We start from the raw sequence: 60,948 nt of genomic DNA on the forward strand, positions 1-60,948 counted from the left end.
GATAGCAAATTGAGACCCAACCCTAACCCCAATCCTAACCCTGAAAGTAAAATATAAAGTGAACAATGGGTGTTGGGATGGTGCAAATCAAAAAGAGAAATTTACTTTTCACTTCCAGGAGCTGTTTAGTTGCTACTAGAAGAGCAGGGCTTTGCCAGGAGTAACATTTGTGGGCTGCTGTGGAGAAAGTCAGCTCCATGTCAGCCAGACCCAATACATTCATGTACTGAATGTGCTTTCAGAATTGTTTCAGTGTTAAAGCAAACACAGCTCTGAGGGCCAAAAATATAAATTATTGCAAAACTTTCAGTGCAGACCTTTGCTGGCACACACTGAACAAATTTGTAAGAAACTATATCAGCATACACCTGGGGATCCATATATACCAATCTAATTGTTTGCCTCTCACTAAAAGGAAGTCACAGTGTTCACTATGGAGTATAATGCATGGTAAGCAGTTCTTTCCTTGAAAGAAAAATTTAAACCTGTATTTTAAAAACAATTAATGAATTCTTAATTAGTCAGCAACTGGAAGACTCAACAAAACATACAAAAAATAGTAAGGTAAATATTTAGGATAGTTATTTAGAGTCATTTGAGTTTGAGAACAGCAGCAGGATTTGAGTTTGTGGTTGGTCTCTTTCTCTTTTGGAGGTTCCTCAATCCTTCACTTCATGACTCCGTGTGTGTGTGTGTGTGTGTGAGTGTGTGTTTTGGAAAACATTGAGTGGTCATGAGAGGGACATAGTACAATCATAAGTGCTTAGGAATAGAGACCCGAAAAATATTTATGGGCCATGCCTCCTTAGAGGTCTTCAGAGCTTCTTCTTATTTCTTCCACAATTAATTTCAGACTTTGACTTGTGCTCTCTAACAGATAATTATGTGCATGAGAGCATTCAAATCCATGTTGTTTTATTTAGCATTAAAGGTCTGTATTACTACAGAGCAGCTTTACAGAACAGCGCTGCACCAGATTTCTTTCTGAAGTACCAAAGGACTTTCTGAGACATATAAAATTGCTCATTTATCTCAGGTGTCCTGTTTTTTGGCTGGATTAATGTTAGTTTTCTTCCTAGCTGTTGGTAGAGTGCAGTGGTTTGGATTTATGTTTTTGAAAGAAAGAAGAGTTTAAAGGGTTTAACACCAGCAACTAAGCTCCAACAGCCAACGGTTTAATTCTGCTCTTCACGCTTCTCCTCTTTCCTCTTCACTTTCTGGTAGGATAAGGGAGAAAATCAGAGTAAAAAAGAAAAAGTGTGGGTAGAGATAAAGACAGTGTAAAATGTACAGCAAAAGATAAAGAGAAAGGTAAAGCAAAAGACAGACACACACACAAGCAAAGAAAACCAAGCTTACTGCTTCCCATGGGCAGGCAGGTGTTTATCCCTCTCCAGCAGACTAAGACCCCATTACAGGTGATGGTGGCTTGGAAGACAAGTGCCATTATTCCAAATGTCCCTCACTTCCTCTTTCTGCCTCCACTTCGTACACTTAGCAGGATGTCCTATGGTGTGGAATATCCCTTTGGTCAGCTGGGCCCAGCTCTCCTGGCGGTGTCCTTTCCCCAGCCTCCTCTCTGATTGTGTGGGGTGAGAAGCAGAAAAGACCCTGGTCCTGTGTAAGTACTGCATCAAATCCAGACTGTATAAAAATCAGTGTGAATCTCAGTACTAAATCTAATGGTGTCTGGATCAGACATTTTCAAATCTCTACTGTGCTAAAAGTGACTTTGAATATGAAGCCTTCTGCATTGCAGGCACGCAGATTAAATCTTGCTCCTGCTGAGAAGACCTTGTGGTTCACATGGAATCTCACTATAATGAGATGATTCACAAGCACATCCACAAATGCTTGTTTATCCAAATTGGTCACACAGAAGCTGTTTTGAAAAGCTGTTATAGCAGTGTTTATTTCTGATGTGAATTTCTCTTGCTGGAAAGGCCATTGTACCTAACGAGGTCTTAAGTCTCAAATAAGGTAGATTTTGGGGTAAAACATTTTTCAGCCCAACAAATAGGTGTAATTCCTGTTCATCCCAAAAGTGAATTCTCTGACCCAAATCTTGGGAGCTAAAGGATTCATCTTCCAATAGCCTAAAACAGGTGGACACAGAGGAGTTGGATAAGACAGCTACCAACAATTATTCTGTTTTTCTAGACTTGTCTCAGGTAGAGCTAAAAATTTCAAACATCCCTTCTCTGCTAACTTGACTGTTTTTTGACCCTCAGGGTATTTTGTGCATTGAAAACAAAATAGATGAAATTTAACAGCATCTGTTGAATCTTCCCTAAATTCCCCCATAAATTTCGTTGCAAACTTAAACGATTTCTATGGTAACAGCAGAAGAGCGTTTCTAAATTTATAACACCACATTGTGGGTGGGCATCAGTGCTTTTCTCTGTTGAAAGATATTTGCAATTGAACTGTTATAGGTAAAGTCTAAGATTTGCTTAAAACAAATGATGACTTTTTTATTGTTTTACTTCTTAGGGCTGATACAATAGGCAAGAAGTTCATTTTGTTCACAATTCAGCTAATGAATCACTTGCCTTGGCTGCAGTAAATGTGGTGGCTGGATTAGCTGCACCATCAGTGTTCAGGTGTCAAGAACTCTTCCTTTATGTAATGTTAATCATAAAAGTGTCAAAACCAAATGTCTGGTCACAGTCATAACTGATGGCTTCACCATGGTTTACAATGTGAGCATTTATAATTAAAGACCAAATCAACAGCATGAAATGGAAACACAAATTGAAAGCTACAGATTTCACAATACTGTTCTCATTTAGTAACAGTACTAATATTGAATTAAATTAGGTAAAATTAATATTTGTAATCACAGAAAAAATCTAGGAGTTCTTGACACCTAATATTAGTAGGTATATCCCTAGTGCTTTTTAAAATGGTTAAGGTAGTGACTAGGTCTCTCTTAAAAGTTTAAAGTAGGTTTGTTTTTTTTTTTCCTGAGGAATATTTGAATTTGATCCACAGTGTTTCCTGAATTGCAAATGGCTCTGCCGTAAAAGGTACAGGCCATCATGTAAGCAAATTGTATATGGAAGCAAAGTGCATGGATATGGAACAAGATATGAGATGTAATATAACGTTTTAGGAGTTGGAGGTTACATTGGAAAATATTTTTTGAAAGCTCTTTCTGGTGTACATAAAGAAACATCAAAACATAGAATAATTTGGATTGGAAGGACCTTAAAAGTCATCTAGTTACAATCCCCCTAGCATGGGCAGAGACACCTTCCTCTCCCAGAACTACCAGCTCTTTTCCCTGCTAATTAGGAATGAGTGGATGAGAGTTTAAGCAAATGGACAAGAAGAGAAAAATCTTGTCCTTTCTTTAGCCAGTAGATAGAAATTAATAAGCAGAAATACTGTTTTCAATAACATTTTCCTAATCACATTTTTCAGACACTGCCTTCCTTACTAGCAATTTATTTCCTGTTGCAAAAACAGCTACAGGGTCAAACACATCAATGCAGAAGGCCTAGAAAAGATTCCATGTACCACAAAACACTTGCTTTAAGAGCTTAAATAGTCCTCGTGGCCTTGTGCTGGCAAACAACTGGAGTCTTAATTCACCTTCTGAAAAATATCAAATCTGTTTTTGTGCCATCTTAAATAGCACCCAACAAACCCACTTTGACTCTGATTTGGTCACTTCATTTTTTACAATTGCTGTTTGCATAGTGCAGGAATTAATCACGCTGATTAATATCTATGGCATTTCACATCAAATGCAGGCTTGTTTCTTTGAACAGTTTTAACTGAAGTGGGTCCAACTCAGAACACAGTGTAGTTTCAATAAGGCAGGTCAGTTTAAAGATATAAATTATACATCTCCTCCCTGTTTCTAGCTTAGAAACAAGTAACCATGGTGACTGAAAAAGCTTAACTTCTGCACATATTCTGAGATTGTCACCATTCACAGCTTTATTCCCTCCTTAACCCCCCAAAAAGAATTACCTTGCCAAAATAACTTCATTACTTCATAAAGTGATGCCAACAGAAAAGCTTCTTGCCATTCAGCCTAACTACAAACTGCTGTTGTTGTATCACACAGCAGGTTATCTCTAATCTCATATGTGCAAGGCAGTTCTGATGACAAACTGGAAAAAAAAAAGCTGACCAAACAAGTCCAAAGGACATTCTCCATATGAGAGATAAGACTTTCAAAAACACCCCTGTCCCTGGCGAGCCTGGTCTGTGCTGGCTCCTTGACACAGGAAATGTCCTGTTGTGCCCTGTGCAGCTCACACAGCTGGCACAGGGTCAGCCAGCGCTTGGCAGGTTTGCACCCAACCTGAGAAGCGTCTCCAGGATCACCGCTGTGCTGGGAAGTCCAGCTTGGAAAGGCCAGGAGGGAATCAGTGCCCAGAGGGAGACAGAATGGGGGCTGCTGGTGGTGAAAGGAGTCCCTTGCCCCAGCCCTATCAAGCTGTAACACTGCCACCACCAACCACCCGAGCAGGGCCTGCCCAGCAAGGGGCACCACCTCCCTTCTTCTGGGGCTGCACAGAGGGGTTTCTTGACCTGTGAGCTATCCTCCTGGCACTAACAACTAATCTCCCAAAAGTTGTTCTTCTGTAGGCCTGATATTTACAGCATGTACGTCAACGTGGATTGTGCATGGTCACGCCACAAAAAATCATGGACTGATTTCCACATCTTTCACCCCATTATAAATACATAAAGAAAAGTATTTATCAGTATTACCTTAAAATGCATACGTCCATAAATTATCCTTACCATAGAGGGATGTCTGCTAGTGAGGTGCTCGGCTCACACTCAGATATATCGCTTCATGGGGCTCTGTCTGACAAAACTGGAGCAGCAACAGTTCCACCTGATTAGCTGCTCTAGGACCATTATGGTGGCTGAGACCAGCTTTTGAGAAAGTATTTGCCTTTATTTTTTCCTTGCTTCTATGTACTGTGTACTTTTTGGAAGTGTAAAGAAGGCACTTTGGCATGTGTTTATACTCAACATCATACATTCTTAGTTCTTCAATTTCAGTTGGTTAATCTGAAAATATGTCTTATCTTATAAAGCCTTGTCAAAAAGAAGAAGCTCAAGTATCAAGACAGACAGGGCACCATTTTCCAAAATCACTTTGCAAAGAAGCCTCCAGATCTTTAACTACTTTTGGTATATAACTATTTTGAAAAAATGAGAAAAACAACTTGAAGCAAGGTTGTAACTGTTTCATTACAGCTCTTTTTAGAAAGAACAAAAGTTCACTCAACTATACTTCATGGAGCAAAGTCTCAGCTGCGGAGAAAACTTGCCTGTAAGTGTCTGCTGGACCATGACTGCAAAATGGAAATTGAGGCTGTTTATTCTTATAATCCAGATCAAGTTTTAAAACTGAGAGTGCTCACCTCTGCAGGACTGTGACTGTATTAACACCAGAGCTGGACATAGTGCCAGATTAGTGTGTTTTGGTGGAGATTAAGAATCAGAAGAACGCTGCTGCTAGCTATAAGGTCTTTTCCTGAAGACACAGTAAATCACACCCACAGTATTACAGGGGTTCTCTGGACTGTTGATAAAAATTGTGTTTTGGTGTTCTAGTAATAAGAACATATTAAATTTTGCTTCCTTCATTGCTGGCAAAATAAACTGAATTTTGTAGCAGAAGGAAGTAGGAGTGAGAAAAGGTGATGGGGAGCTCAATGTGATTTTGAGGGATCTGAGGAGGCTTTTGGGGTCCAGTCGGGATATTGAAGATTTCTTTCTTCCCATTATGTGTTGTGGTAGAGCTGGTTTGGGGGGACAGGCTGATGACCACCTCTCCTTGTCTACACCCAAAACTGGTGTAGAGTAAAACTGGAGATGCATGAGCATCCCCTTGTAAAAATAAGGGATATAAACTGAAGTTTCATTCTTTTTGGAGTAAGTCAAACCCTACCAGCCCCAAGCTAGGATTATCTCTGGAAATACTTGCTGCTGCCTGGTGGTTCAGTTCTTGGCTTTGGCTAAGCTGTTCCCTGACACAGTCATCACTGATCTTTCCCAGAAGTTAAATTACCAGGTGAGACAGCCATGCATCTGAAAATCCAGTTCTTTTTTGGTTTATAGTGCAAGCTTCTTTGGAGATTATAATGTTGTTTTAATCCTTGCGGTTCACAAATGCAATGCAGTACATGACATACATACCCTTTAGCATTTCTGTGGTGTGATATCCAACTCAAACAATACTTGGAATTAAAAAAAGCCAACTAAAAGTACTCATAATTTTAAACCCTCTAGCCTTTAAGTTCCAGTTATTTTGTGTGGAAACTAAAGACTGATATCTTCCTCTTCCATTTAAACAAAGCTGAAGTAATTTTTGAGATGTATAATAAGACCTTTTTCTAAGAAGTAGAAACCTTTTTTTTTTTTGGCCATACTCCCTGATCTACAATCAAAAAAACTGCCCTCCAAAAATTGTAAACAATTATGTTGGTCTTTGAATTAATGATGTTGTGGTTTTCCCTACCAAAATTGCATAGATGAATTTGATTAATTAAAAGGGATTTAAAGGGATGAGTCAGAAAACAAAGTATATGAACTCAGAAAACCTGTACTATATTCTGAGGACATGTTTCACATTTCTGTTCTGCCCAACATTTCACCAAACTCTTCTGAAATCAGGGTGTGAGGGATTCTGTGGGCAAGTATTTGGTGAAAGAGATCATTTCTATTCTTTCTCTTTCTGCGGAATCTCTTGACCATCAAATCAGACAGCTGTATCTTTTCTGAGGTTTGATCTGGACTAGCTTGAAATTCTTTCAAGCTACGGCATTGCTGATCCAAAACCTGTGCATTGCTTGATATGCTTTCTTAAATGAAATTTAAATTATTGCCTCTCTTACCTCTTACCTTCTCTTGCCTATCTCAGGCATCACACCTGTTAGTGACTTTGTTCTGTGAGCGTGGCAGCCACACGTATCAAAAGACTGACTGATGTCAGAAGCTACAGATTTTGTAAGGTTTGTTTGTAAAGTACAGTTGCATAAAAACAGTACAACTAAGAGAGTGATATCCAATGTGTTAGAAGGAATCAGACAGCAGTCACCTAACAGGTAACACCCTTCTACAAAATCAGTAACACATGTCTGGAAGGACCACAATAGGCTGGGTTTGACGTACAAAAGGAGGAAATAATAGTTTGGGCCAAACCTGCCAAATTTGTTTCTCTTTTATCACAGCGGTCCTGAGCCTAGCCATCCTGACCTCAGAGAACTAAAGCCAGACAACCCTGTGAAATCAAGAGCCAGAAAGGTGTATCAGACACGTGGTATGATATACATAAGGCCTGACTAATGATTAATTTTTAGTTGCTAAGCATTTGCCTAGTCTTTGAGTATAAATAAAAACAGCTTGGAAGTTTTGAGGTTGGCTGCTCCCATCACAGCAATCCCCAGATGCTGAACAAAAACAGCTGCAACACCTCCAAAATGCACCACAGTTTATGCCTTCACAATGGTCTTTATGCTTTAATAGATAGGGGCACTAGGGCCACAAGACAGGCACTACTGCAGGGAACACCTGAGGAGCAAATTTTTCTCACAGATAATGTCTTTTACAAGCACACATTAGCTGCCCTGATAAATCTATTTACAGAGTTATGCATGCTAATATTCAAATCCTTCACAGACCTGAGAGAATGTACATACTATTGTGAGAAGAATAGTTACATTATTATCATAATTTAACCTTGCAGATAGCTTTCAAAAATTCTAGTTTCAAAACCTAGTTTCAAAACTGGTTTTAGCAGAACAGATAAGCTATTCATGAAGTCTAATTGTACCATTTTCTGATTAATTAGACTGTATCTATATCTCAGCCTTATATGGTAAACTACCTGATTTAGTAGGACAAGATTTTTCTGACTGTGCTTCAAAAACTAGAAAAGATTAACATCTACTTTATGACTGACAGAAAGCTGCTGATGTCTGGTGATTTTTCCCTCTCAACACTGTTGGTCACCTTGGCCTGGACCACACCACCATCATCATAGCACAGCCTTCAGCCAAGACTCCAGGCCCTGCTGCACGCTGCTGCAGGCAGCACCCTGTCCCTCTGAGATGGCTTTATTCCCTACAACCGGGCAGCTGTTGCAGCATTATACTCAAAATCCTGCTTATGGGATAGAGGAATCATAACTTACGTACAAGTAAAGTTAGAAATATATTGTTAGGATGATGGAAATCCTAAAATACTAACTCATGAATCTTGAATCACCTGTTGGATATGAGGGAGGGTAACCTGGCTGTGAGATCTGATATGCCACTGATTGCATGGATTGATCTGACTGATCTGGTTAGCTTAGGCGGGTGTTCCCTTTCTTCCTTGACATTTCACGTGTGTTCCTCTTAATGATGTGTGCTTGGTTAATGAGTAGAGCCTCCCCAACAGACATGGTATTGCTCATTGGTCGGAGGTAGCTGTGCTCCCCTGCTGGAAGGTCTAAGTGAGCTCAAGGTCCATTTGTAGATAAATGTAGAGTAGTCAAGCATCTAGTACTGAAAACACATTCATATGAGAAGCTGCATGCACCAGTCTGCCAGTGGCTTTTTAAAAAATTAAAATTTCTTAGGGCAATGAAGCATGGGAAGGGTCTAGAGAGTAAGTCATATGAGGAGTGGCTGAGGGAGCTGAGGTTATTTAGTCTGGAGAAAAGGATGTTCAGAGGGATCTTATCACTCTACAGCTACACGAAATGTGGTTGTAGCCTGGTGGGGTTGGTCTCTTCTCCCAGGCACTGAACAGCAGAGCAAGAGGAAATAGCCTCAAGTTGAGCCAGGGGAGGCTCAGGCTGACAACAGGAAGAATTTTTTTACTAAAAGGGTTGTCAAGCTCTGAACAGGCTGCTCAGTGAAAGTGTTCAAGAAATGACTGGACATGACACTTACTGCTATGGTCTAGTTGACATGGTGGTGTTCAATCAAAGGTTAGGCTCATGATCTTGGACGTCTTTTCTAATCTTAATGATGCTATGATTCTGTGATCTAGATCTAATTATTACAGAATGTGAACTAATAGAATTTTTGTCAAATCCCTTCTATATGGAAACGTCTTTGTAACAATAAAATTAAAATGGAAACACCCCATTTTATCCCCCTTTTCCTACAGCTCATCTTCTCACTTCTCCCCTGCATCTTGAAGTCAACAGATTTGGGCCCCTAGAGAGGAAAGTGTCCAAAGCTGTCAGCCTCATGAATCATTCAGGAGAAAAAAGATACTGATATCACTGGTTTCTTCTTTTTCTCTCCAGGAGCCACTTGAGGCCACTTGTGCACATTTTTTTTTACATCTTCCTTTTTCTTCAGTGGTATATAGCATAATACTACATCCAAATTTACTATGTATGGTGCTCTCTACATATGGCATATTTATTTGTTATCTTTGTTACCTTTAAAACCAGTTCTGGCCAGCTCTGGGTCTGCATTTCTTTAACTGATCACAGGAGAGTTGTTTATAGATACAAAGCCTCTCTCCAGTGCCAGCCTTGTTCCCCACTTTCTATCATCCCAAGCCTGTACTCCTCTGCATCATATTGTGCATCTCTCTGCTTTTCAATCCTCTGTTATTGCACCAGGGGTTTGTCTGCCTTGTGGCTTTGTGTCAGAGGTATAACTATCCCATTCTGCATAGAATGGCTGCTCATTACTGTTATCTGTAAAAAAAAAAAAAAAAGTGCTTTGTACTATACACAATTAAAACACTCATCACCAACTCTTGCTCAATTAGAAGAGTTGCTTTCACATCTGAGACAATAAAAAGAAAGCTATAGGTCAACAAAAATTCAGCCAGAACAAGACTGATGATCTTCCTACCCAAGGTCTTGCAAATTCAATAAAAAGAGTAAGTGTGACAGGTCTGAGCCCCTGTTATCTGCTCTGAGCCACTGTGAAAATGGGGCAAGATACCATTACTGCCACTTCTACCCGAAAAAAGCCAACTGCCAAGTGCTTTAGGAGCATGCTTATTCCTGAAACTTTTGACAGTAAGGAGGGAGGGAGTTGTCACTCCTCAAAGGTTCTTCATGGAATAAGGATTTATAAAAAAGAGATATAAAGCTGTAAGAGAGTGTCCAAAGAAAGACCACAAAGATCAAAGGGCCTTGAGGGGAAGCCTTGTGAGGAGTGGCCTTGAGAGGAGGAGACTGAGGGGAGACATCATCACAGTCTTCAGCACTTTCACAAAGGGAAGCAGAGGGGAAGACATTGATCTCTTCTCTGCAGTGACCAGTGACAGGACCCAAGAGAATGGGCTGAAGTTGTGTCACGAGAGGTTTAGGCAGGATGTTAGGAAAATTTTTTTCACACAGAGGATGGCTGGGCATTGAAACAGGCTCTCTGGGGAAGTGGTCACAGCTCCAAGCCTGACAGAGTTGAAGGAGCATTTGGCCAGTACTCTGAGGCACCTGGTGTGGCTCTTCAGAATTGTGCTGTGCAGGGCCAAGAACTGGACTCAGTGATCCTTGTGGTTCCTTTCCAATGCAGCATAGTTTGTGATTTTGTCACCTAGATGAAGTCACCTATCACCTAATGCACCCTCAGCAAGTTTGCTGACGATACCACACTGGGGAGGGTGGCTGATCCACCTGAGGGCTGACATTCAGCAGGACCTTCGTAGGCTGCAGATTTGGGCACAGGGAATCCCAGTGAGGTCAAAAGAGGGCAAGTGTAGGGTGCTGCACCTGGTGAGGAATAACCCCAAGCAGCAGCACAGGTCAGAGGGTGACCTGCTGGAGAGCAGCTCTGCAGAGAAGACCAGGGAGTCTTTGTGGATGACAAACCTGTTGAACATGAAGACAACATTTTTTCCATATATGGGAAGGTGATCACAGATTGTTAAGGGGTTGCTCTATCCAGTGCTGTAGCCTCATCCTAGAAGATCACCAAATTTGTCAGACATGATTTCCCCTTTGTAAAGGCATATTGTCTGTTACCAGTCAACACTTTGTTTTTCATGTGCTTTTGCAAAGTTTCCACAATTTGCATAGTGGTCTTGTCTGGCACTAAAGTGGGACTGACTGGTCTTTAGTTCCATGGGTCTTTTTAACTCTTTTAAAAAATGTGTGTTATATTTCCTCTTTTTCCATCATCAGGGACTTCACCTGACTACAATGATTTTTCAAAAATTACGGCTAGCAGCTTAGCAACTTCATCTGCCAGCTCCCTCAGGACCTATGGAGGAATCTCATTGGGTTCCATGGACTTGTACACACTCATGTTCCTTAGGTGGTCTTGAAACTGATCCTCTCCTATGGTGGACCTAGGGATTTTTTCTCCCGATTTTTAAATTTTCTGTTCTGGACTTGGGAGGTGTGGCTGGAGAACATCATCAGAGAACAGACCTTGGACTTCAAGCACAAAAACGTTGTCTTTTTCAGAGAATTTGTAGGTGAGCTCTCACAGGAGGTATCTCTGAAGTGGAAAGAATTCCAGCAAAGCATGTTGGCCTTCAGAGACAGCATTCTCCAAGTACAAAAATGGTCCATCCTCATGGAAGCAAGGAGACATATCAGGAGGCCAGCTTGATGAAGCAAGAAAGTTGTGACACATCTGCAACAAAAAAAAAATGCAAATACAGGTGGGGGACAGGGGCGGGATACAGAGAAAGAATAAATAAAGATGGCCAAGCCATGTAGAGGCAGAATAAGGGAAGCCTGAATTCTAATGGCTTGCAAGAAGTGTCATGGGCAATGGATGCTTTTACCACTACATTAGGCACAGGAGGCTGACCATTGTAGTATGGAGTAGGTGATTCAGTGACAGCAGGCATGGATAAGGCAGGTCTTCACCACCCTGCTTGCTGTCACCAGCAAAGCCTGCCAGGCCTCTGCACTCAGTGAGGGAGGAGGAGCTACCAGCCTAGTTTAAGGGTCAAGTCAGGGGTCATGCAGGAGCATTTAACACCCACAAATGTCCTGGGACCTGTCCTGCTGCACCCCAGGGTGCTGAGGGAGGTAGCTGATGTCTTTGTACAACCAGTTTCCATCAGCTTTCCAAGGCTGTAGATACCAGGGAGAACCCCAACAACTGGAGAAAGTGAAGTGCCAGAGCTGCCTTCAAAAATGGGCAAAAGCCACCTTGATATGCCTGCTGGCTGGTCATCAGTCTGGGGTAAAAACAAGGAGGAAGACATCCTGGAGCCCGCATCTGGGCATCTGAGAGAGAAGATAGTGATGGGGAGCAGTCAACAAGAATTTACTAAGAGTATTTGTTGCTGCTGGAGAAAGATTCTCTGCAGTAAGACTCTTAATCCAAAGAATTTACATTTGCAGAAATAAACTAGCATGAGTAAACATTGATCTGAAGTAAACACAAACTGAGCTATGTGATGTTTACTTCAGTTGTGAAATGCTTACTTTTTTAGAGGTTGGTTGTTTGGAAAGTGGGAGCCGGAGCCAGTGCCAAATTCTTGTAACTCCCAAGACTAGATGGAAGATTACCTGTCATTGTATTTATTCAACAGAAAAATGATTATATTTTTGCTGCATTTTATCCTTTTGTGTGGTGGCTCTATTATGTGGGATGTTGAAATATGTACATAATGAACAAATTTTTAGTGATGTAATCTGCAGAATGCCTCTTCTGCTGCTTTCTATCCATCAATATGTTTTCCTGAATACAATGAATGATCATTCTATGGCATAGTCAATATGTACCATCCTAGTAGCAGCACTAGCCTCTCTCATTTCTAAATAGTTTCAGAAAATAAAATGAAAACTGCTTTCTCTTATTGCTCCTATTGCACAAGAGCTGAAAATACATGATTCAATAAAACACATTTCTTTGTTAAGAGAAAGATCCAAAGGAAAGACCTGTAATAATATTTTAGATTTCTGAATATGCGTTCCTCCTTTAATGCTCACTGAGTCTTCAGGATGACTGAATGGAAATACGAAGCTTGTTTTTCAACTATTAGGAGTCAGCTCAGCTCCATTAAGGACCAATCTATGAGGCAAGGTGGCTTCAGAGTGTCAGGCTCAGTATAAATGCAACCCTTAGAATCTTGAAGGGGAAATTCAGTTTAGCCATTAAATTTATATATTTTATGAGCTAATATGAGACATGAGAGAAGGACTTCCCCATTATTAAGAATAAAATTTAATCACACTTCCCAAATAGTTAGCTCATAAATTAAAGAAAACCACTGAAAATTATGTTACTCTGATGCAGAATAGTATGGAAACATACATGATACATTCAGTAATTCTACAGAGCTTCCCTAATGCAGAAAGCAGCAACTAATCTTTCAAGTCTTGTCTTTCAAATATAAAACTAAACAATTTGTCAAGTATCTGCCTGTAGAAGTAATGTTAGAAATAATGAAGAAACAGTTTTACTCAGTGTCCCAAGACAAAAAGAAGGAAATTATACAAAGGAAAAATTCCCTTCACTTTCATTAAGAGCAATGGACTAACTTCTTTCCAGAATAAAGTCATCAGCTTGTTTATTGGGTCCCTCTTTAACATGCTATTCACAGTACTCATCACAAATCTTACAAATGCAGTCTTACTCTCGTCTTACTACTGCAGCTGCAGTGATGTATAATTTGAGTTCATAGCAGATGCAAGTCTTATTGCAGTCTCCTCTTATGGAACTTCCAGTGGGAAATAAGGAAATTAGTTTGATTTGTTATTGTTTAGGAATGTTATTCTCCAGTACTGCACTCCCACTAAAACCAGGCACTGCTCGCTCCCTCCTCTCCCCCTCCTGTGTGCTGGAGAGGGGAGCTGGGGGCACAAAAGGCAAAGACCATGGGTTGGGATAAAAACAATTTACTGGAAATAGCAATGAGATAAGAAAATGAACACAAGCAGCTACAATATTAATGACAGAATGTACAAAGGTCAGTGATTCATGTGTAAAATGCTCACCTACAACCATGACCAGGAGGGAGCCCTTCTCCCTGGAAGAGACTCCCTTCCCCCACTCTTGGCAATGAATTGAGGTAGTATAGAATAACTTCTGGGTTCTGGCCATACCCCTCCTGACTACTGCAAAAAATGAACCCTGTCCTGGCTGGAACAAGAATAGACATGAGATAAGTGAATTCATTTTTATTTTCTCCCTTCCTTTCTTGTCCTTCTCTTACTGAATTCCCAGATTCTTTATCCAAAGTCTTCCAACTACAGTCTGTTGTAACTGGGACCTTTGAAGTGGCTTAGAGAACAGGTATATAACCTGAAGCTAGATCTTGACATGGTAGAAATAGCTTCAGGCATTATAATTATGAAAGAACAACTTACTACCTGAAAGAACAACCTGAGAGAACAACTACTTGTAGAGGCTACTTCATGATAAGAGACAGGCTGACCTCAGTTTTGTCTCCTCACACTGTCCTCAAGATCTCTTCTTGAGATAAAATTAAGCTTCCAAATTTTTAAGTAGAAATCTCACAAGCCCTTTAAGAAAATACTTTAGGGGTAGGAGTTTCAGGGCTAGTATAATAAGCTGTTTCACATCCTCCACATTGAAACCGCCTCTCTGCAATTTTTTATACCTCAGTTAGAGATCTGTTCAGCAGAAAGCTATGAAAAAGCTCTTTTTTGGCAAGTACTGTGGTACTGTGCAAGCAAGTACCCGATGGAGATTGGACAGTCACAACAAAAAGAGCTGCTGCTAAGTGGAACATATAAATTCAGAAGCTTAATCAGAAAAAAGGGAGAAAAGCAGGCCCAGAAGCACTGATTAGCTTGCACATACAAGCCTATCTGTACCCCTTGTGAAATAGATATTGTGTTAGCAGGCACACTTTCACTGCAAAGGCATGTAATATGTAACCAGTCTTTAAAAAACCCTCAAGACTATCTTTAATCAGGTGCATCTAAGCATGATTTAAGAGAATGAGTTATGAATAAAGTGGGTGGTTGCATGTGGGAAGTGAATGAAGTTATCTGGCAGTGAGGAGTTAACGAATTCTGGTGGGTGTTGCTATTTTTGTTTAAGGCACACTCAATTGCTGTTAGTATTAATACAACCTTCAACTAATCAGTTGCTTAGTCTTTAACCATTATAGGGTAATAGAAAAGGTATCTTCTCAGTCCCAAAACTAGTTCAATTAAGTTGCCTGGAAAATGAGCTACAATCTGACTTTTCTGATCAACTCTTTCACTGTACAAATTTGTTCCACAGTATAAACATTCCTGCTCCCTAGAGAAGGAAATGGGTCCCTATCACTAATAAAATAAGATTTTAATGTACACAAAATCTTATATTTTTGGTGTACTATACTGCCAAAAGTATAGAGAAGTATAAACTCCAGTTTAGTTTTGTGGTGTAAAATGCAATTGCCCACTTTTCTTTTTGTAGTTTGGTTGTGTCAAAATAACCTGCCTTTTTCAGTTCAAACTTAACTGCTCAGCTGAGGAGTGAAAGATGCAAATGAGGATTTCTCTGCAGATCAACCCTCCTTATGTTATAGATACATATTATAATATTGGATTTTGCAAATGTTAAAATGGATTTTATATGTGTAGTGTTAAAACAACTTTGTTATACAGGTATAATTTTATTTCTGTTGTTAATTAAGCTTAGATGTAGTAGTGAAATAGCTATGCTTATGTTAAAATACTTGCTTGGATGAGATAACATCCAATGAAGATAGGATGAGGGCACCTGCTGCAGATATGCCAACTATCAGTACTCCCCATCTGAAGACAGTGTGGACCAAGGCCTGAACTGGAAATTATAAGGAGTAGGAGCCAAAACCACAGCCAAGAAACACGCGTGATCTTAAAAGGTGGGCCCAAGGAGGGGCCATGTAAAATAGCTCCTGGAAAATGTAAACCAGTTTATGGATATGCATGAGCGCCTATGAATATAAAAAGAGCTGATGTAAGGAAAAAGGTATTTAAGGGGTATCCAAAGATAACAGTGTGCTCTTGGCTGAGTGCCAAGATGCACCCGGCCTTTTTAACCTTTGCTCTATGGTCCTTGTCTCCTATTGTCCTTTATTAAACTTTCTAAATTTTCACAGGAGAGTGAACCTGTTTTTCACACTTATAATTTGATATAATTTTTTTATATAAAAATTTTGTGATTCCATAGATGAGGTGAAATCAGGAAGTCTAACAGCAACCATTTCAAAATCATTGTAAATTATTTCAGTTCAGCCAGTTCAAGATTCCTAAAAATACATGGGATTTAAGTTTTGCAACAGCAGAACATACTTTGAAGTCAGTGCTTGAGGAGCATCACCACTCATAGCAAGAAATCAGCAGGGATAACTGAGAGGTCCATGACATTTTGCAGTCAGAAACTTGCTCGGATATTTTACATTTCTGCACGATTTCCCTGATGTGACGCAACAGATCTGGCATCACTGGAACATGGTTAATTATTGCCTAAAATCATCTAGGTTGTGGCAGCACACGGCTCTGGAATAGCCCAGGCACATCCAGCTTTGTTAGTTTCCCAGTGTCCCCTGGCCACCTGCTGTGCTGTGCAAACGCCTCTGGAGTAATCATGTGTTTCCTGGAAACCAGGAGTTGTCACACACCTCTTGTACCCAGACCACCATCTCACTGATCATAATCCTCTTTGGGGTTGTGCCTGGGTGCTGGCAATCCCCCCTGCACAGTGAAGATGGCCTTCCCTCTTGGTAGTCATTACTGCAGTACTGGATACCAATTATATGACAGTTTCAAAATCAGTCTGGCTTTATCATGGAATCTATCTACCCAGAGCCTTCACTGAAGAATGGCACACATACATGACCTCTAATCTTGCAGGCCTGGGAGGTCTGTAGTTTCTGCAAATACAGCTATAAACTCATTGACTAACACTTACACTTTTCAGGAGGTAAACTTTTACCTAAATCTCTTGGGGAAAAATAGCATTTTAAAATATTTAAAAAAAAAAGAGTGAATAATTTTCTATAACATCCATTTTTGAGACTAAATTAGAAATCAGTGTTGATACCATGGGAATTACAGAACTTGTCCTAGGTATGTATGCCCTTCCCTTCCCTTCCCTTCCCTTCCCTTCCCTTCCCTTCCCTTCCCTTCCCTTCCCCTTCCCCTTCCCTTCCCTTCCCTCAGCCCAGCAGGTGTTCCTGCCTGTATTTGCCTTGGAAGCTGTAGGGTTGGCACACAGCAAAACCCGTGTAGAATCACAGAGTAGAAGTTCTCTTTCTCAAATGACACATCCAGAGCAGAGTCTTTTTGGCTGGTACTCACCTGGTTGTCCAGACATCCCTTTCTTTCTTACTTGACAGAGCAATGGAATAAAATTCCTTTTCCCCTAGACAGTGAAGGACTCACTGAGAAACTAGGTAGTAGGTGGCAGGCCCCAGCTGTTTTTCTGTAGCTCTGTGTGGAGGACTGAGAAAAAGGAGCCTATTCGATTTGCATAAATTAACTGCCTTTTACAAAGGCTTAGTCGTGGTTTGGGTTTTTTTTTTCCTCCCTGTTGTATCTAATAGAAAAAAAAAAAACCCCAACTTACAGTGTTTTAACACTGATGGTGTGTGAATGAGTGTGACTTACCAGGGACCAAGATTCTCAAAGCAGACAATCCACTTTGCTTGCTCTGTCTTCCTGTCATGGTGTACTATTTAAAGCATCATACTTGCATATCAAAAGAGCCTGTGAGTCACGACAGAACTTCTGAATCACAAAAATCCGTGCTTGTGCCACGGATGAAGAAAATAGCTTCACTGTGAATGCTACCAGGCAGCAGATAATTGAATACCTGTGTATATGTGAGTAGATGTTCGAAGCAGAACTTCTGCATTCTCAGGAAGCAGCCTTGATTGCAAGGGTTGCAGGGTGGGCCCTCAAATACTGATAATACCTGGTTTAAATACAGATGGCATGTCCTACATTTTCCAGTTCTGGAAGGGTTGCAAGAAACCACTTAAGAGGCTAGTGACATGTTCTGCTTCTGCACACAGACTATTTGGGTTAGGAAAGCTGGTGCCTGGAAAAGAGTAGGTAAAAAAAAAGACAACACCCTGGAAGTGAAGAGAGACTCTGGAGATCAGAGGGCTGAGTGAAGATGAGTGCCAGGAGATGCCCAGAATTCCTAGCCAATAACACACAAGAGAGGTACCTGCCAGGTGACACAGCCGCAGCCTGTGTGACATTCTGCCTGACAACACTGGGTCAGCAGTGACCTCCCTGCTGCAGACTAAAGTTGACAATTACGAGCCTAATGCTGAGAGAGGTGAGGATGTAAGTGCATAGCTCAGTCCCCAGATCCTTGATGAGCTGTCATTCAATATGCCTCATCTGGGAAACCTTGACAACTTGCTTCATATTTTTAATTTAATGATTTTTTTTTTAAATTTCAGAGCAAAGATTTACTAATGTGTGCCAACTGATGCACACAGATGCTTTGGATTAGAGATACCACTGCTCTTTCCCACAAGCATTAAAAGAAATGATGAAAGAAAAAAAGCACAGAAAGTATTTACCTCAATGATTTTGAGTGCTTTTATCTCTTAGATAATATTTTTCTGCTATAGTGGAGTAATAAAATTCTAAAAAACTTAAAATTTAAAAAAACTTCACGTTGAGTATTTAGCTAATCTGTTTTATCAGAAATAACACAAGATGGGGTGCCATACACAATGTGTTTTTGACAATCCCACTAACTCATATAAGAATGACAGACCTCTAGCCACACTATTCATGTGGAAGTGTATTATGGTCTCTCCACTAGAGCTGTGGAGATACTGATGCTGTGCTCCACATTCTTCTTACTAGCCATTAAAAAAAATACAAATTTTCACTCTTACACTCTGCAAAATACACAGATAGGAAGAGTAGCAAATAATAGAATCCACTTCTGTGATTTGGACATCTTGACTGCTTTGTCTCTAGAAAATTGTGCATACATAGACAGAAACAAATATAAGGTGTATGCTCATGAGTGACTAATGTATATTGTATTTATTCTGCATCTGAGACATAGGATTTATTTGTGGTCTATAAGGCAATATGGCCTGTCAGTGCAACAGTACAAGCAAAATGGCAAACATGCTGGTTTTAGGTGTATAAATAGGGACATTACATAACCTCTGCATTTGGCTTTACCGTGGCTTTCCTTGTTTCTAGCATATGGCATTCAGTTCTCAACGTCCATGACAGACACTGAAATTACACAGAATCAGAAAAAGACATAAGGAATGTTTAAGCTGGGAAAATAGGTTGTATCAAAACCACAATCCATTTAGCTTGTCAAACAGAGAGTGAAGGGATCTGTTTGATACTAGTGAAAGCACAACTTTCACAAAGAGTTTTCTTACTCAATATAAAAATATTTTTTGTTTGGAAATCCAATATGAACAAATTCAAATTATAAATAAAGTGTCTCTTTTTTTTTTTTTTTTTTTTTTTTTTGGCCAGGAGAGGTAGTTATCAATGAAAATAATTTGGCACACCTTATTCAAGACCATAATGAACTCTCTAATTAGTAGCAAATTATTAATCAAGGTATTCCTAGACATATGTAAATAAACATACAAAACCTCAGGTGTTGCTAGTTGTACATATTACATAAATCACCAGACTATAGGATCACAGTTTTCTCTTATTTATACAAAATTTAGCTACACATATGAATGAAGGGAACAGCCATGGAACACAGTGCAGTTTCAGAGCCTTGCATTTAGTGTCTCAGCTTAAAACTTGAATGGATAAGGACATCTCTTCATGCCACTAAGGTAAAAAACGGAAAAGCACATTTAAAAAAAATTGGAAAATTTACTGGAAGTTTTAAGAAAATCTGCAGAAAACTTGTGTAAACCATAACAATCTTTGAATACTGCAAGTCAGCAAAACTACTTTGAGAGTAAATTCGAATGTGATGGTATTCATCCATTCACTTGGGCTGAGGCCAGCTACATGAGGTTCAAGAAGGTGAAGTGCTGGGTCCTGCCCCTGGGTCAGAACAGTCTCCTGCAGTGCTATAGGCTGGGGCAGAGTGGCTGGAAAGCTGATGGCAGGAAAGCACTTGGGGATGCTGTTTGACAGCAGCTGAACATGAGCCAGCAGTGCCCAGGGGCCAGAAAGACAGAGGCATCCTGGTGTGAATCAGCAATAGCGGGGCCAGCAGGACCAGGGCAGTGACTGTCCCCCTGCTTTCAGCGCTTGTGAGGCCACACCTCAAGTTCAGTGTCCAATTCTGGGCTCCTCACTACAAGAAAGACTTTGAGGTGCTGGACTGTATCCAGAGAAGGGCAATGGAGCTGAGAAAAGGTCTGGAGCACAGGTTTGATGAGAGGTACCTGAGGGAGCTGGGGGTGTGTAGTCTGGGGAGGCTCAAGGAAGACCTTTCACCCCCTACAACTGCCTGAAAGGAGAGTGTAGCAACAAGGGGCTGGGCTCTTCTCCCAGGCTCACAGCAACAGCACAAGAGGACAGAGCCTCAGGCTGCACCATGGAAAGTTCATGTTGGACATCAGGAAGAATTTCTTCATGGAAAGGGTTGTTAAACATTGGAACAGACTGCCCAGGGAGATGGTGGAATCATCATCCCCGGAGGCGCTCAAGAAAAAACTGGATGTGGCACTCAGTGCTGCGGTCTAGTGGTGAGCAGTCAAAGGTTGGGCTCAATGATCTTAGAGGCATTTTCCAGCCTAAAATATTCTGAGTGTGATATGCAGGAGAAAGACTACAGCATAAAGAGGAGTCACATAAAAACAGAACTGAAAAAGTGCTGTTAGTTACAATCTAGTCAATAAATTGAGGTGACAAAATAAATAACGCCAAGCATGATGAAACAAGTCTTCCCTAAAAAGGACAAGTGATCCAATGTTTGTTAACATTAATTCATGGCCTCTGCAACATTTCTTTGTGTCTTGGTGTTCTGCTTTGTGGTGGTATGTTGTCTGTTTATGTATTCATAATGCTCTAGTCAGTTAAGTTTGTCCAGAGCTTTTGCAGATGCATTTCCAGCAGAACAATTTTGCCTTGGCATTACCTTTGGGAGTAGCTCTGTGATTATTTTGTGAATTATGTCAGGATTCTCTTCTGGAAGTATCAACAAGAGCAAGGGTATGTGACTCAGTATGTCTTGAGCTTCAAGAAGAACACTCCATAAAATTGTAAACACTGTTATTACCTTTGGAAAACAAAAATGCATGTCTTCAGAAGAAGGAAGATACTTAGAATCACAAAATGGTTTAGGGTTTCTTGACATTTAAAGTCATCTAGATGAAACACTCTACCACTGGCAGGGATACCTTCCACTAGTCCAGGTTACTCAACCTGGTCTTGAACACCTCCAGAGATGGAGCATCCACAGCTTGTCTGGGAATCTGTTCCAGTGTCTCATCACCATTACAGTACAAAATTTATTTCTTATGGCCAATCTCAATTGACAATCTTTCAGCTTTAAATTGCTATCCCTTGTGCTATCACTAAAGGCTCAGATAAAAGTATTTCTTATAAGAAATATATAAGATATATTTCTATATAAGTTTCTTATATAAGATCAATGTAAGAAAAATTTATGTTGAAAAAACACAATAAAAATCTTTACTGGAGTATTTTCTTCTCCAGGCTAAACAATCTCAACTCTTTCTTCACAGGAGGAGTGCTTCAGGCCACTCATGACCTTCATCCTTTCCTTTAACAAGTCCTTGTCTTTTCTGTGCTGGGAACCCAAGAGTTGGATGCAGTACTGCAGGTGGAGTCTCACAAGAGCAGAGCAAAGGGACAGAATCCTTTCCCTCACCCTGCTGGCCACACTACTTTTTGTTCAGCTGAGTATGCAACTGACTTTCAGGGCTGAAATGGCATGCAGCAGATTCATGTCTAACTTTTCATCTACCAATATGCCCAAGTCATGCAGGGCTGCTCTCAATTCACAGCCTCTGCTGATGCTGGTGACTGCTCCAATCAACTGAGTTCTGCTGAACTTCATAAGTTCACATTGTCTCAGTCCTCAAGCCTGTCAAGGTCACTCTCAATGGCATCCTGTCCCTTCAGCACATCAGCTGTAGCGCTCACCTTAGTGTCATCTGCAAGCTTGCTGAGAATGCCCTCAATCCACTGTTTATGTCATTAATAAAGACACAACTTTACTAGTGCCAGTGCAGATCCCTGAGGGACACCTCTTGTTAGGGATCTTCTTTGGATACTGAGGCGTTAATAGTAAATCCTTGGATACAATCATCCAGCCAGTTTCTTATCCATCTAGTAGTCCACCAGAGAAGCACACCTCTAATTTACCAACATGGATGTTGTGTGAGACAGTGCCCTCAATGGATTAAGGCTCTCACCTTACCTACCGCCACAATTCAGTGTTGATCTTCTGGAGGGTAGGAAGGCCCCTCAGAGGGATCTGGATAGGCTGAGACCAACAGCATGAGGTGCAACAAGACCAGGTACCAGATCTCACACTTCAATCACAACAATCCTATGCAGCCCTACAGGCTGGGGACAGGCTGGCTGGGAAGTTGCCTCGAGAAAAGCCCTTGGGGGTAATGGTCAACAGCCAGCTGACCGTGAGCCAGAGTGTGCCCATGTGGCCAAGAAGGCCAGTGGCAACCTGGTGTGTATCAGTGTGGTGTGAACAGGACTACAGGACTAGGGAAGTGATTTCCTCCTGTGCTTGATACAGATGAGGCTGCATCTCAAATCCTGTGTTCAGTTCTGGGCCACTCAATTAAGGAAGGATATGAGGCATTGGAGCAGATCCAGAGAAGGACCAATGTAGTGGGTGAAGGTTATGGAGCACAAGTCCTATGAGAAGCAGCTGAGGGAGCTGGGGGTATTTAGTCTGGGTGCAAGGAGGCTGAGGGGAGACCTTATCATTCTCCACAACTACCGGGAAGGAGATTGCAGCAGGATGGGGGTCGGCCTCCTCTTCCAGGCAACCAGCAACAGAACCAGAAGATACAGACTTAATCTCCGCCAGGGAAGGTTTAGATTGGACATTAGGAAGAATTTCTTCACAGAAAGGGTGACTGGGCATTGGAATGAACTGTCTGGGGAGGTGGTGGGGTCACCATTCCTGGAGGTACTTAAGGAGGGGGCGGGCGTGGCACTCAGCGCTACGGTCTGTTTGACACAGTAGTGTTTGGTCACAGGTTGGACTCCGACAGTTTCCAACGTAACTGATTCTGTGATTCTGTGACAGAGACTTGATTTGATGCTGTCTGTTGTGGCTCTAGAACTGCATATCCAAGTTGTGCTTACCAGCAAATGATTTGATGCTAGCTGATGGTCACCAAATGCACCACGTGTCCATACCTAATGTGTCCATATCTAATACCACATATCTTACGTGCCTATGAGTCTGCACCTAATACATCATTCCTACATCAATAAATTTACAGATTGCATGTGAAACTAGATTTCTGTAGAAACACCTCAGATTTCCTAGTCTTTACTAAGAGAAAATTGTGCAAGTATAAAAGGAAAACTACTGGAGGACCTTGCAAACAGATTTCAGAAGGAGAATTTTTTTGTGGTTTCATGTATGCAGTCATCATCAGCTCATTCCAACCAAGAGGAAAACCACAGCAAGCACACAACTGGTGCTCACAAGCAGACACTGCATTACTTGAAATGTAGATACAAAACAAAACTACAACCGAAAAAACAAACACAGCTTGGAAAAGGAATTTAAATTTGCAGCTCAATCTGCTCAAACTGCCAACATAAACACATCTATTGGATGTCCAGATGACACCTACTTGTACTATGTTCAGCTTATATGATTGAGTGCTGAAGAGTCAGCAAGGTAGAAAAAACAGTGGTTTTATGAAAAAGACACTATCAAAAATCCTCTGAAATACTAAGCAAAATATGGACAAAAACAAGGACTGAGGAAATGAATACAGAAAAGGTTAAAATATATCCAAATCTGCAATTTTCCAGCTGTAGGCAATCATGTTTTTTCATGTTCATGTGGTCTTTACAGACCACTGACCAGTAGCCATAATGCTTCAAACTAGGTAAACAGCATCCCATGAAGCCCTGTTAGGAAAGGGAGAGGTTGGGAAGTGTTAGTGAGAGAATGAGCATTATGATCAGCCTTTAGGTGATGAAAACTCCACTTTTTCCCACTTGTCATATTTATTTGCCTTTTGGAGAAGTAAGTGGGCTTTTATCAACTTTTCAGATTGACCTTGGATGAATATGTGCCTCTACAAAATGTTGCTTCATTTCTCTCATCTTTCCTCCTTCCTTCTGTTCCCTGTCCTTCTTTAAGAAGAACTACTGGGAAGTTCAAAATATTGTATACCTCAAATTAGAGACCACCACTTTTAGATGGCTTCAAAATCCTGTTTTGGGTGCAAAGCAGGAAGTTTCTGTCAAAAAGTCATAGAAATAAATTCCTGTTCAATTTCAGAACTGGTAATCCATAAAATTATGTAACTGCGGATAAGTAAGTTAGTTCAGTGTAAATGCATCACTATTACAAATGAAATTCAAAAAGTGTTTGGTTATTTTTTTAGATTCTCACAGTTTATATATTTATGTTTTACTATCTTCTGTAATGAAGTGATGGACTAATAATACTGTGATGTTATTTCTATATTTTCAATAGACTTCCTTAAACTGATCACAAAACTTTTCATTATGATTTTGCTGCTTTACTGAACATTGGCACACTTGAAGAGATCCTTCAAATAGCTTAGGAGTGCAACTGCTGCTCAATACATTGCAAATATTAAGTGATTTTACAGTAGTAGTTTTGGATACACAGACTATTAATCACATGTGTGAATTAGATTATTCATTATGGTTCAGGGTTCATAAATCACTCAAAAAGAAAATTAATTCCAGCATCAGTGAAATTTGGTCTTTGGTAAAGTAGGAAAAGTGGTCATGTGTGGACAGCAACACAGCAGAAATAAATTGTAACATCTCACTTTAATTCCTTATGACAATTTATTTGTGACTACATGTCTAAAATGTTTTATCTTCTGTTAGCAATGCAAAGTTAGACAAATCGCCACTGATAGTATGTTGGAGATTATTATTTGGTTTTATGGGTTTTAAGCATGAAAATGAGACTAACAACAAAGTCTTCTTTGAGCAGTTACCTACAGTGGTCTATGACATTGCCATGACCGGAGACAAGTCAATCCCATTCTATAATGTGTGTTGGCTCCACCATACAATGTAATTCCATGGATAAAGTTTCTCAGAGAAAGTTCTCAGGCAATAACAGCGAGTCATGTCCATATTTTTTTCCCATAAACCTCTGTTAACAGCAGCAGACACCCAAATTCGATTGTATTCTCTTTTAACATGATCAGAGATAAAGTCCACCAAGCACATTTATTCATCCTTTGTGTCTTGTGGAAAACACTATGAATTTTTCAACAAAATCTTTTGACATATCTCACCTATTCATGTCTGTACTTCTTATGAGAAATGAATTTTACTGATATTTTGTGTAGCATTTGCTGTCTCTCCTTAAGAACTTTTCTGGCTTGATTAATACAATTCCTGTTATGAACAAGCCTTGGCAGTAAAACAGAAAAAAATCATGAGCGTAAGAACTAACATCAGCCAACCTGTGCTTCAGTTAATTATGTATCTGAGAGCAAGCAGAATGTGCCATTTCAAAGTTCTAATGATGGGATATTTTATGATAGTACTATGCCAGTACTGGCCTCTTTAGGAGATGGGAAGCATCAGAAAGTAACACCAGCATCCCCTGGCAGTGTCTGAGCCTTGCCTTCCCAAAGCTAAGTAGACTTTTGTATCAAAGGCTGAAAACTACAGCTGGGACGTGCAGAGTGAACACTCATGGAAACAAATGACAAAGAGGTTGTTTTTATTGTAATTTCTTCATATTCTTTTGGAGTGCGGTAATTTTCACTTTTACAAGGAGTTGGAAAAGTTAACTAATGTAACATATTCTGATTATATATATTTTTGTGAGAAAATAAGGTGTATGAAGTAGCCTGTGCTGGATTAAAACCTAGCTCCCAACTTAATTTCTCACTTGAGAGTGGGTATTTATCATGCTTCTCTCCTTTGGGTTTTTTTGTTCGGTTGGTTGGGGTTTTTTTTGTTGTTGGGGGTTTTTTTTTTTTTTTAAATAAACCCAAGGATTGAGTAGCTGCATAGTCAGCGCTTCCTTATCCAGGAAAAAAAAATATTGGCAAAGAAATCAAGTGTATTTTTTTCCTCTCCTCTTATCTAGTTGCTATGTTACAAATTAAGGACAAGGTCCATTTTGATTATAAATGCTATAATAACATTCATTGCCAGATCAGAGTAGTAATTCTCATATCCTGGCACTCTGGCTGCACAGGCACTGACCTCAACAGGCTCATGACGGAGGAGTTTCTTGTTTGTGGCAAGCACCCCATCAACTACTTTTTGAAAGCAGTGGGAAGAAGCAGGTTTCTTTTCCTTACATTTCTCAGAAGTTGCAGGATCAGCTTAAGTGCTCTGAGACTTCAAATCAACTAAGTGAATTCTTCCTTGGCAGTATGACAAGCGAAGAAAAGATCAGAAAGTGAAAGTGTTAAGGAGAATAAAGGCACTCTTATTCTGTTAAAATCTGTCCTTGTGCTCTTATAGATACATTGACTGATTATTCCTCTAATCCTGAATATATTTGGCTTCAGGACTCACCTAAGGACTAATTTAAATAATTGTCCAGAAGTCAGTAATTTAGAAGACATAGAAAGTCTGATAAGCCACTGAATAATGAGACAGACTTTTTTTTTTTAAACAGTATTAGATCAAAGTACACACTATTAACTATTAATTGTATTAACACATATATGACAATATTAAATTCTACTAAAAGAACACCCATTGCATGATTTATAAGAAGCTAAATGTCTCTCTCCAGACCATCAACTATTTCAGGGAAGGAAAAAAAAAAGCTACTCCTCAAATTAATTACTGTGAAATAGTCACAACAGAGCATTATATTTCTATTCCGGATGGTGAAGTGCCTAGCCCAGTTTATCCCAGAAAAAACTAAACATACTTCAGTCTCCCAACATTTTGGGACAACGGCTCAGTTTTTCATAGTTGGCCGTGGTCTCACCTTTAGTCATGTAAGCATCTAGGGCATGCATATGTAACTCGTTGCAAATTAAAATAAAAAAAAAATCTGGGAGGAGGGAAGGGTGTTAACCATTCTTCCACCAGCAGTTTTCCACAGCTCCCATGCTTCCATGTGACAGCTGGGAAAAGCAGAAGACACCTCTTTTTGGAAGTTCTTTTGACAAGGAAATTGTATAACTTCAGAGTGTTTGGAACACACTAAAGCCAAAAAAAAAAAAAATATCATAACCAGTGTTTGTTATTGACATTTCTCCTTAAAAGTGCTAATGAAACAGACTGTCCATATTTTTGGTTTTCTTCTCTTGCATAAATACTATCTGGATTGCATCTCACTGAAATCACTGCACTTCTTTTTTAAAGGATGTTGGAGGCAATCCCTGAGATTTTTAAGGGAAAACTAGTGTCAAAGCAGACAGAGATTCTCAGGAGCAGCCCCCTTCCCCACCACACAACCAAAAGGTTCCTCAGAAACACTGAGCTCTGCTGATTGTTACTTTGAACAGCAGAGTAAATGAGTTTGGTAGCAGCAGCTCCCTTGGTTTACCTCTCCAGTAGCTGTCCTAGGACAGCTGTGTGCTTCACTTAATGCAAATCAGGCTAATACAGCTTTTGGTACCAAATCTCGAGCTCTTGTGCTGCCTGCTGCAGCCAGGGCAAAGGCAGGCTGTGTGGAACAGCAGCTGTTGCTGGGAAAACTGTTTTCACTCCTCTCTCATAGGAGGAGCAAATGAATTTACTGCTGCTTGGTCTCTTCACCATATTTCTTATTACCACTCACCTTATTACTCAGTAGCAAAACCAGCCTTTCTCCCACTCTTTATCCTTCCTGATGCAAAGGACAATTTTCCTTGCCTGGAGTAATAGCTTGGAAAACTGCTCATTTCAGCTCCAGCACTGACGACCGCAACTGTAACACCCTGAGAAACAACTTTGGAAGAGAGGTTTTTTGCAAGTCCTAATTGAGAACTCTTTAGTGCCTGACTTAGCTGATGTCAAAATCCACGAATGAACATTTTTTTACTTAATTCTCATAATAACATAACATATTCTCATAACATAACATATTCTTATACAAAGAAGGCAAGATAGAGGCTGATGACTTGCCCATAGGAGACTAAAATTAAATTTATTCTGCACTTTCCTGCTGTGTTTTTCTTTCCTCCCACCATTAGTCTGGAGAGTCTGTAGGAAACATAATCTGCCAAGCATTTGTATAGTGTCAGCACAATGGGGATTGCAAAGGTCTTTCATGATAAACCATGTAATGACAAACTGCAATGCAGCCTTGAGAGCAGTAGTGTCAGTGCCCTTGCTGCCAAGCTCATTTGTCACTTGATAAGTTGATGAATAAAGGTCACTTCAAACATTAATTCAGAGGGCATTCATGGTTTTACCCTTGATGCACATAATTCTGCCTTTGTGAAGTCTTAGTCCAGCACTCTCATAGTGATTCTCTTAGGATGTGTTCATTATGTGCTTTGACTTTGGTTGTTGGAGCAGAATGTCGTTCCGGGAACACTTTTCTCTGAGTTAACAAAATTAATTTTTCTCTGCCTTTCACCCTCCTGAGGTTGTTTTCTCTTTTTCTGTAGACCATTTCCATTGAATGAGGCTGCCTACTTCTGGAAATTCTAGTACCTCAGCTAGCATCTATTCTCTACTCTTGCATTCTTCTAATGTCTGATACAGAGGCTGAGGACTGAGGAGACAGTCTGACATTTGAAGGTCTAAAAGTTTTTTTCCCAACCTACAAATCCTATCGCAAATTAAACTTTTGCAAATGCTTACAACTCGCAGGTTGGCTGCAAAACTGAGTTGCCAGACACTCGTAAAACACCACCAGACACACTGTCGAATCTCTCACCGCTCCCCAGCGAGAAACTGGGACCCCAAAACCCACCGGGCATCTCTCCTTTCGATCGCGCCTCTTGCACGGGGGAGAACACATCCCCGGGATGGGGGCATCCCTGCCGGGAAGGCCGGGCTGCGGGACCCGCCGCGCTGCGCCCGGACACCGCCGTCCGCCGCCCGCCCGGGGGAAGGCGAAGGGTGCGGCGCGGCCTCCCGCCCTCCTTGCGCCGCAACCACTCCCCGTAAAGAAAGTCACCAGGGGGTGGGGAAATGGTAACAGCTCCAGGAAGCCGCCGGCGGCACCGAGAGACACCGAGGGAAGGCAGCCCGCGGGGTGGCAGCTGCCAGCCCGCGCCCGCCGCCATGAGCTCCCCGCAGCGGCCGCCGCTCGCTCACGTCTTCAAGGGGACCTTCGTGCACTCCAGCGCCTCCGCCCCCATGGAGATCCTGCACGGACACCTTCTGGGGGTGGACGATAACGGGACAGTGAGTGGGGGGCTCGGGCGGGGTGCGGGCGGCGGGGAGATGCCCGGCAGCCCCTCCCGGCGGGGCGGCGGGCGCGGAGCCCCGCGCTGCGCGGTGCGCCCGGGCTGGAAGTGACCCTTGGCGGCCCCCAGTCCGCCTCCGGGGTGGCGAGAGGCAGGGCCGGCTCCGCCGGTCTCTGGAGAGAAAGCGGAGCATTTTCGCACTCCTGTCTGTCGGGGCAGGCGCCGCGGAGAAGGAATTTCGCACTTGCGGGAGCTGGAGTTAACCGGGATGGAGCGTCCCCTCGGCACGAGTCTGCAGTTGGCATAAATCTGCTTTTGAGGTGTGCTGAGTGTTCCCGGAACAGCAGCGTTCCGAGAACTGGCGTTCTTTCACGTTCTCTGTTTTCTTTCAGTTTCACAAGCTGGATTTTGATTCTCAGGGTGTATAAACAGTGATGGTGAAATTAGCTGTCTACAGCCGTCTAAATGAGGCTTTTTCTATCTTCTTGCCACAAAAATCCCCCCCATGGCATATACCCTTAAAGAGTTAGAAAGATCATGATGTTGGGCATTTCAGTAGTATGAACCAAGCTTAAAACAAGCATTGCACTTGCTGATAATGTAGGAGAGAGTCTGGCAGGGAAGCAATGTCATTTCCTTAACCCTTATCACACTTGAAAATCAGTTTCATAGTGCAGGTTGTGAAAGTAGACTGGTGATTTTTTGTAAATTCAATAATATATGGTCACCCTATGTTAAATCTAAAAAAGTAGTTTTCTTTCTTGTGGCTAAATAACAGGCTTCAGTAACATTTGAAATATGTACAAAACACAGTTTGAGCCGTATCAGTGCATTTTCTCTATTCACATTTGACCATGAGGGCCTGTTTCAAGACAGCCCTTTTGTAGCTGTTGAGGAGTCTGGTGCAAGGTGTCTTGAAGTCTGTGAGGAGCTGTATTTTGACAAACAGGAGGGGTGTAAAACCTTGCTTAGTTATGTATTGGCTGGTGTTCACTAAAACAATAGATCTAAATGAGAAAGGTTTGGCTGGTGTAACTCAGTGCACAAGGCAGAAATTTATACCCCATCACACTCTCTTTAATGTCAGTTTCTGGAAAAGTGTCGCTACACAGCATCCATATGAAATCAAGATTTTTTTGTGATTTTCTTGAAAAAGAGGTATCTTAGTAAGCGACACCTAGGGATCTGTGCTCTCACTTACTCTCTCCTTTTCCTAAGGAACAAGGATTCACAGTATACTGTTTTCCTTGCATAAATTGGTAGAAGTTTTTGCGGTTTTTTAATCTATTAAAACACTATCTTCCTAAAATAAAATTCCCTCCAGAATACAGTGACAAGCACTTTTATTTTATTCTCTTTTTATTAAAAATTCTTGACATTTTAATATTCCAGGGACTGATAGAATGGCTATCCCATATGCTCTCTTTTCTCTCTATTACTCATAATGTAGCCTCATGCAGAACAACCACTGGAATCACAGAAGAGTTGGCTTTTCAAGAAAGACACAGTGGTTAGAAAATTACTTATCTTTATTTTTCAAATTTACACCAAAACTGCTTCTGTTTTCCTCCCAAAGATGTAAATTTAACTAAACAGGTGTCCTTTTGCCTCATGTTGCTGACTCCACCATGGAAAAATTTTGCATGGTCTCTGACACTGTGTGTCAAAGCTTGTATGAACAACTGGGTTCTGTTTTGCAGTGTGAGTCCCTGCATTTTACATCCCAGGGATATAAAATGTCATCTCTCTGCTTTACCCAAGATGAAAACAAAGTTTTATGAAGAAAAACATTGCTTTTGGATATAAAACACTAATTTATCATCAAGTTAGCAAAGTAAGGACCATGTTTAACTGAGTGGTTTGCAGAGCAGTGTAGTGTCTCCCTTGAGGAATGGCAAAGAGAAAGACCAGAATTCCTCAGGGTATAGAAAACAGACATAGGTGCAAAATGTGAGTTGTTATTGAAATGTTGGTGTAATTATCCTAGGTGAGTGGAATATTAAGTAAATAGAAAAAATATTAAGCTAAAAGCCCTTGTGGAAGTCATGAAAAGAGCAAGAGTTCTGGAATAAGGATTTTGAGCATCAGGTTTGATTTAAGCCAGTTGCGACAGTGAGTGGACACATGTCAGCTGTACAAGGAGGAAGGTGCCATCTATCTGGAGTTCATTGCTTCCCATTTTACAGCAGGGTGGGCAGTTCCTTCAGCAGCTGGGTGTTGCAAATGTTCTTGTCTCATTTAGCCTCATATTCCAGTTTTGGGAACTAGGCAAACAATAGACATCGTTTAATAACTATGGGAACAGGGAGGGAGGAGAGCATGTGGGAGGGGAAAGAGGGAAAGAGAGAGCCCTTCTCATGTTCACCTCTGAATGTCATAGCCAGGCACTGTTGGATCCAAGCAAACTATGTTCCTTCAGCCAGTATAATTACCTTTCCATTTTCTTGTTAGTAAAATATTTGCGTTGTGTGCTTGAAGGCACTCAGGGTTTGCTACATCAGGGTTGATGCATGGTTTAGTTGACCAGCTATGCTTTAATGTAAGAGCTTTGGGCATCACTTGGTATACAAAAGGCCTGAGTTAGTCACAAGTGTTGGGAGAGTTTACCCCTGATCTTTGGATTCTTTAGCCCCATTACATGAGTAGCAGGTGAGAACTTACGGAAGTGTTTGGACAATGGGGTTAGCAGCCACTAATTTTGTGTTTTGTGATACACCTTTCCCAGAGTGCCAGTTATTCTCCTTGGCTTCCTTCTTTAAAGCTGAAGTTCTTAGTCTTGTGCACTTCTCTTGACTCTGTAGTGACTCTGGTGTAGAATTTCTTCTTGCTTCTACAGTGTTGAGGTGCAGAACTAATTTAAAGAACTGTGCATCCGGTTGGTTGCCTTGAATGCACAAGCAAATACTAGAGCAAATATCCAAGCACAGGATCTCAAAGAGTTTAAAGCATTCAGCATTAGAAATGCATCCTGAAGCAATGGGGAACAGCTCTTGGCTGACTAAGGAATTCCATTGGGAAGTTTATTTGAAAAAATATAGATGTCTTGTTGATTTACCCATAGTCTAATTCAACCATAATAGACCAGGTGTCAGGTTTAGAATTGATTTAATGTATCCAGCTTCCTTGAAACATATTTTCTTCATTTTCCATGATTTAGGTATTTTATTTTTCTGCACCCTAAGAGTACATTACAGCCACTGCTTTTCCATGGCAACGCCTGTTTTCAGAATTTGTCATCTGGTGTTTCATGTTTTTCTCGCTCTCTTTTTTTCCCTCCCTCTTCGCCCTTCTCCCCCCCCCCAGAAACTCTAACATTGCTCATTCTGCATCCATTTTGACTTCAATATCTGAATGACATTTTCTTTATTGCACATCAGATATTTCTGTAGGTCTGTATTCCAAACCTTCTGCAGTTAAATTAAGTTAGATGTATTCCTCTTTGCATGGAGGACAATACTGCTTCTTGTTGACTATTAATGGAATACTACAATATTACAATTTTTGCTAGTGTGGTATTTATTTATATGGCATTATTTTAATATTTTTTCTGACTGAAAACGTAAAACATCTGCTCTTTAAGTAATGTAAGTCATACCAGCCATGATTAATTTAAAAGACAAGGCAGCCAATAACTTATTGTGTACATTTTAGGAGTATTTACAGTTTAGCAGCTTTGCTTATTTTTGTCTATGGAAAAACCAGAAAATGGTGAATTTCTATGCAAAAGAAGCATACACATTAAAAATGGAATGCAGATAAATGGGAAACAATGCTTTTTTCAGTCCTCTTGCTCTTCCTCCTAAGTTTCTTCCTATTGCCATTTTACAGGTACTAAGTTTTGCCTTTTTCCATGTAGTTTTGTTTTTCTTTTTAACTGTTGCCCTAGAAGCTGCTGTTGTGAGGGTGATACAGGCCCTCAGTGTGGACACCATCCAGGAGCAGAAGGATACTGATAACAAGAAGAGTATTCCCTTGAACTTAGGGGAACGAGCTCTTACACCAAGGGAGTTAGAAAACCATGAATTGGTTTCTGGCAGAGGCTGTGGTTAGGGGCAGGAATTTCTGTAAGTTCAGTCTTTGGCCAGGGGAGATCTCCAAGTCCTCTAAATTGTCAAGTATTGAGGATACTTGGATCCCGTATGGAGCCTGTAGTGGGCATTGCAGTTCCTAGGCCGCACAGTCTCCGTTTCCTGGGGAGCTGTCATGCCTATTAGTGATAGACCAGAGAATCAAAGAGTTGAGAATTTAGCTGCTAAGAGTCATCTCATAGATTAAAATACCACAGAAGTTAAAAATAAATAGGAACTGTGTTAAAATTCTGACTAGGCAACAGCAACTCATCGTCAGTAGAGTATATGTTCTCTAGGAGTCAAATGGGGTTGAGTTTGGCTCCAGATTGTAGGGTTTTATTTTGAAATAAGAAAAGAACTCAGCATTCTTTTAGCCCATTCTGTAAAATGAAAATATTATCCACATTTTCCCCTTCAATTTATTTTCTCATCGTAGGCACTGAAAAAATTTAAAAATACCAACACAAGCAGAAAATTAGAAAATACTTAGCTTGCTGTCAGTCAGTCATAGGCACAGCAGGTAATTTGACCTCGCTGGTTGTGAATACTGTACCTGCATTCCTGTAAGACTGTTGTACAACTCTTCACAAGTGACCGTACTGCTACCACGATGTTACCTAAGGTCTGTGCTGTTCTGCCTGTGTATTACCTGAGAAGGAATTAATTGTTTTATTACAAGTTACAAGGTGGATGCAGTTATTCACTGGATTACGAAAAGGTGTTTTAAAATCATGCTTGATAGTCAGGAAGGGCAATGTCTCAAAGCAAGCCTAACACTCTGTAGTAAGTGTATAAAATTGGTTTTAAGATATAACTTGTTTTGCTTTCACATAAAGCTGATGTGGGATGCACATTTAAGGTACTTAACTATGTTTTCTTTTTTTTAGATTGTGTTTGTGGAACAAGCTGATCAGCTAGAGGAACTGGCTAAGACGTGGGGGTTCAAAACATCTGACATAAGACAACTGAGTAAACAGTATGTGTTTTGTTAAGATTAGCTACAGGAAATGCAGTTTGTTCTTTGAGTGAGGTAAAGCGAGACTTTGGAATACATTTTGACAGGGAGAACATTAAACCCATATGATGCCCATACATTTAATGGCCAAAATTCCATTTTAGTGCAGTGAGAGCTCTTCACCCAAAGGTGCCTGTGTTCTGGATGCAACTTGGAGGATGGACAGTCCATATTCTTTTAACATTCCTTGGTTTGGGATTGCAGACAAGGCTGAATTATGCTGCTAATGTATGTTGCACAGAACAAAATGCCATAATTAATTTTCAGGCACTATCACTTCCGTGCTTGAGTGCCATTCTTTCCTGAGATTACATTTTATATCCATTCTTTCTTGAGACTACATTTTATATCCATTTTGTTTAGCAGTGGGCTGTGCCTAACATGAAAGTCTAGATGCAGTAAATGTAGGTAACACTGGCGCTGCAGACATGAAACTCATTTGCTTGGACTTGGACACATTGCATAATAAAAATTAATACAAGATGAAGATTTAAACCCTCTAAACACAGAGCTTTTGATTTCTCACTATACTGCAGCTGGAGCAATTTTTTTTTCTTCATCCAGTGAAATCCTCCAACTTTATGGTGAATTGAAGAAGTTTTGGACTGTGTGAAAAAGTTTTGGATTATGCTTTGCATGTAGTAGCACTGTAAATGACTTGTGGCTTATAAGTGAGAGCTGTAACTACCCTCTAGTAATCAAATGTTAAAAAACTTCTATGCTTTGCTGAAAGGCTAATCATACAGTATATATGAATAATGAGATTTTTTCTTCACTTGAAATAGTCTGAGGAAAATGGAAGGTGCTGAGAATGTGAATCAGATTGAGGAAGACTTTTCAGCATGTTTGCCTGCAAGAAAAAACTAAAAAGAGGAGCTAAAAAGAGACAAAATTCAGTTCATTCATAGTCAGGGAGAAGGAAAGAGGAGTGAGAGAAATGTTGTGCAGTAAGGAGTTTCAGCACAAAACAAAATAGCCATAGCAACTTCCTAGTAATGTTGATATATTAATTCCTGTTATTGCATGAACATTGCATGACAACTTATAGTTTTGCAGTTACATTGTACATATGTCTTTCCTGTCAAGATATTGAGCAGAGCTTTTTTAACCAGTGTCTGTGTCTGCATTTCTAGACAGAGTGTCTGCTCTTCCATTAAGCCTTGAAATTAATTGATTTTATATATCTATATAGACATATAAATAACATAGAAGAAAACTGGCATATAGAAAGTCAAATTTTTTAAATATAATGGTCTGGAAGCTAGAGGCTTTCCATATATCTTCAAACTGGGAAAAAAGACTGTGTACAAATCTCTTTTTCAGGTGGATTCTATAGTGGAGTAATTTTAGTTACTGTGAAGTCAGTTCCCCTTTGTTGGCATTTAGGGTGGGTCAATATTAGAGACAATTAGATTAATCATGCTCTTATACTGTTTTTCTCACAGTTAGTATTTTGCTGTGGAAATTATATTACTCAACTGTTTCGTACCAAAATATGGGTATGGGTAGAGGTACAGCAGGAGTTAATAGGCTGATGCTGAAAGAGACAGATTAATCTGTACTTGCCATTTATTCTGGTGGATTTTAATCAAGTATACTCTTTAAAACAAAGCTAACTACTATGGAGAATTTTAAGGCATTTGGGATTATTACAATTTTATTTTCTTTCCTTAGTGAATTCTTCATGCCGGGATTGGTTGATACACATATTCATGCTCCTCAGTATTCATTTACTGGTACAAGAGTAGACCTGCCTCTTTTGCAGTGGTTGACTGCCTACACATTCCCAACAGAAGCCAAATACCAGGACAGTGGTTTTGCAGAAGAAGTGTACACCAGAGTTGTTGTAAGTCCTGCAAACGACATTTACCTACTTGATGACATTCATTTTTGTGTAATACAGGCATGTTCTCAGAAGGTCAGCAGAAGGGGTAGAGAATGTTTTACTGTCGTGGAAACCAGATAAAGCCAAGATAGCCACTGTTCTAATTGCTAGTCAAGACTGTATGTTGCTAGTTACAGTCTTGTTCTCTTGTTGCTGGCAGTAGAGTTCATTTAATCACAAGGTTAAAAATGAACTGTTTAGCGCATTTTCTGAATATAGTGACGACTACTAATCTACAACAACTTATCTGCTCTCAGAATTAGCAAGAGCAGACAACCTCAATGTAGCAATAACCAAGCATAGTAAAAAAAAAAATAATTTAGGGGATGTTTCATTTCTTGCACAAAAATCCTCCACCTTCTGCATAAACCACATGAAAGAGAAGATACTTCTGATAGATGATACATCTGGGGTGTTCTGGAGGAGTAAAGGAAGACATTGCTGCTGCAGAGGTCTTTATAGTGAGAATGTCTTTCACTGCAGGGGCTTTAGAAGGAGTCTCTTCGTGGTGTTGTGGGCCAAAGAAAGAATGTGTTGGAGCTGGACTGGTTCTGAGCATCATAAAGTTTTTGAGATCTACTGGATGGACAACAGGCACCTAGGTCATATTGCAGAGTACTAGTTCTGGGCTGTAACTGAAATTTATCCTTCAATATGTGGACTGAAATATCTTCAACAGATTAAATTATTTGGCCAGCATAACTTGCCTTGCATTTGTCTGTTACCCTGGCAGCATCTGTTGTCAATATAATAACATAACAAATCTGAAATAAATAGTTATGCTGTTCCCTGCCACACAAATTTTAAAAGAAATTACTTTCTGCCATCTGCCATGATAAAAGCATGCAGGAGTAGCCTGGTCATAAGCTCCAGTGACAAGCACACATGCCTTCAAGTGCTTAAAACATAGAGGTGACCTCACCTTTCAGCTGTGTGCCCAACACACTGTTGCAGTGCAGGCTGAGTGACCCCAGCGCATCTGGAGACCTCACCCTGCAAGGTGTGTCACAGTATCCTCTGCAAAAGAGCTGCCAGAGAGAGGTGGAAGTTAGCTGTGGGAGCCTGAACACCATGGTTAGGCTGTCCCCATGTGAATCAAATAGAACAGGGTCAGGAAAGTGCCTTCACCCACAGAAGATACAGAATACCAGTCACTCTGCAGTGTTTGACGCGGCCAATTATCCCCTTCATCTGTTAGAAACAGAACTAAACTTTCATGGAGCAGACGTTTTTTTCATAAGTATCATTGTGCTTATGAAGTTGTAATGAAAAAGCAGTGGATTTTTTCAAATCAAAGTCCAGTTTCCAACAAACACCTTCTATACTCGGCAAAATAAACAATTTAGGTGAAATTTTCCTGCTTTTAGCTGGAACCTCCTCATTGTGCTGATGATTTGGAAACAGAATGTTTTTAGATTTACTTTAACAATGTTGTTAGGATGTTAGAAGAAGAGAATTCTGAATTTTAAAAGCTAGGAAAGACAAAGGCAACTTGTCTTATTAATGACATTGCTATTTTGAGACTTTTTTTGGAACTTCTAAAGATTTTCATTTGAATATTGTAAGGACTAGACAGAGCTTGGCTTCATGTTTGTCAAATAATTAACTCTAGACATCCTCCAAACATTGTGTGGGACGTCCCACCTTTTATCTCATTAAAAAAAAAAAAAAAAAAAAAGCAAAAAAAAAAAAAAAAAAAACCAAAACCGACAAAACAAAACAAGAGCTGTTGCTATTTTTTTTTTTTGTTTGTTTGATGAGGGGAAAATCCTCAAGGATCATCATGTCCAGCTCCACATGGCAGCCAGAACCCAAAAGTATAGTTTAGGCCTGTATGTTGGATAAGTGGTCAACATAGTTTGCATCACTCCCAAGGACAAGAGAAACTACAAATTTCATCATGAATTAATGTAACTAAAATACCTGGTAATTTACTGTTATGTTCCCCAAAGGCAATATGGGGATTTCCTTTCAAATGGTATACTAGATAAATAATTAGCACATAGTCTGAGTGGTTTTGCTCAGTCTACTTTTACAGTTAAGTTTGATACTTGGTATTTGGGGCAACAAAGGTTTTTGATACATGAAAACCTGACTTGTTTTTCCAGCTAGCTCGGGTTGCTAAAAGAAAACCACCATGTTCCCCAAAAGCCTAGCTTTGCGAACACTAGTAAACAGTCCTTCACCATGAAAATCGGAGAGCCTTTCATAACTAGGAAACAGCAAAAATTACTAATTGTTTGTATTTCTAAATATAAGTTGGAGTATTTCCTGTTTGGGGAAAGGAATAGAGACTGGTTTCTATGGGTTTAGCCACTGAAAAATGTTGTGAGGAGTTTTTTGTATTTATTAGCCCTCAGACTTAAAAAAAGCTTTTATCAAATTAAAAGTCTAAATTTTTACCTTCCCACTTCACTGCAAAATTTCACAATAACTAAATGTTCTTGCAGTTTGAAATGAGACTTCCTGTTCTGCATTTTGACAGCTTTACTGGTTTTTTTCTCAGACAGTTGAAACTGATTTCTTTTTTTAGAGACGAACTCTAAAGAATGGCACGACTACAGCTTGCTACTTTGCAACTATTCACACAGATAGTTCCCTTCTTCTTGCTGAAATTATAGGTAAGTCTAACAGTGAGTTTTGAAGGATTGTGTGGATCGTGTTAGTTGAAGGAAACAATGTTTAGGAGTTTAGACTTGCTAGGGATCTGTCTTTCTCCTAATTTGTTTTTTATTCATTGTACCTGTCACACTGCGTCCCCAAACCCACCTGTTAGCCATTTCCACTTAAACACCTCTATCCTATGGTTGTTATTCCTTCTCATTCCCAAATCAGCTGCTGGCTGAGCTTGAATTAGGTCTGCTGGACTTGTTCTTCAGCTGCAGCTCTCTGCTTTTTCTGACCTTTTGTTATTGGAGGTTTAAAAGAACTGAATGACAGGAGGCCCAGTCAGTGCATTAATTTCCTGATACACTGAGGTCTAAATATCAAAAATCTTCACACAAATCAGAGAAGTGGAAGCTGCATCAGAATCTTATTCTTCCCTTCTGTTCATAGTTGGAAATGCTTGCTGTTTGAAAATCTTGTTGTTCTTGCAGGATTTCTCAAGGCTCAGACAGCTCATAAAGCAGAGAAATTTAATAAGAATCTCAAATTCCATCAAAAATTAGCTATTCTGATTTATTAGGAAAACTTTAAAACCATTACATTAAACAACTCAAATAGTAAAAGTGGACAAAGAGATCTGATTTTAAAACACATTTGACAGCCTAGAATTGGATATTATGTGTGTGTTTTACATGAGTTCTGATTTATTCATCTAGCATGGGTAAATCTCAAGAAAGAGTCTAGAACAGATCTGGAAATTTCTCCCTCTAACTGCATGAGGGAGGCCTGTTAGCACTCTTTGCCTGTTAGCAAAAAGAGAGATGGTTTGCTAAGATCTTTATGTCTTCTCTCATCTTCAGGTAGTCATCTACTACAGCTACTGTGCTTTGATGCTTGTGTTTCTCATCCTTTGTGTCAGAGCTGTCTTCATAGACTACCATTAAGAATTCTGGTTGTGGTTAAACTATAGTAATCTAGTTATTGTTTATAAAGTTGAGTATTAATGTGGAAGACAGATCTTATTTGATGTAGTTTGTTTCCTTATTTAGTCTTTTATTTTTATCCTTAAAAGTCACATGAATGATCCTAACTTAGAGACAAGACAGGAGCATAAATTCTGGTCATCGCAAATGGAGCTGGGTGGGGTGGACTTTGTTTTTTTATTTCAGTACAAGCTTTGGTAATGGTTTCTGAGAACCAGTGATTCTGAGATTTATATTCTAATGCATCTCAACAGATAAATTTGGTCAACGAGCATTTGTTGGAAAAGTCTGCATGGATGTGAATGACAGTGTTCCAGAATACAGAGAGATTACTGCTGACTCTGTCCAAGAGACAGAAAGGTAAAATGATAAAATTTATGGCATAACCTTTTAAAATAAAATTTTTCATACCGCTGAAAAGTGAATGTGAATCTGTCTAAGAGCTACAGGTGTGAATTCATTAGCATCAGGGTTTTTCTTCCAACAGTACTGTTCCCTACAGCCCTGGCAATTCCTGCAAAAGTTGCTGCACCGCCCAAGTAGCATGTCTTTGGCTTTGCTAAAGAGAGGGAGAAACCATGTATCTAGGGTTTGAGAGGATATGTCTGTTTTCTTCTGCCTCTTTTCCCTTTCACAGCTGTGTATGTCAGATCATGGGACCTGACATACAGTGGTGAGGTGAGCCAGTTCCTTCATCCCCGTTAACTTCTAAGCTATTTCCTTCCACCATTTAGGTTAAGGCTTTATTCAAGTTGTGGAACTCAGCTTTCATATACCCCATTTTAAACATCTCTTCTCCATCACAGCACCAGTCAAACTACTCCAACATGCAGCTGAGAGAATGAAGGAGAACCAAATGAAGGCAAGGTTTATAGCGGAGGAGAGCCAAGACTGGATTATGACAGCTTACTAATCATGTTTCTCTTGTCTTTTGCACCCATGCTCAGAAAACAGTTAAGCAGACATACAGCTCTTCTCATGGGACTGTCTATTTACTTATATAAAAGTTTCAGATGTCATGCTGAAATAGAAAACCCCTAAGAGTAATATAAATATATTTTGACACTTGTGTGTGGTTGCTCCCTTGTTTTTACAAATCATGCTAAAGGCATGACAATAAAAATTAGAAATGTTCATGTATTTCTAATAGTGTTTATATTTAAAGAAATTTTTAAAACATGCAGTATTAGTTACCTTCACTCTTCTAACATTTGTTTCCCTCTATGTAAATCCCCGTCTTCCATAATACAGTGCATGTCCTGCCATATAGGTCTGAAAGAAGCAGAACTTCTTTAAAAGAGGTTTTTAAAGCTTCAGAAAGATCTAAAGAGCTTTCTTTTAAATGTCTATCTTGTGCCTCCAAGTCATTCCCTTTTGATTGTGTAATAAGAAACGTTTCTCAGCTTTGGGTGAGAGGTTGCCACAAGTACTCCATAGCTAGTCTAGGGAATAGGGCTGTGTGCTTCTTGTCATAATCTGGAGTACTTACCCAAATCACAGCAATATAATTGCAGAAGAATGAAAAAGCTGTTTCATTAAGAGAGCAACATGTTAGTTGGGTTTTTATTGCTTTTTAAGAATCTAAGAAATGTGATCTGTCACACTGTCAGAAAATGGACTACACTCATTTCAGTCACTTAGAGTTAACATTCAGAAGTATTTATATTGTATGCATGGAAATAAGATACAATTCCAAGTACTTCATATATGAAATTTAAATTAATCAAGAATTTGAATCTATCATTCTTTGTCAAAGAGGATTTAATGAAAAGTTAGGGAATTGAACTCTAGATTAGATATGCTACTATTAGTTATAGTTAGCTGCAAAGATGAGAACCTGTGTTGTTCTGCTACAGAAGACAGTGATTTGGAGCTGAGCTTCTTTCCTCATAGAGAAGTACGTAAGCCAACAAACTACAGGCTATATTTGCAAAACATATTTAATCACATTTCATCAGTTTTGAAACAGCTCGCACTGTTCAAAAATGTGAGAAAGAATAAAAACAGTCACATTGAAATTTGGTTTGTCAACTGGGCATTGGATTTCTCTTAAAGCTTCTGCTCAAGTGCATATTTTATTGATCAAGTTCTGATCATAAAGCTTCTGATCAAGTGTGATCAGGTTAATTGGTAAGAGGAGAACAGGCAGGTGATAGCTAATTTGCTGGGTATTTTAGCTCTCAAGTTAGACAGTGGTGGGCTCAAACTCCTTTGGTCATTGCAAAAGTGAAACTCCGGTTTCTCATTTCCATCTGGTGATCTAGCGCGAGGTTCAGGGCTGTGAATGTAGCCTCTAGCACAATTTTCCTTTTCCTCCAAAGACATTTGAAAAACTTGATACAACATGTGTTGTGATTAAAATTACACAGTTTTCTTACTATGAACTATGACATAAAAATTCACAGAGATCCTGTCCAGAAAGCATCTCAAACTATCTTTTACATGTCACTTACATACACTGAACAAATGGGCTTTCAAAGAATTTCCTCCTTCCAAAGTAGGAGGAAGTTTAGTAGGAGTAGGAGGGAGTTTAGTTATCATCTGCATTATCTGTAGTGACTGCTTGGGGTTTTTTGTAGACGTCTGAGGTAGCATTTTATTTAACAGAGTAAGTAAATCTATATTTTTCAGAAGGTAGATAGTCTATACACTAACATTAATATAAGCATTTCCAAAAATCAAAGGTTCTTTAAGTGAACAAGGACATATGAATCTACTGTAAGATATAAAATATTGCTGCATCTTTTAAAATTTGGATTTGAAAAGGTTTAAACACTGCAATTTGAATTCACAGACAAACAAATTTAAGTTTGGTATGTTTTTTCTTTCTTCAGTATTGCAGCTCTAGGTTATAATTATGTTTTCAATTAATTTAATGGAGGATGTGTTTGGTTTTCAGAGAGAAATCAGAATAATTACTGCTTGTCTGATACTGAGTATTGCTGTGAAACAGTAGTCGGCATGTTCGGAGTCGAATTCAAAACTAGCTTAATTTGGTGTCACTTTGCTGACTTCATTGTGTTCCCTTTTTTATTTCATCTGAAGGTCTGGCTCAACATTTTGTATAAAAATTGATCTGTCTAAAATGTTTAACAGGTATCCAAGTATATATATTTTTTATATTTTTCATAATTTATTACATAGAGGGCAGATTTATAGCAACTTTATTTCTACCCTTTTTCAGGTTTGTTAGAGAACTACTGGAAAAGAAAGTAAGTAGTGTTCTTTATTGAATTCACTTCTGTATTCAGAAGATGCTGTGTGAACACATGAAATAATTAATCCTGCTATCCAAATCTGTTGTCTTAGTGACAAATCAATAAATATACATATTTCTGTGTAATAGACAGATATCATCACTCTGAAAAATGTTCTAGACATGTTGGGAAGTATACTTGTAACAGTGTAAAATCAGTTTTCTGTTCTCAGAAAAGAGCAATGTTCTCTGTGTTTCTCTACTGAGTTTGAAAAACCTGGCTTCCTAGAAAGGATGATTTTCTTGTTAAGAAAGGTGGAATTCAATTTATCACTCTGTAGTATAGAAGTAGCCAGACTAATTGAAGGAATTCACCAGCAGAAATCATCATTTTTTTCAGTAAAGTTACTAATGCGTTGTAAAATTAGTGTTTTGGGTCAGTGCCTGTCTTAAAGTGTGTTTCTAAAGACATTCATGCTTGCACTCCTGTGGTAAAGATAGACGTTTACACTCCAACATTATACACAGTAGTACTTTTCTTATCAGCCTTTAGTTTTCAGTGGCTTCTTTTGACATCCCACCTCAAATTATTCAAGAGCAGTTTCCTGGAGTTTAGTGCCTAAACTGATTATATTACTAGAGTAATTCCTAAACTATGTATCACTAGAGTAAATTGGCTAATTTGCAATGACCTAAGCTCCTTTTTTCTGGGAGATAGTACAAGGAACTGCAGTCCAAGTTACCACTTACTGGCTTGTGCTGAGCTCTTGCCTCTGACAGGTGACAGAATTGTAATCCTGCTGACTATTTCTTTAGAAAAATTTTAATCTAGAGATGCAAGGTGTAAACCTCTGTAGTTCTTACTGTCTTCTCCACTATTTCCTACTGTATAGCATATCTGATTATACCACCATTCTTCTTATCTAAGGAGTTTAGGCGTTTGTTGCTGTTACGAGTAAAGAAGATTGAGCAAGAGAATAGCTTCGGTTTTACAGAAGTTTGCAATTTTGCATCATTATATCTTCAATGGTCACAGAAGTGTGACTGAAAAAAATCTGGTCATTCAACTGACTTATTTCTCATCATGCATTTATACTGTCAGCAAATATGAAAAAGCATCCAGTGCTGCTGAAGACTGGTGAAATTTCAGCGACTTGATGAAAGTTCTAATAAAAACAAATTATTTAACAAAGTTTATTAAAATTATTGTAAGAAACGCCCACTTTCATTCTCTGTTTCTGCAATGAGATGTCTAACGAAAGCAAGGAAATTACTATACAGCTTAATTTGAGTTGTCAAGAATGCAGTAAGCAGTAAGCAATGAAGACAAAATGTAATTGCCATGGAAATGCTAGTCTTATGGTTACTGAAATGTATAGGTATATGTATATACAAACCTCATCTCCTTCTATTTTCAGTATCCCAGAGTACAGCCTATCATAACCCCCCGCTTTGGCCCCTCCTGCACAGAGGACTTGCTGAATGCCCTTGGGGATTTAGCACAAACCCATGATCTCCACGTGCAGGTAAGCTCTAAGAGCTCTGTGCCATTTAAGTGGTGTGGACAGACAGCATGCTGACCATCTAAAGATACCTTTGGGAGGAGATACATATCTGCTGCCCTGAGCTCAGCATCCACTCTGTTGTAGGCTTGTTCTCTCTTTCACCTCACAATAACACTGTGTATTATTTTACCTATTATTTTAACATCTTCCTGAAACAAAGTGGGGCCATTGTGTCACCACATTACTGGGATGGACATGTGTACCGTCTCATATCACTTTATTCCTATTTATTATATAAGGAACAAATGGAGCTACTTCTTTAGGTCCTATGAAAACTTCTTGAGGTCTGATGAAAAACGAGATGCAAGGATTATATTGAACCATAGGCTTTACGAGCACTGTTTTTATGAATGTATGTTTAGCACCAGTAGATTGCTCAGAAGATTGCAATGTCAGGTTCAATGCTGTTTAAAGGACTCGCTCTATGCATTTTCTTGTTGCAGAGTCACATAAGTGAGACTGAGGAAGAAGTCAAACTTGTGAAGGACATGTTTCCTGCCTACCAGAATTACACTGAACTGTATGATAAAAACAAGCTGCTAACCAGCAAGGTAGCCACATAAAAACTTCCCAAATATGACTTACCTTAGTCCATGTAGAGAATATGATGGTTTACTGTATTTACCTGAAAAATTTGTATTGTTCTGTCAAGGTCAGTGGCATCTGGGGAAAAGTAAATTTGTTTTATGTTCTATCTTGAGGTGTTGGATCTTTAAACAAGCCCACAGTGTTCCTAAATATTTTAGAGGAGGTGAAAAAGAAAAATACTTTGTGCTCCCTGATGCATTTTCTAAAGGGTCCAGAAAGAATTAGGGCAGTGGGGTTAGAAGGAAGCTAGATAAAGTTGGTATTGTAGGAACTGGCAATTCTTGTACATTACCTAGTTACCCTTTTATTCCAAGGATGTTATCCAGTTTTTGCAGTTTGCCTGAAGATTTCTTCTATAGTGTTATGTTAGGACCAGCTTAACTTTCTTCCTGTGGAGAAGTAGCCCTCAGTGTTGAGTTCTAAACATCAACCTTGCTTGCAGACAGGTGCACTTACACTGCTCTGACTATCCAAAAGCACTCTCACCTCATTTTACCAGCTTATTTTACTGAGCTTTGAGAGGCACACTAGCCCAAAGAATTGAAATTCATTACAGCTTTATGCTGTTGAGATAAATGTAATACACCTGCCCACAGTAATTACAGGCTGGAGACCCAGGGCACACCTAATTAGATAGTGGACTGCCCGTGCAAAAGTGAATATGAACAGCCTAACTATAGTCAGAGTACCTAAAAATCAGTCAAGTTCATTTAAAAATTCATGAGAGAATTTTCAGACACACAAGGGGTAACAGCTGGAAACTCCCTAGGAATTAGCTGTTGAACTCCCAATTCTGTGTTTGAAATTTTACCCCAGTAAAAGACTTACTTACTGTCCTTTTTGCTGAGAAATCTATATGGACTGCAGAAGTATGTACACAGAATTATCCTTTGTTTTCTTACATGTACTTTGTATGCTGATTTGGTGTGCAAGTGTTCTCAAGAGCTTTTTTGTGCTGCAAAAGCACAGGTCTTAATTCTGTGACTTGTATGCACACAAGTGAAAACGGTCATGAAAAATCATGATTACTGGTGCTTTCTGGAGTCAGACTCCTGTGTATTTGGAAAAAGATTCTATTAAACACAAGTATGGCAGCAGAACCTCAGATATTTTCTCCCCATCCCTCAAACCAAGACATCAAATCAATTTTTTGAAGTGTTTTAAGAGCAGGGATTTTTTTTTTTTTTTTTGAGCTGTTGCTGAAATGTCTCTTTCCTTTTAGAAACAGTACAGATTGGCAGGGATATGCTTCAGTAGCTACCTTATGTAGGTCCTTATCTGAAGATGTGGCTACTCCTTGTTTTCAGCTACAGTGAGCTTGATGAGTAGAGATGGGAGGGGTGCAGTGCCATTAGGAGATGCTCAGTGGAAGCAGCCTCTGTGCCATGCTCAATTTTATGTGCAGATTGCAACAGAGCTCTTGATCCTCACTTTCAGTGGGCATTTGGCATATGAGGTAACGCAAATTAGATTTGTATGGGAATAATTGGTTTATCCACTATTAAATTATTCTATCCTATCCTTCCATGTTTTTCTTGTGAACTTATTTTTAAAGTCAGTTATGTCAGCCTGAAAGTAAAAGCAATTTATCAGTTGCATAAAAAATTAGATTATATTTTACATAAAGAATATTTAATCTCTCTATCTTTCCCTAGTGCAAACCTTTAGAGAGCTAATAGGAAACATGCTAAGAGTACATACATCTTCCATTTTATCTGATTTATTCCTAGCCCCAGTACTTAATCTCTGTGTTAGCTACAAAATATAAATTGTAAGCTTGTTACAGTGCCAGGACAACTGGGAAGTTCTCGCTTTTGTCTTTGGTCACAGCAGTCACTGCAAGAGCAAGTACCCTGCATTCTTATATTTAAAAAATGCAAAAAAGCTGAAGGAATGATACATCAGGCACGCTGAAGTTAACCAGGTTTCCCCTTGTGGATTTTAAGAGCTTAATTCAAGAAGTGCATTAATTTCACTAAATGGTTACATGTCCTTTTTGGCTGTTTAAAGCAGTGCCGCAAACCTCACAACCACAGAATTAAATTAAATATTGAGTAAATTTGTGATTCTCTTTTTCTTTAGACTGTGATGGCACATGCCTGTCATCTTTCTGAAGAAGAGCTGAAACTTTTTAGTCTTCGTGGAGCTGCAATTTCACATTGCCCCAATTCTAACTTTTCGTAAGTTAAAAAAAGAAAATAGGAATGGTGTATAATTAAATAAAGCTATTATTTGTGTAGTACCCTGAGTCGATGCTACCCTTGCAAAGTTATGATATAGAAGCTATATGATACCTCATGACAGCAGAAATGACATATTGGATTGAACATGACCATTCATTATCCACTTTGCATAGCATGCTCTGGGCCAATTTGTGGTCTTTCAGTTTAGTTGTTGCATCTATAGCCATATCTATATAAATATTTCTTTTCTAAAAATTTGTTTCTTTTGACTGTTCTGTCGTGGTAGATGTCAGTGGCATTTCCCTTCCCCCTGAAGTCTGCTAATGATTTGGGGAAATGGACTATAAAGTCTTCTTTCTATTGAGCAGACATGAGATACTGCATGGTATCCAGACAGAATAAGTAATAAACCAAATCTTGTACACTTTAAGGGGGAGTCCTGGTGATAAAATGGCTCTGCAGCCCTGCTTTTCCTGATCTTTTTCTGCATGTAGCACACAGAATGTGTTTCTTCTTCCAATCCAGGATGTGCAGTGGTGTCTTAAATGTGCAAAAGGTTCTCGAACACAATGTGAAGCTTGGTCTTGGCACAGGTTAGTAGTTTGCTCTGAAAGTGTTTTTTCTGGAAACCATTGGGAGATACATTCACCTGTTCATATTTAAAAGTCAACATGTCTCCAATTCTTGGTCCTCCTTTGTTTTCTCCACTTGAGTAAGGAAGCCTAGACTATTGAAATCTAGGGTTGGTCCAAAACTGTTTTAAAACAAATTTTAAAAATTAGTGAAGACTTTTGTTTGTTGCTGTTTGTGAGCTTAAACAGGGCTTGAACATCAGCCTTTCAGGTTTCTGTTTTTGTGTTGTGTTCTATTCACCTGACTCTGTGTGAGAGCACCTTTATGGGAATTAAGCCTTCAGAGACAATGCTTAGCTGTAGAACTTGTTTGGTTTACCACAAATGTCGCTTCAGAACTTTGAATTAAAACTTACAAAAATTTAACACAGAAAATTATACCAAAAGCTTGTTTCTAAGACTGTCATTCCTTCTAGATGTTGCAGGTGGATATTCAGCTTCTATGCTTGATGCTATAAGGAAAACAATGATGGCATCTAATAGCCTTCAGATCAATAAAGTGAATGAAACAGGACTAACTCTTAAAGAAGCTTTTCAGCTAGCTACTCTGGGAGGAAGCCAAGGTAAGAAGAAAATTCTTTAGTGTGCATACGGAGAGCTACAGCTCTCTTTGATTATATGTCTCCCTGTCTTCATGGGAGATTCACAGATTTTCCGGTGCCAGAGTGAAATCTAACTGGTAGGCAGAGATAATCCTTCAGTTTCTCATGCTCATACTAGGCTTTTCAGAGAGGAGTACTCTATTAATGCTGAGAGTTTAATAACAAAATCTTAATGGCTTTTTAGGGTTGTACATTTACTTTGCAAAGATCCTCAGACTTCTTAGTCATAAGGCTGTTAGTGCTTGTCTATTTATTGTACCAGCTGGAAATTTGTTTTCTCAGCAACCACCACCTAGAAGAAAAACTGCAATTACTGTAAAATCATGCATTCTATTTGTCATCAGTTTCTAATTTTGCTTGTGCTTTTTTGAGCTGTCAGTGAGGCAGTTTGTTGCAAATCAAAACATCATGCAAATCACTCCTCACTCAAGGAAAAGCAGAAAAATAGGCTTTCCACCATGGTTGTTCAAAACACAGTTGCATTTGCAGAATGCAATCATATAGTATATGGGTTATCCAGTTTTGGAGGACCAGTTTTGCTGTAATCAGTGTGCACATAAAAATAGATAAAATTTAAAAAGTTTTAGTGTAACTGATATGATTTAGCAGAGAGGAAATCTACCTGTAAGTGAAAACCTATTATTGTTTCAGTTACCAGAAATGAGCTCGCTACCTTCTAAAGGTCCCAAACCTTCTCAGTGTAACCTGTCTGTAGCTGCCAAAAAGCTCCATTGGGAATTATTAATGGAAGCTTAAAAGAGGTAGTGAAAATGTTGTCAATCGGGTCCTCTCAGAACTGTGTTTGAATTCCTGGAGAGTGTAATGGGGGAAATGGAGAAGACAGAAGATGAGTAGGAAACAAATAGTGTTCTTTTTCCTACAATATATACTGTTCCACAAAGTGTGAGAATAAACTAGCTGAGACACAGAAAGGAAGATTTATAAAAATCCCAAACTCTTATGTGCTTTCCCTTCCCAGCTACTCTTGTGCTTTTTCTGTATTAGGCTTCCTTAGTAAAGTGTTAATTTTTAATATAGATTTTAGGCTGTTTTGTCCTTACTGAATCAATTTTTAGGGTAGAACATAAATTACTTCTACAAGCTTCCAGTAGCCTGGATACTGAAAGGGAAAATTTCAGTAGCAGAAATTTAAATGAGAGATTTTTTTTTTAATAGTTTGCTTTGTTAAGACTTCTACACATTTATCACCCTCTTGTGTTTAATCTAAAAATTGCATTCTGCTCAAAAACCTGAAGGAACGTGAGATCATTTTAGTTGAAACTAGTAGGTAATAAAAATATTTCAGAATCTGTAGGAGTTTAAATGTCTTTAAGATATTTTGATATTCCTGCCACTCACAAACTTCAATGACTTCTGAAAGTAACTTCAAGACTGAATTTCCTTTATCAGTACAATCTGAAAACAAATAAATTATTTGCAGGTATTACGCTCTTTGATGACTTCATTTCAGGGTATTGGAAAAACAGATTTAATTTACAGATTATTTCTAGAACTTAAAACGGTCCTAATTTATTTCTAAAGAGGCACAAAGGCTTCTCTTTAGGTATTCTAAGCACTTGCAATCACCAAGTCCCTGAAGATGAATTTTTAGGTTTTCAGGGCATGTGGACCTGAGAACTTGTGCTTGTAATGAAACTTTTAAAAAATAAAGCTAAATAATAGACCACAAGGCAAGCTGTACAGGTAGGTATGAGACATTCAGATTGGCTATGATTATTTTTCCACACCATACTATTCTTTGTTCCTGCTAATTGCAATTACTCACTGGATATTTTTTTATTATTATATTACTATATATTATTATTGCAACATGTCTATACAACCTTTCAAAATTGCTCAAATATTTTTTAAAAATGCAGTTTAATACTGCCTTAGCAAGCAATGCTTTACTGTTTCTCTGACTTAATTTTATTGCCCCATTTGGAGTTTAAATGCTTTTGGAATATAACCTATTGTTTCTTAAGTCTCTTAAGAGCTCAGGTGCTAACACTATTCAGTTTGGTTTTGGGTTTTTCCTTGTAATCATCTAAATTTTTGTTTGTCTTATGAATATTTCAAATAAGTTGCCAGGTACTTCTACATGGTGGAAGGAGGCTGGTCCTGATGATGTGTTTATGAGCTTATTTTCTTCCTCAGCTCTAGGACTGGGTGATGTGATTGGAAACTTTGAGGTGGGAAAAGAATTTGATGCACTGCTAATCAACACGAAGGCTTCAGACAGCCCTTTTGACTTGTTCTCTGCTGATGATTTTGAGGTAATCGGAACAGGATTGATGATCCAAACATTAGTGGAAGTGGTATGGTGAAGGTCCATGATACAGAGAGAAAAGGTCTCTTGGGAGTGATTCTGGTGACAGGGATTGGGTGTACTACACCCCTGCTGTCTGTGCTTCAGCCTAGGTGTTCCATGGGTTTTTTTCTTCAGAATCTTGCTGACCCCAGTGACAGTGCCATAACACCATGAGCAAAAATGCCTGTAATATTTGATAAATGCAGATTTTATTAGCCCAAGATGACAATTGCAGTTATGTATTTGCAGTAACAAATGGCAGCCAAGAATAAGCAATTTATTTTTAGTCAATACATAGAGTTCAGACTGAAAAATGGCAGCCTGTTCCCAGAAAAAGGTTAGGTTGCCTTTTCTGCATTGCTGTTACAAAATGAAGCAAGCATTCAAGATGGCTAATTTGAGTTAAAAGCACAGTTTTTATGTTAACATTAAAGCAGTGTTGGTTTTATGGTATGGAAACACCTTCTCATTTAAAATCCTTCTCTGACTAAAAAAGATAGTGAAGGGCAGTTACTTGAATTTATAGATGTGGTCAGACTGCCTGGAAACAATTCCAGTTCTGTTAAAAGGATTATTTTTTTAAGTTTAAATCTAAACCTTTTAAACTGTTATTGTTATTAGCACTTTACAAATGTTTAAAATTTGCCTTGTTTTCAAAAACTAAATTATGTATGTTAAGTTTTGATTTCACTGTTACTAAGAATATTTAGGAGAACTGTTATTATCAGTTCTTTCAAGCTTCAAATTATTATGATCAGGGACAGCACATATTGCTTTCTGAATTTGTTTTCTCCCATTTTTTTTAAAGGACACTCTCCAGAAGTTCCTGTATCTAGGTATGTTTTGATTTTCAGCTCAAGTTGAATTCTCATTTCCTATATCAAATGTCTAAATTAAATGTTGGGGTTAATAATAAATTTATTTTTACATAAGTAAGTATACATTTGTTTGCAGTAATTAAATATATTTATTCAACTGTTCTATGAACATTAACATGTCCCCAATAATTAGCATTAATATTTGATATTAATAAATAAAAACTGGTTTATAATTGTCCGTAAATGTGTCCGGGCAGTGTCCGGACCGGGGCTGCGCTGCTGCTGTGTTGTGATGTTGAGGTGCCTGGTGCCAGCTGTGGCCACAGCTGTGTCATGCTGTAATGAGACTTTTGCCTTTCTGAGGAGCTGTCTGGGTCACACCAGCTTTCTTGATCGCTGGCTCCCAAGCCAGTTCAAATACTGTGCAAAAAATCATTTTCTGTACAGATACATAATATTTTTGGGATTTGGATCTACTGAATATACAGAAAATCTATGGCACTATTGCAGCAGCTGAATGCTTTGTTTATTTTTTTTTTTTTAAAGCACATGGGTTGCTAAAATATTTATTAATTTTTGTGGTAGTCCTGACTATTTATCTCCAAATGGACTTTCTTAGTTCTAGGAAATGGTTGCTGCAAATAATGTGTTCCAAAACTGTTTTTGTAGACTGCATAATTGTCATTAATTAAATCAGTGTTTATATTTATGAGCAAATCTCAGTTTTGACCATGTTATTTCAGGTGATGATCGGAATATTTCTGAAGTGTATGTGTCTGGAAAGCAAGTGGTTCCTTTTTCAAGCTCTGTATAAATCTGTTTTCTGTTTGCAAAATACTCTGCTGGTCATTCTGCATCTGATTTGGAAAAGACTGATTAAGCACAGTGCCTGATCATCAAGAATGACACCTCACTTTTGGATAATGTTAAAAACTTGCATACATTGAAAATTTCGTTAGACCTTTCAAGAAATACTATACCAAAATTTTCATAGTTCTAGAGGGAATGGCTATTTAAATTTCTTTGCAAAAATAGCATTTGTGCATTGATTGGGGATTTGATAAATACCTTATTTAAAGAGGGCACCTGTGGCTCTGTTTAATAATAGTATAGGAAGCATTATGTGGTACAATGAGATGTTCATTTTCTATAGGAATTTAAAAAAAAAAAAAACAACAACCCAGTGCTTGTAAATTGATTTTGCAGGTAATGAATATCATGGAAGAATGCAATTTCCATAATGTTATTATCAAGTATGGAAAAATCAGTGTCCTTTTGGAGAATGTAGTTTTCAGTTTTTCCTATGAACTTAAAAAAAACCTTAATTTAAAACACTATTTTTAAAGAAGAGTTAAGTCAGAAGTGTGTGTTTGTAAATAAATAAGGGTCCTTATTTATTTATAAGATGCAAGAGTTTAGGATTGTCGTTTGTAGTCAGACACTCCATTGAATTACCTTGATCTGAGTGATGGCTGAATTAAACTTCTTTTAAATTAGAAGCAGGCACTAAGATATTTCTACAGGCTACACGAAGGCAAACAAATTAAGAGGTATTTCAGGACTAGAGGGAGTGCTTCATTTAGTTCAGCATCCTGCAGAATCTTCCCAAACTCATTTGCTCCTGACTGTTCAGACAGGATGATATGATGATGTCCCTTCTCCTTTCTGTAAGGGAAGTGAGTGCATTTAAAAATTTCCAAGATAAATGGTCTCTTTCTGGCCATTACCATCTTTGACTTGAGGTGAAAATCATCACTGAAAAAAGGAGCTCAGCTTTATTGTGCTCTTTGTGTTTTTCAATGTGGCAGCCATAATTCCAGCCCTGTAGAATTCCAGGATTCCAGGTAAAAAAATATGCCCTTTTTGTTTTGGAAATCTGTGTGACTTTCTTTCCTAAAATGGCATATTTCCCTGCTGCTTTTTTTTTTTTTTTTTTTTTTTTTTTGTTTGTTTGATGAGGGGATTTCTTCTTGTTTCTCTGTTGTGTTTTTTGCAACACAAAGAATGTACGCGTTGATTTCAGGGTCATTAGAGACCAATATTGTATTTAGATACTGTAAACATGTATTGAATATGGTTTTAAGGCTTACTTCAAGCTTCTTTGATTTTAATAAGCCTTGTTTCGCACTTTTATCTCACTGCCTGGGGATATAGGACTTACCTCTGTTTACAAAGCAAGGGAGGTCACTGCACCAAAGTTTCACTACAGGTCTACTTCAGAGAGAGTGCTTGGCCAGCGCCACTCATAATGTTCTGATTTTAAAAGAATTATCAGAGCTTATGTATTGTTATGATTATGCCTACATGAGACAGCATAGCGTCAAGGGGAAGTGTAACAACTGATCTGGGCACTTAAAGCAGTACCGTCTGTTCGATGTGGTTTCCTTGCCAAAGCTGAGGGCCGTACCAGTCAGCAGGGAATAAGCAGGAGGTGTCTTGCAGGCATCACCTGGGTCAGGAGCTGGTCAGAGCTGGCTCAGGCATCCTCCTGGCTGCTGCACCCTGCCGCTGCGTGCCGAGGTACAGCCTTCCTACCTGTTATGTTCCAAGACTTCTAAGGCTTTAGGAGTCAAGACCTGAGGATTAAGACTTACACATTCCATCAGGGTGTCTTCTCAACTTTATGTTTTGCATGTGTCCCAATCACCTGCCCAGCAGCACACTTGTTCAGCAAACAACAACCTTCATCTCTTTAACTTGCTTTCCTGATTCAGGGACATTTATTCTCATGAATTTTGACATGAATTTAATTGACCAAATTTCACATTTCAAAACCAAAGAACTGTGAGACACATGTTTTAATCCTCCCAGTTACTGTTTGAAACTATTTTTAGGGAATTACCTGGTTTTCAGCTTTGGCTTTCCTGTGGTGAAGAAAGATCACGCAGGCTTGTGTACAATGTATGCTAGTGCCCTACTTCTTTGTCTCCAGAGCTATGAATTAAATCAATGCTTTTATTTTAGTGGTAGTCTTAACTGTCTCTGACTTAATTGTTTTCCCATTATTTTGTGGTGTTTTTAAGAAAGGGATTCAGCATTTCTTAAAATACTTTTAGGGGGTGGACAGGTTGCTTATTTGCAATATGAGAACACACCAAAACTTTAACAAGTTCAGGACTACACTGCTGGGCCAATTACAAAGGGACTCAAGAATAACTGCTGCCAGTGAGCTTTGTATCTGAATTTTTACTGGGTCATGAGCAGTTTGACTCTTGTTAAATTCAGGGACAAGGTAGGAATTCCTCTTCTGATTAAAGCTTTTCTAATGTCTAGTATCCAGACATTACCCAGACACAGCAATGGAAAATCATCTTTTTAAGAATCTCAGCTGGAGGAGGAACTCTACCTGCAAGTAGTGCCATGGACTCCCTGCAGCACTCTGCAATGCCCAGGACAGGAGGATTGAGGCCCAAGATGGATAGCCTTACATAAAATGCTGAGGTGTTTAGGGGTAAAGGAAAGAAGTCTGAATTTGATGTTTGAGGAGGCCACTGGAGGAGTTCATATAAAAATAAACTGAGGGACTTTTGACAACAACATTTAAATAGATCTGAATGGAGAAAAAATTTGCTGCCAGAAAAGCTAAGTGGGGTCATTGAAGGCAGTCCCAAAGGTCTGTTGAGTGGAAGATGGCTTATGCACAAACATTTAAAGGTTTTAGCTCATACAAAGAATGTAATAGTCAGAATTCTCAGAAGTAATTTAAGGAAAATTACTCACGAAGGATCAATAAGGATCCCACTGTAAAGTCTTGGTCCTTGAGACTCTGTACCTGTGTGCAGATTGCCAAGATGTTAGTTTTGGTGGGGGAGGATCACTGGTAAAAGCTGTTACTGCTGAGACTTACACATGTACACTATGTACATCTCAAGACTACATACATTCTGCTTCCTTGGATAGATGCTCCTACTGCACATGCACTTTGAAGCAGGTGAAGTAATGGGTTCATATTCTTAGTGTCTCTTTTAGAGATTGGAGTATATTTGGAAGGCAGCTGAGCCCCCAGTGTAGTTTTCTCCAAGATAAGCTTAATTCTTGTATACCAAAACCACCCTGCAAACTGAACCAAAGTTCAGGAAAGGAGAATGATTGGGAATTTAGAGCAGCACTATTGTCTCAAACCAAAATGCTAACAGAGGCTAGAACTTGAACTATTCCCTGCCTGTCCTCATGCCATCACAGAACCTAGTAGCTGAATACAAATTGAAGCAACCCTCTTCTACTTTCCTCCCTTTTCCCCATCACCACCCCCCCGAAAAAACCAAACAACCAAAAAAAACGCAAACCTTAAAATGAAACAACTGAACATTAAGAGGATATGAGTATGTGGAAGAAAATAAAGGAATAATTTTCATCAGTATAATTTGAAAAATGTGACAATATAAATTGATTGGTTAAAGATGAAACCTCTGGAAAAATGTACATGCAACAGATTCCAGATGTCTCTCCCCACAAGTTTTCTTACCAGATGGTAGATGAGATCTTTCTTGCTTAATATGTCTTTATGTTCAATGGTAGCACGCCATTCAGACAAAGATAAAAAAAAGGGTATTTGTGTAAAGCTTGCTTGTTGGGACAAAATGCTTACTGTGTTCTATGGTCAGATGAGCACTTATTTATTATAAATAGAATGCATTTGAAATACTGTTATATGTTGGTCTCATTGTGTCACTTTAGGTTTTGAAATACTAGTAAGAATTGCCTATGCATTATGCAGCATTATTTGAATTATTCATGTGTGGCAAGTGGAGTTCTGCACTTTAAAATGTTGCCTTGGCCTAATGTTTATATTTATGCTGTATTTTTGTGTAATTCTAAGGTTTTGTAGGGGAAAATTGTATTTTTTCACTGCACTGAAATTTTTTCAATAAGTTGGCTTTCTTTTAGAAAAGGGAACTTTAAAATTACCCTGTCTAAAATTCTGTGCCTGATTATACACTCATGAATGGAAAAAATTATAATAATTTTATGAACTTGAATAGTAACATTTAATGTAAAAAGAAGTGCAGAGAAATAGAATTTTTTCAAATATAATTATCATAATACAATGTAAATTAGCAAAAGGTATTACTGTTGAATAGCTACAGTTAAATTGAGCAAAAGAGAACATAGTTATTCTTGATTATTCATTTTAAAAGAATACTTAAACCCAAGTTCTTTAAAAGGATGTTCCAGTTTTAAAAGGAAAAGATATTAATGTCATTACTCAGATGAGCTGTTTAAAAATATGGTTTTAAGCATTTCCAGGAACAATCCACAACAGATGATAAGGTGGGCATCTTTTAAAGGTCTGGATTTTCATTAAAAAACTATGCTGCTTTATTTGCAGCCTGGTATGTGTTAGGAGTCAATTCACCTGTAAAATGATCGTGTAGAGTCACAGAATAAGCTGAGCTGGAAGGGATCCTCAAGGATCATCATGTCCAGCTCCTGGCTCCACATAGCACCGTCCCCAAGGACAGGTAAAAAATTAATTTCAGATGACATTTGAAAAAACTGATAGCAGAATACAAAATACTGCAAAGTAGAAAGGAGATTGATCTGAGGAACTCATAAAAAGAAGATGACATGTCAGTGAAATTTTAGGCGTGAAATGCTCAGAAAAAAAGATACATTCCCAGGTAATGTTCTGTTAGATCATGGATGTCATTCCTTCTAAAAGTCATGGAGGTCCAAAACCTGACCAAGTTTCCAAAGCAGTTGCTTACATGCTTAATAATACAAGCCCAGATACTTGCTCATGGCATAATTGTGTAACTCTCCACAGCTTCTAGAGCTCAGCTCCAAGATTTAAATCAAAATTACCTGTAATGGCTGCAGAGGAAACATAATGTAAGGGCATTTTGTGTTTCATCTATACCTGTCCTGTGAAACATTTAGCACTGGCCAGAGCAGAGGCTGAATTAGTCTGGTCCCAGTGAAGAATTTCTGTTTTTCATGCCCCAGACATCATTCCCTGTCATGTGCCTGGTGATGCAGTGATAACTGAGTCTAGCACAGACATGCAGTCTGGTGTGACTGAAGTGACTGAATACAAAGTGTTTTAAATATCAGATTGTTTAGAAATTAAGCTCATTGATGAGACCAATGTGTACATTTTAAATCCCATAATCATATATCTAGTATGAATGTCTAGATACTAGGAATTTGGCTTAAATCTGTGGGGTTTAACTTCTGTGGAAATTCTTTCTTAGAAAATGCCCAGAATCAGTGTTTTCCAACCAAAAGGTCCTTGTGGCTTCTGCAGAGGCAGTCACTTCTGCAGAAGTGAATGCTTTGGTCATGCCTAGACCCTCACTTCTTTACCCTGTCATGACTCATAAGTGTGTATTGGCTTTAATTCTGGTATTGGTTTGTGATTTCTCATAGGCTGAGTCTTAGTTTGAAAATAACTATGGTGAAGGAGTGGAGGTGGGAGAAGGAAGAGGATAAAGGGCAGATCTTACAGCAGTCTGCCTAATGCTTCTACACAAAATATTTGTCCCACCAGGTCGATGTTGTTACGTTTGCGCAGCTCTTAGACTCAATGATTTGGCTTAATGAACTTGAGTCAACTCATAACAATGAAACTCAGTCAAGGCTAGGACATAAACTGTGAGCAGCTGACAAACACACACAGATGTTTTACTGTGATCTGCATTTAAGCCGTCAGCAGCTTTCCTTGGCCTAGTGCTCCTAGGCATATTTAGATACAAAAAACTGAAGATAAGCCAGCAGGAGAAGGGGCCAGTTTTGGTGACAACTGAAGGCTGTAAACAGCATCCTGTCTGGCCTTGTGGCTTTGGAGCTGGGTTGCGTACTCCTCTAACAACTTTTAGAGATGAAGTTTTTAGGAAGCATTAGCATGTGCTCCTTACCTGAGGATGTTTGCATCCCTTACTTCAAGACAAATTTTCTTTCCCCAAAGGAGAGTTCACATCTTGCTGGAGTAAGTTTTTCTGATGCTGATTTGTCTGCTTGTCACCTGTTGTGCATAAGCTCTGGTTCGTGTGAAAATGCCTAACTGGAGTTAATGTTGAGTTTATCCTTCCTTTTGTATTTGTGCAGTATCAAGGAAGAACAATGTATTAAGAGAAATTGTATATGCGATTTCCACTGTTCTGCTTGGTTTTGGTCATGCTAAATAGGAAGTCATGTACTGCTGAAACAAAATAAAGAGGCCTTGTGTTTACACCAACCCTTGTCTCTTTCTGTATTTGACTTTTGAGAAGAGAGAGAAAGCTGACAAGCTGACTAATAAAAAATGAAGGCCAAAACACACAGCAACATATCCTGTTCTCTGGGGAGCCTGGGCAACCCCCCATCACAGGAATTTGCAAACTCTGCTTAGTATGTACAATTTTATTTTAGGGGATCTTTTTTTTTCTGATTCAAAGCTCTTACAGGTTTTGATGTGTCTTTATTACCAGATTTGTTGGCTTCATAAATCAAAGCCAGTGTTCAGTAGCCACTTCATTTTTTTTGTGTTGAAGTATACTGTCCTGAATTGCTAGCTTCTTATGCTTAACAAAAGAGTCACATCTCCTTTAATGTGTGTTTCTGCACTTTCTTACTTTTCAAAGCTCAGGCATAAAAATCTCCCCAGTTTAAGCAGCTGTGAAACTCAGAAGTGGATTTTCTTGAAAGAAAAACTGCCATAAGAGGACCACTAATTACACTCTGAAATGTTGAGAATTATGTGCAAGCTGTTATCAACTTGCTCAAAACTTTGTGCACAAGAAATAAAGCTGTTCTGCATTTTCATCAACCAGCAGAGAATAGAAAGTGGAAGAAAACTTATTTATAGACGGCTTTTCTTACTAGGATGGTCCATTTAGGCTTTTGGCATGGGAATTCTGCTACTTGACACTTTACTTTTGGAAAACACCATTAAGAAATGCATTTGCAGTATTTAACTGGAGTGCTCTGTTGAGACTTACCTGTTCAAAGTAGTGTGAGCCCCAGATGAGAGCAGAGTTCTTATGGTGTAGAGGGTTTCCAAGACAATTTGAAAATCTGAGAGCCTTTGGTATGCTCTCAGTAAGTCTCAGTATATAATTGTCTGTTTCACTACAATGAATTGGTGCAGGCACAGTTTGTACGAGTGAAAACAGAGTTTGCAATCCCCCCAAAAAGTCACTGAATGATCCTGAATACTTCATCAATGTAAATTTATCAGTCTTCTCCCATGACTGTAAAGGAGAAAACAAAAATTCTCTTGGTTTGAGATTAGATACTGGATCATTTATATTTAAGCTTAATGGGTTTGCAGTTCGTGACTTAAGAGCGTAGTTAAAATGCAAAATGCAGGTTCCTTGCCCTATGCTTGTAATCTGTAATCAGCTCTTCCTTTCAAAGCATGTGACTTCATTCTTGCATTATTTTTAATTAAATATGGCCTTTAGGAATTACCTTAAAAATATGGCATAAAGGCAGCGAAATCAAGCTGAAATACAAGCAATGCCTCTTCCTTTCATAATTGGTGTTATAATTGGTGTTAACATCTCAAAATGTAGAAGTATTTTTCTTTTTAGAAACTGAAAGTATTAAGCAGTAGGTACATTTTAATCTCAGCCCCTGCTTGAACCAATCTCACCTCTCAGCAAAATGGTGAAAGTTCACAGCCGTCAGAAACCCAACTTCTGTGTTAATTCATACAGAATATCAATTCCAGCTAGATAAGGGCAGCATTAATACTCCCTGTACTCTCTTGGTGCTCTAAAAATTATTCCCTGGCCTTTTATTTTTGAGAAGGAATCCCATTTTTGTATTTTTGTGACCTGTGAAACAGCAAACAGATGTGCCTCGTGAGATCAGCATTACCTTGCAGGACACAGCAGCCAGTGCTGAGCAATCCTGCCCACCCCAGCTGAGGGGCTGCCTCTGGGCACTTCCAGCATTGTTATACAAAGTTCACTTGCTTCCAGGTGCTGTGCTGCTGTCCGAGTTTCTCTACTCCCCCGGGCAGGGAGGAGGTCTCGCCGGCTGAGCTGAAGGCACGGCAGCCGACAGCCGGGGGGGGGCACTCCCTAGATGCGCCGGGGCGTCCCGGGAGCGCCTCAGCAAGGAGCAGCAGGGAGCAGCAGGCAGGCGAAGTAGAAGAATGAAGAGAGGGTCCCTCCCCGGGGGTAAAATCCAGAGCCTTCTATTAACTCCAGG

At 39.2% G+C, this 60,948-nt stretch overlaps 1 protein-coding gene across 2 annotated transcripts; it reads left to right on the forward strand.

The window, feature by feature from the left end:
- The first annotated feature begins 29,169 nt into the window (after positions 1 to 29,169).
- On the forward strand, positions 29,170 to 58,987 carry GDA (guanine deaminase). 2 transcript variants are annotated; one of them, XM_041422223.1, is made up of 14 exons: positions 29,170 to 29,353; positions 34,313 to 34,401; positions 36,115 to 36,286; positions 38,859 to 38,946; positions 40,170 to 40,275; positions 43,100 to 43,127; positions 44,530 to 44,637; positions 45,120 to 45,227; positions 47,347 to 47,444; positions 47,973 to 48,040; positions 48,496 to 48,642; positions 50,839 to 50,957; positions 51,801 to 51,828; positions 52,554 to 58,987. In XM_041422223.1, the coding sequence occupies exons 1-14, from the start codon at positions 29,231 to 29,233 to the stop codon at positions 52,622 to 52,624; spliced, it is 1,353 nt and encodes a 450-aa protein (XP_041278157.1). In that variant the 5' UTR covers positions 29,170 to 29,230; the 3' UTR covers positions 52,625 to 58,987. The 2 variants fall into 2 exon arrangements, with proteins under 2 accessions (XP_041278157.1, XP_041278158.1); XM_041422224.1 differs by having other exon boundaries at positions 29,190 to 29,353; positions 55,084 to 58,987.
- Positions 58,988 to 60,948: the final 1,961 nt, after the last annotated feature.

The sequence above is a fragment of the Onychostruthus taczanowskii genome, unplaced genomic scaffold, assembly GCF_017590055.1.
Source record: "Onychostruthus taczanowskii isolate IOZ18803 unplaced genomic scaffold, ASM1759005v1 scaffold72, whole genome shotgun sequence".
In the NCBI taxonomy this organism is placed as follows: Eukaryota; Metazoa; Chordata; class Aves; order Passeriformes; family Passeridae; genus Onychostruthus; species Onychostruthus taczanowskii.

Coding starts and splice junctions, on each gene's coding strand:
- GDA (XM_041422224.1), top strand. CDS start 29,231: ATGAGCTCCCCGCAGCGGCCGCCGCTCGCTCACGTCTTCAAGGGGACC. Junction 29,354..34,312: donor GGGTGGACGATAACGGGACA/GTGAGTGGGGGG, acceptor TCTTTTTTTTAG/ATTGTGTTTGTGGAACAAGC. Junction 48,041..48,495: donor GAAGCTTGGTCTTGGCACAG/GTTAGTAGTTTG, acceptor CATTCCTTCTAG/ATGTTGCAGGTGGATATTCA.